Here is a 72,089-nt window from a genome sequence, read left to right as displayed (position 1 = left end):
TAGAGACGACCTCGAGGGGTATGGCAATGGGGCATCTGGAGCAGGGGGTCCTTGTTCAGGTAACACTTTTTTGGGGCCTATGGGTTGAGCAGGAAGGCCCTCTATTCTTAATTATATTGTAAAGGTGGTGCCTAAATCTTGCTTAAACACCCTATCTGGGAAATACCATCGAAGGCCCCATGCCCTTCCCCTCAACAATTTTGATGTATCTGCAGTCTGTCCTTGGGTGGTAAAGGTACTATTTAAAGGCAAACATATGGGGCTGGTGCCACAGGCCCCTGCACTTTTCTGGCCACACCTCATTGGGGAAGTATAATTTTTATGTACCACAATCCAATCCCAAGAAGAACTGGGTTTCCAGTAGGCTTCTCCAGTAGTCTCACATCCCTAAGCAGAACAGTATAAAATTTCTAAGCCTCCACAACGTCGAATGGTGGCCCAATCTCGGTCATCTTGGGGGCAAACGTAAAACCCTTGTCTCCCCAAGTGGCACCTTGCTTCTGGACTTCTGCATCCAAACTTACCCCCAGGTGAAAATCTTTTAGAGACTTCTAGGGGCATATTCTGAGGATCTGTGTCAAGAATGTCCCAGGAGTCCAGCCCAGCTACCAACTTACAAAAGTCAGGAGTGAGAGTAGGCCACCATGTATATGGTGGAGCCACCTTGGAGATGGACCATATTACCTCCCCGGCCTCTGAGGAAACTTGCCAAGTCAGTTTCTGAAGGGCATGGGGGTTCTTATCCACTACTGGTGAGACACTTGTGGTGCAGATGCAACTTAAGAGGATCAGCAGTTTTTTTCCAATTTCCATTCATCTTTAGTTGGCCCCGATGCTCTTTTGAGGTGGGAAGCGAGGATCCAAACTGAAATGCCTTAAACCTTTACTGCTATAGGAGTTGTCAAAAGCACTAGATATGGCCCTTTCCAGTGAGGTTCCAGGTTTCCCACTCGATGGCAGCGGACCAGGACATCTCCGACCTGGAACTGGTGGGATATGTCCGGACTCCCAGTCTCATAGGCCTCTTTCAGTTGTCTCCAAGCTTGACGTTTCACCACAAGGGCCTTTAGGTGGGCAAACAGGTTTAGAGAGAACAACATCAGGATCAAATACTCCACCAGACTCCGTGAGTGGTAGTGGTCCCCCACACAGAATTTCATAAGCAGTGAGTCTAAATCGTCCTGGGGTGTTCCAAACTTGGAACAAGGCAAAGAGAAGGAGGGCTGTCCAGTCATTCCTGCTGGTCTCTAAGGCCAATTTTGTCAGGGTCTCTTTTAGGGTTCTATTCATCCTTTCTACCTGACCTGAGTTCTGGGGTCCGTAAGTGCAATGTAATTTCCGATTAATCCCCAGTTGAGTGGCCAATCCCTGACTTACCTAAGCAACAAAGGCAGGGCCATTATCAGACCTGATTACCTTGGATATCCCAAACTTTGGAAAGATTTCTTCTAGGATCTTCTTGGCCACCACATTGGCTGTCTCAGCACTGGTGGAAAAGGTTTCCACCCAGCCTGAAAATTTGTCTACAAAAATTATTCAGTACTTGTTGCCATATTTGGCTGTAAAATCTATTTCCCAGTAGGTTCCCAGTCGGTCACCCTGGAGCCTCTTTCCAGAAGTGCACATGGAACGCCCTGCAGCTGTCAAAGCACAAGCATCGGAGCTTCTGACAACGTCTTCCACCAGGTCCAAGAGCCCTGTCACATAATAGTCAGAGGATCTCACTATATCTTTTAGTTTCTTTGTCCCCAAGTGAGTCAGATAGTGCAGGTAAGCAACATATTAGTGCCCCTCTTTCTCATTTTTTTTCATCTTTATTAATTTGGATATTTCCTATTTACATTTCGATTGTTATTCCCTTTCCCGGGTTCCTGGCCAACATCCCCTAACCCCTCATCCTCCCCTTCTCTATGGGTGTTCCCCTACTCATCCTCAACCAATTACCACCCTCCCCTCAACAATCCCGTTCATTGGGGGGTTCAGGCTTGGCAGGACCAAGGGCTTCCCCCTCCACTGGTGATCTTACTAGGATATTCATTGCTACCTATGAGGTTGGAGCCCAGGGTCAGTCCATGTTATACTCTTTGGGTAGTGGCTTAGTCCTGGAATCTCTAGTTGGTTGTCATTGTTGTTCATAAGGGGTCTCGAGCCCCTTCAAGCTCTTCCAGTCCTTCCTCTGATTCCTTCGACGGGGGTCCCGTTCTCAGTTCAGTGGTTGGCTGCTGGCATTCGCCTATGTATTTGCTGTATTCTGGCTGTGTCTCTCAAGAGAGATATACATCCAGCTCCTGTCAGCCTACACTTCATTGCTTCATCCATCTTATGTAGGTTGGTGGCTGTATATGTATGGAGCACAGGTGGGGCAGACTCTGAATGGGTGTTCCTTCTGCCTCTGTTCTAAATTTTGCCTCCCTGTTCCCTTCCAAGAGTATTCTTGTTCCCCTTTTAAAGAAGGAGTGAAGCATTTGCATTTTGGTCATCCTTCTTGAATTTCATGTGTTCTGTGCAGCTAGGGTAATTCAAGCATTTGACCTAAGAGCCACTTATCAATGAATGCATACCATGTGTGTTTTCCTGTGATTGGATTATCTCACTCAGGATATTTTCCAGTTCAATTCATCTGCCTATGAATTTCATATAGTCATTGTTTTTGATAGCTGAGTAATATTCCATTGTGTAGATGTACCACATTTTCTGTATCCATTCCTCTGCTGAACGGCATCTGGGTTCTTTCCAGCTTCTGGCTATTATAAATAAGGCTGCTATGAATATAGTAGAGCATGTGTCTTTGTTATATGTTGGGGCATCTTTTGGGTATACATCCAAGAGAGGTATAGCTGGGTCCTCAGGTAGTTCAATGTCCAATTTTCTGATGAACCTCCAGACAGATTTCCAGAATGGTTGTACCAGTCTGCAATCCCACAGACAATGGAGGAGTGTTCCTCTTTCTCCACATCCTCACCAACAACTGGTGACACCTGAGTTTTTTTTTTTTTATTAACTTGAGTATTTCTTATATACATTTCGAGTGTTATTCCCTTTCCCGGTTTCCAGGCAAACATCCTCCTCCCCCCTCCCCTTCCTTATGGGTGTTCCCCTCCAAACCCTCCCCCCATTGCCGCCCTCCCCCCATAGACTAGTTCACTGGGGGTTCAGTCTTAGCAGGACCCAGGGCTTCCCCTTCCACTGGTGCTCTTACTAGGATATTCATTGCTACCTATGGGGTCAGGGTCCAGGGTCAGTCCATGTATAGTCTTTAGGTAGTGGCTTAGTCCCTGGAAGCTCTGGTTGCTTGGCATTGTTGTACTTTTGGGGTCTCGAGCCCCTTCAAGCTCTTCCAGTTCTTTCTCTGATTCCTTCAATAGGGGACCTATTCTCAGTTCAGTGGTTTGCTGCTGGCATTCGCCTCTGTATTTGCTGTATTCTGGCTGTGTCTCTCAGGAGCGATCTACATCCGGCTCCTGTCGGTCTGCACTTCTTTGCTTCATCCATCTTGTCTAATTGGGTGGCTGTATATGTATGGGCCACATGTGGGGCAGGCTCTGAATGGGTGTTCCTTCAGTCTCTGTTTTAATCTTTGCCTCTCCCTTCCCTGCCAAGGGTATTCTTTTTCCTCATTTAAAGAAGGAGTGAAGCATTCACATTTTGATCATCCGTCTTGAGTTTCGTTTGTTCTAGGGATCTAGGGTAATTCAAGCATTTGGGCTAATAGACACTTATCAATGAGTGCATACCATGTATGTCTTTCTGTGATTGGGTAGCTCACTCAGGATGATATTTTCCAGTTCCAACCATTTGCCTACGAATTTCATAAACTCGTTGTTTTTGATAGCTGAGTAATATCCCATTGTGTAGATGTACCACATTTTCTGTATCCATTCCTCTGTTGAAGGGCATCTGGGTTCTTTCCAGCTTCGGGCTATTATAAATAAGGCTGCGATGAACATAGTGGAGCACGTGTCTCTTTTATATGTTGAGGCATCTTTTGGGTATACGCCCAAGAGAGGTATAGCTGGATCCTCAGGCAGTTTAATGTCCAATTTTCTGAGGAACCTCCAGACTGATTTCCAGAATGGTTTTACCAGTCTGCAATCCCACCAACAATGGAGGAGTGTTCCTCTTTCTCCACATCCTCGCCAGCATCTGCTGTCACCTGAGTTTTTGATCTTAGCCAATCGCACTGGTGTGAGGTGAAATCTCAGGGTTGTTTTGATTTGCATTTCCCTTATGACTAAAGATGTTGAACATTTCTTTAGGTGTTTCTCAGCCATTCGGCATTCCTCAGCTGTGAATTCTTTGTTTAGCTCTGAACCCCATTTTTTAATAGGGTTATTTGTTTCCCTGCGGTCTAACTTCTTGAGTTCTTTGTATATTTTGGATATAAGGCCTCTATCTGTTGTAGGATTGGTAAAGATCTTTTCCCAATCTGTTGGTTGCCGTTTTGTCCTAACCACAGTGTCCTTTGCCTTACAGAAGCTTTGCAGTTTTATGAGATCCCATTTGTCGATTCTTGATCTTAGAGCATAAGCCATTGGTGTTTTGTTCAGGAAATTTTTTCCAGTGCCCATGTGTTCCAGATGCTTCCCTAGTTTTTCTTCTATTAGTTTGAGTGTATATGGTTTGATGTGGAGGTCCTTAATCCACTTGGACTTAAACTTTGTACAGGGTGATGAGCATGGATCGAACTGCTTTCTTTTACATATTGACCTCCAGTTGAACCAGCACCGTTTGCTGAAAATGCTATCTTTTTTCGATTGGATGGTTTTGGCTCCTTTGTCAAAAATCAAGTGCCCATATGTGTGTGGGTTCATTTCTGGGTCTTCAATTCTATTCCATTGCTCTATCTGTCTGTCTCTGTACCAATACCATGCAGTTTAGGGATAGTGATTCCCCCTGAAGTCCTTTCATTGTTGAGGATAGTTTTAGCTATCCTGGGATTTTTGTTATTCCAGATGAATTTGCAAATTGTTCTGTCTAACTCTTTGAAGAAATGGATTGGTATTTTGATGGGGATTGCATTGAATCTGTAGATCGCTTTTGGTAAAATGGCCGTTTTTACTATATTAATCCTGCCAATCCATGAGCATGGGAGATCTTTCCATCTTCTGAGGTCTTCTTCAATTTCTTTCCTCAGTGTCTTGAAGTTCTTATTGTACAGATCTTTTACTTGCTTGGTTAAAGTCACACCGAGGTACTTTATATTATTTGGGTCTATTATGAAGGGTGTCGTTTCCCTAATTTCTTTCTCAGCTTGTTTCTCTTTTGTGTAGAGGAAGGCTACTGATTTATTTGAGTTAATTTTATACCTAGCCACTTTGCTGAAGTTGTCTATCAGCTTTAGTAGTTCTCTGGTGGAACTTTTGGGGTCACTTAAATATACTATCATATCATCTGCAAATAGTGATATTTTGACTTCTTCTTTTCCAATCTGTATCCCCTTGACCTCCTTTTGTTGTCTGATTGATCTGGCTAGAACTTCAAGAACTATATTGAAAAAGTAGGGAGAGAGTGGGCAGCCTTGTCTAGTCCCTGATTTTAGTGGGATTGCTTCAAGTTTCTCTCCATTTAGTTTAATGTTAGCAACTGGTTTGCGGTATATGGCTTTTACTATGTTTAGGTATGGGCCTTAAATTCCTATTCTTTCCAGGACTTTTATCATGAAGGGCTGTTGAATTTTGTCAAATGCTTTCTCAGCGTCTAATGAAATGATCATGTGGTTTTGTTCTTTCAGTTTGTTTATATAATGGATCACGTTGATGGTTTTCCATATATTAAACCATCCCTGCATGCCTGGGATGAAGCCTACTTGATCATGGTGGATGATTGTTTTGATGTGCTTTTGGATTCGGTTTGCCAGAATTTTATTTAGTATTTTTGCGTCAATATTCATAAGGGAAATTGGTCTGAAGTTCTCTTTCTTTGTTGGGTCTTTGTGTGGTTTAGGTATAAGAGTAATTATGGCTTCAAAGAAGTAATTCGGTAGTGCTACATCTGTTTCAATTTTGTGGAATACTTTGGATAGTATTGGTATGAGGTCTTCTATGAAGGTCTGATAGAATTCTGCACTAAACCCGTCTGGACGTGGGCTCTTTTTTGGTTGGGAGACCTTTAATGCCTGCTTCTATTTCCTTAGGAGTTATGGGATTGTTTGACTGGTTTATCTGTTCCTGATTTAACTTCAGTACCTGGTATCTGTCTAGGAAATTGTCCATTTCCTGAAGATTTTCAAGTTTTGTTGAATATAGGCTTTTATAGTAAGATCTGATGATTTTTTGAATTTCCTCTGAATCTCTAGTTATGTCTCCCTTTTCATTTCTGATTTTGTTAATTTGTACACACTCTCTGTGTCCTCTCGTTAGTCTGGCTAAGGGTTTGTCTATCTTGTTGATTTTCTCAGAGAACCAACTTTTGGTTCTGTTGATTCTTTCTATGGCCCTTTTTGTTTCTACTTGGTTGATTTCAGCTCTGAATTTGATTATTTGCTGCCTTCTACTCCTCCTGGGTGTATTTGCTTCTTTTTCTTCTAGAGCTTTGAGGTGTGCTGTCAAGCTGGTGACATATGCTCTTTCCTGTTTCTTTCTGCAGGCACTCAGAGCTATGAGTTTTCCTCTTAGCACAGCTTTCATTGTGTCCCATAAGTTTGGGTATGTTGTACCTTCATTTTCATTAAATTCTAAAAAGTTTTTAATTTCTTTCTTTATTTCTTCCTTGACCAGTTTATCGTTGAGTAGAGCATTGTTTAACTTCCACGTATATGTGGGCGTTCTTCCCTTATTGTTATTGAAGACCAGCTTTAGCCCGTGGTGGTCTGATAGCACACATGGGATTATTTCTCCCTTTCTGTACCTGTTGAGGCCCATTTTTTGGCCAATTATATGGTCAATTATGGAGAAAGTACCATGAGGAGCTGAGAAGAAGGTATATCCTTTTGCTTTAGGATAGAATGTTCTATAAATATCTGTTAAGTCCATTTGGCTCATGACTTCTCTTAGTCTGTCTACGTCTCTGTTCAATTTCTGTTTCCATGATCTGTCCATTGATGAGAGTGGGGTGTTGAAATCTCCGACTATTATTGTGTGAGGTGCAATGTGTGTTTTGAGCTTTAGTAATGTTTCTTTTACTTATGTAGGTGCCCTTGTATTTGGGGCATAGATATTTAGGATTGAGAGTTCATCTTGGTGGATTTTTCCTTTGGTGAATATGAAGTGTCCTTCCTTATCTTTTTTGATGACTTTTAGTTGAAAATTGATTTTGTTTGATATTAGAATGGCTACTCCAGCTTGCTTCTTCCGACCATTTGCTTGGAAAGTTGTTTTCCAGCCTTTCACTCTGAGGTAGTGTCTGTCTTTGTCTCTGAGGTGTGTTTCCTATAGGCAGCAGAATGCAGGGTCCTTGTTGCATATCCTTTTTGTTAATCTATGTCTTTTTATTGGGGAGTTGAGGCCATTGATGTTGAGAGATATTAAAGAATAGTTATTATTGCTTCCTGTTATATTCATATTTGGATATGAGGTTATGTTTGTGTGCTTTTCTTCTCTTTGTTTTGTTGACAAGATGATTAGTTTCTTGCTTCTTCTAGAGTATAGCTTGCTTCCTTATGTTGGGCTTTACCATTTATTATCCTTTGTAGTGCTGGATTTGTAGAAAGATATTGTGTAAATTTGGTTTTGTCATGGAATATCTTGGTTTCCCCATCTATGTTAATTGAGAGTTTTGCAGGATACAGTAACCTGGGCTGGCATTTGTGTTCTCTTAGGGTCTGTATGACATCTGTCCAGGATCTTCTGGCTTTCATAGTCTCTCGTGAAAAATCTGGTGAGATTCTGATAGGTCTGCCTTTATATGTTACTTGACCTTTTTCCCTTACTGCTTTTAATATTCTTTCTTCATTTTGTGCGTTTGGTGTTTTGACTATTATGTGATGGGAGGAGTTTCTTTTCTGGTCCAATCTATTTTGAGTTCTGTAGGCTTCTTGTATGCTTATGGGTATCTCTTTAGGTTAGGGAAGTTTTCTTCTATGATTTTGTTGAAGATATTTACTGGTCCTTTGAGCTGGGAGTCTTCACTCTCCTCTATACCTATTATCCATAGGTTTGTTCTCCTCATTGAGTCCTGGATTTCCTGTTTGTTTTGGACCAGGAGCTTTTTCAGCTTTACATTATCTTTGACAGTTGAGTTGATGAATTCTATGGAATCTTCTGCTCCAGAGATTCTCTCTTCTATCTCTTGTATTCTGTTGGTGAAGCTTGTATCTATGGCTCCTTGTCTCTTCTTTTGGTTTTCTATATCCAGGGTTGTTTCCATGTGTTCTTTCTTGATTGCTTCTATTTCCATTTTTAATTCCTTCAACTGTTTGATTGTGTTTTCCTGGAATTCTTTCAGGCATTTTTGCTATTCCTCTCTGTAGGCTTCTACTTGTTCTCTAAGGGAGTTCTTCACGTCTTTCTTGAAGTCCTCCAGCATCATGATCAAATATGATTTTGAAACTAGATCTTGCTTTTCTGGTGTGTTTGGATATTCCATGTTTATTTTGGTGGGAGAATTGGGCTCTGATGATGCCATGTAGTCTTGGTTTCTGTTGCTTGGATTCCTGCGTTTGCCTCTCGCCATCAGATTATCTCTAGTGTTACCAGAGGACAGTGGCTAGACTGTCCTATAAGCCTGTGTGTCAGGGGTGCTGTAGACCTGTTTTCCTGTTTTCTTTCAACCAGTTATGGGAACAGAGTGTTCTGCTTTTGGGCGTGTAGTTTTTCCTATCTATAGGTCTTCAGCTGTAACACAGTTCCTGTGGGCCTGTGTCGTGAGTTCACTAGGCAGGTCGCTTGGGGTAGGAAGGTTTGTCTTACCTGTGGTCCCGAGGCTCAAGTTTGCTCGTGGGGTGTTGCTTATGAGCTCTCCGCGGTGGCAGCAACCAGGAAGATCTGCGCCGCCCTTTCCGGGAGCTTCCGTGCACCCGGTTCCAGATGGCGTTTCGTGTTCTCCTCTGGCGTCAGAGATGTGTGCAGAGTGCAGTCTCTTCTGGTTTCCCAGGCGTGTCTGCTTCTCTGAAGGTTTAGCTCTCCCTCCCACGGGATTTGGGTGCAGAGAACTGTTTATCTGGTCGGTCCCTTCAGGTTCAGGTGGTGTTTCAGATGCAGCGGACCTGCTGCTCCTGGGCCCTCCTGTACGGGAACCCAGAGGCCGTATACATTTTCCTCTTGGGCCAGGGATGTGGGCAGGGGTGGGCAGTGTTGGTGGTCTCTTCCGCTCTGCAGTCTCAGGAGTACCCACCTGACCAGGTTGTGAGGGCTCTCTCCCACGGGGCTTGGGAGCAGAGAGCTGCTGTGGGCAGGGATCCGCAGGTTTGGGACTCCCGGTAAACACCGGAAATGAACCCCATGTTCTAATAGGGTTATTTGTCTCCCTGCAGTCTAACTTCTTGAGTTCTTTGTATATTTTGGATATAAGTCCTCTATCAGTTGTAGGATTGGTAAAGATCTTTTCCCAATCTGTTGGTTGTCCTTTTGTCCTAACAACAGTGTCCTTTGCCTTACAGAAACTTTGCAGTTTTATGAGGTCCCATTTGTCGATTCTTGATCTTAGAGAGTAAGCCATTGGTGTTTTGTTCAGGAAATTTTCTCCAGTGCCCATGTGTTCGAGATGCTTCCCCACTTTTTCTTCTATTAGTTTGATTGTATCTGGTTTGATGTGGAGGTCCTTGATCCACTTGGACTTAAGTTTTGTATAGGGTGATAAGCATGGATTGATCTGCATTCTTCTACATGCTGACCTCCAGTTGAACTAGCACCATTTGCTGAAAATGCTATCTATTTTCCATTGGATGGTTTTGGCTCCTTTGTCAAAAATCAAGTGACCATAGGTGTGTGGGTTCATTTCTGGGTCTTCAATTCTATTCCATTGGTCTAACTGTCTGTCTCTGTACCAATACCATGCAGTATTTATCACTATTGCTCTGTAATACTGCTTGAGTTCAGGGATAGTGATTCCCCCTGAATTTCTTTTCTTGTTGAGGATAGTTTTAGCTTTCCTGGATTTTTTGTTATTCCAGATGAATTTGTAGATTTTTCTGTCTAACACTCTGAAGAATTGGATTGGTATTTTGATGGGGATTGCATTGAATCTGTAGATCGCTTTTGGTAAAATGGCCATTTTTACTATATTAATCCTGTCAATGCATAAGCATGGAAGATCTTTCCATCTTCTGAGATCTTCCTCAGTTTCTTTCTTCAGAGACTTGAAGTTCTTGTCATACAGATCTTTCACTTGCTTGGTTAAAGTCACACCGAAGTATTTTATATTATTTGGGACTATTATGGAGGGTGTTGTTTCCCTAATTTCTTTCTCTACTTGTTCTCTTTTATGTAGAGAAAGGCTACTGATTTATTTGAGTTAATTTTATACCCACCCACTTTGCTGAAGGTGTTTATCAGGTTTAGTAGTTCTCTCATGGATTTGGGATCACTTAAATATACTATCATATCATCTGCAAATAGTGATATTTTGACTTCTTCTTTTCCAGTCTGTATCCCCTTGATCTCCTTTTGTTGTCTGATTGCTCTGGCTAGAACTTCAAGAACTATATTGGATAAGTAGGGAGAGAGTGGACAGCCTTGTTTAGTCCCTGATTTTAGTGGGATTGCTTCAAGTTTCTCTCCACTTAGTTTAATTTTAGCTACTGGTTTGCTGTATATGTCTTTTACTATGTTTAGGTATGGGCCTTGAATTCGTATTCTTTCAAGGAGTTTTATCATGAAGGGGTGTTGAATTTTGTCAGATGCTTTCTAGGCATCTAATGAAATGATCGTGTGGTTTTTATCTTTCAGTTTTTTTATATAGTGTATTATGTTGATGGTTTTCATTATATTAAACCATCCCTGCATCCCTGGAATGAAGCCTAATTGATCAGGATGGATGATTGTTTTGATGTGCTCTTGAATTTTGTGGATTCTTGTGGAGGGAGGATTGGGATGGGAACACCCATATTGAATGGGAGGGGGGGTTAGGGGGATGGTGCAATGGAAACCAGGAAAGGGAATAACAATTGAAATGTAAATAAGAAATACCCAATTTAATAAGGATGAAAATAAAATAAAGATGAAAAAATAAAATAATAAAAAAAATGGTTATCTGTAGTTAATTCTATCTGGACTTTTCATAATTTTTATATGTTCCATGCATCTGGTTTAAAGGGATAGGAGATTAATGGCACTAATTCAATAAATCAGCTGTTTTGTGAGATGTGAGTGCCAGCAAGGAATCTGGCTGGATACATTGGCAAGGATATAAATGTAAAAACCATCAGGTGCTTGTTAATATTTTCAATGGAGATGTCATTGATTTGAACTATGTAAATTGTTTCTACAGTTAACATACTTTTTTCAATGGCATGGGGTTGAAATTTCAAGTCCTTTCTTGCAAATTGACACTTCAGTTTAGGCTAATTGTGGAAATTAGTAAGTGCTTTTTCATACTCTTAAAGCATGGAAAGGAATATTAAATGTACACTTTGTCTTCTACCTTAAATCAGAGACACCTCTTTGTAGCATGTGTACATTATGTGCTACTGAAAGGACCTGTGCAATGGCACCCTAATAACTCTGGTATTACTTGTGAACATTGTACTCTTCATACCTGTGTCAATATTAGGATATCTTTAAATGTCACTTCTGAAAGTTTGTACATCCTTAGGGGAAGGCCAAGCAGTTTGGATACCAGTGAAACTGTTGAAACTATAACAAGACTCACCTATGATGGTTCTAGTGCAGAAGTTTGCTCAAAGAGTATTAAAAAGAATTTGATGGATAATTTAATTACTGCATAGTTAGTTTCATTGATGTTACAGCTGGCCAGGTGCTTTATAAAGAAATTCAAACTGCTGATTTTATGAGGCATTCAACAGAACTCTGAACTCAACAGAATAAAATAGATAGTGAGATAGTTAAGGAAATAGCTGATTTGAAACAAGCTACAATACTAATGAAAGATCAGCTAGAAATACTGAAGAAACAAAATTAAAATGTGATTAGAATGTAACATCTTTTTCTATTACTCCTTTAAGGTTTAATGATATCAAGTTTGACTGGGAGAAGGTAACGCTATTCTTCTCAAATGATTTATAATTTATAGCAAGGTGTTAAGGAAACTTTATCCAAAAGAAATTGCCAGATATGGCAGGTGTGGATGATATAGAAAGCCTTATTGATAACATGATTTAATCCAATGCATAATTTTAAGAAAACAATCTAGTATATACTCTATCCTGTGGTTTACTCTTTTTTTTTTTTTTATTAACTTGAGTATTTCTTTTTTTTTTTTTTTTTTTATTAACTTGAGTATTTCTTATATACATTTCGAGTGTTATTCCCTTTCCCGGTTTCCGGGCAAACATCCCCCTCCCCCCTCCCCTTCCTTATGGGTGTTCCCCTCCCAACCCTCCCACCATTGCCGCCCTCCCCCCATAGACTAGTTCACTGGGGGTTCAGTCTTAGCAGGACCCAGGGCTTCCCCTTCCACTGGTGCTCTTACTAGGATATTCATTGCTACCTATGGGATCAGAGTCCAGGGTCAGTCCATGTATAGTCTTTAGGTAGTGGCTTAGTCCCTGGAAGCTCTGGTTGCTTGGCATTGTTGTACTTTTGGGGTCTCGAGCCCCTTCAAGCTCTTCCAGTTCTTTCTCTGATTCCTTCAATAGGGGACCTATTCTCAGTTCAGTGGTTTGCTGCTGGCATTCGCCTCTGTATTTGCTGTATTCTGGCTGTGTCTCTCAGGAGCGATCTACATCCGGCTCCTGTCGGTCTGCACTTCTTTGCTTCATCCATCTAGTCCAATTGGGTGGCTGTATATGTATGGGCCAAATGTGGGACAGGCTCTGAATGGGTGTTCCTTCAGTCTCTGTTTTAATCTTTGCCTCTCCCTTCCCTGCCAAGGGTATTCTTTTTCCTCATTTAAAGAAGGAGTGAAGCATTCACATTTTGATCATCCGTCTTGAGTTTCGTTTGTTCTAGGGATCTAGGGTAATTCAAGCATTTGGGCTAATAGCCACTTATCAATGAGTGCATACCATGTATGTCTTTCTGTGATTGGGTTAGTTCACTCAGGATGATATTTTCCAGTTCCAACCATTTGCCTACGAATTTCATAAACTCGTTGTTTTTGATAGCTGAGTAGTATTCCATTGTGTAGATGTACCACATTTTCTGTATCCATTCCTCTGTTGAAGGGCATCTGGGTTCTTTCCATTTTCTGGCTATTATAAATAAGGCTGCGATGAACATAGTGGAGCACGTGTCTCTTTTATATGTTGAGGCATCTTTTGGGTATATGCCCAAGAGAGGTATAGCTGGATCCTCAGGCAGTTCAATGTCCAATTTTCTGAGGAACCTCCAGACTGATTTCCAGAATGGTTTTACCAGTCTGCAATCCCACCAACAATGGAGGAGTGTTCCTCTTTCTCCACAACCTCGCCAGCATCTGCTGTCACCTGAGTTTTTGATCTTAGCCAATCGCACTGGTGTGAGGTGAAATCTCAGGGTTGTTTTGATTTGCATTTCCCTTATGACTAAAGATGTTGAACATTTCTTTAGGTGTTTCTCAGCCATTCGGCATTCCTCAGCTGTGAATTCTTTGTTTAGCTCTGAACCCCATTTTTTAATAGGGTTATTTGTTTCCCTGCGGTCTAACTTCTTGAGTTCTTTGTATATTTTGGATATAAGGCCTCTATCTGTTGTAGGGTTGGTAAAGATCTTTTCCCAATCTGTTGGTTGCCGTTTTGTCCTAGCCACAGTGTCCTTTGCCTTACAGAAGCTTTGCACTTTTATGAGATCCCATTTGTCAATTCTTGATCTTAGAGCATAAGCCATTGGTGTTTTCTTCAGGAAATTTTTTCCAGTGCCCATGTGTTCCAGATGCTTCCCTAGTTTTTCTTCTATTAGTTTGAGTGTGTCTGGTTTGATGTGGAGGTCCTTGATCCACTTCGACTTAAGCTTTGTACAGGGTGATAAGCATGGATCGATCTGCATTCTTCTACATGTTGCCCTCCAGTTGAACCAGCACCATTTGCTGAAAATGCTATCTTTTTTCCATTGGATGGTTTTGGCTCCTTTGTCAAAAATCAAGTGACCATAGGTGTGTGGGTTCATTTCTGGGTCTTCAATTCTATTCCATTGGTCTATCTGTCTGTCTCTGTACCAATACCATGCAGTTTTTATCACTATTGCTCTGTAATACTGCTTGAGTTCAGGGATAGTGATTCCCCCTGAAGTCCTTTTATTGTTGAGGATAGCTTTAGCTATCCTGGGTTTTTTGTTATTCCAGATGAATTTGCAAATTGTTCTGTCTAACTCTTTGAAGAATTGGATTGGTATTTTGATGGGGATTGCATTGAATCTGTAGATTGCTTTTGGTAAAATGGCCATTTTTACTATATTAATCCTGCCAATCCATGAGCATGGGAGATCTTTCCATCTTCTGAGGTCTTCTTCAATTTCTTTCTTCAGTGACTTGAAGTTCTTATTGTACAGATCTTTTACTTGCTTGGTTAAAGTCACACCGAGGTACTTTATATTATTTGGGTCTATTATGAAGGGTGTCGTTTCCCTAATTTCTTTCTCGGCTTGTTTCTCTTTTGTATAGAGGAAGGCAACTGATTTATTTGAGTTAATTTTATACCCAGCCACTTTGCTGAAGTTGTTTATCAGCTTTAGTAGTTCTCTGGTGGAACTTTTGGGATCACTTAAATATACTATCATATCATCTGCAAATAGTGATATTTTGACCTCTTCTTTTCCGATCTGTATCCCTTTGATCTCCTTTTGTTGTCTGATTGCTCTGGCTAGAACTTCAAGAACTATATTGAATAAGTAGGGAGAGAGTGGGCAGCCTTGTCTAGTCCCTGATTTTAGTGGGATTGCTTCAAGTTTCTCTCCATTTAGTTTAATGTTAGCAACTGGTTTGCTGTATATGGCTTTTACTATGTTTAGGTATGGGCCTTGAATTCCTATTCTTTCCAGGACTTTTATCATGAAGGGGTGTTGAATTTTGTCAAATGCTTTCTCAGCATCTAATGAAATGATCATGTGGTTCTGTTCTTTCAGTTTGTTTATATAATGGATCACGTTGATGGTTTTCCGTATATTAAACCATCCCTGCATGCCTGGGATGAAGCCTACTTGATCATGGTGGATGATTGTTTTGATGTGCTCTTGAATTCGGTTTGCCAGAATTTTATTGAGTATTTTTGCGTCGATATTCATAAGGGAAATTGGTCTGAAGTTCTCTTTCTTTGTTGTGTCTTTGTGTGGTTTAGGTATAAGAGTAATTGTAGATTCGTAGAAGGAATTCGGTAGGGCTCCATCTGTTTCAATTTTGTGGAATAGTTTGGATAATATTGGTATGAGGTCTTCTATGAAGGTTTGATAGAATTCTGCACTAAACCCATCTGGACCTGGGCTCTTTTTGGTTGGGAGACCTTTAATGACTGCTTCTATTTCCTTAGGAGTTATGGGGTTGTTTAACTGGTTTATCTGTTCCTGATTTAACTTTGATATCTGGTATCTGTCTAGGAAATAGTCCATTTCCTGAAGATTTTCAAATTTTGTTGAATATAGGTTTTTATAGTAAGATCTGATGATTTTTTGAATTTCCTCTGAATCTGTAGTTATGTCTCCCTTTTCATTTCTGATTTTGTTAATTTGGACGCACTCTCTGTGTCCTCTCGTTAGTCTGGCTAAGGGTTTATCTATCTTGTTGATTTTCTCAAAGAACCAACTTTTGGTCCTGTTGATTCTTTCTATGGTCCTTTTTGTTTCTACTTGGTTGATTTCAGCTCTGAGTCTGATTATTTCCTGCCTTCTACTCCTCCTGGGTGTATTTGCTTCTTTTTGTTCTAGAGCTTTTAGGTGTGCTGTCAAGCTGCTGACATATGCTCTTTCCTGTTTCTTTCTGCAGGCACTCAGCGCTATGAGTTTTCCTCTTAGCACAGCTTTCATTGTGTCCCATAAGTTTGAGTATGTTGTATCTTCATTTTCATTAAATTCTAAGAAGTTTTTAATTTCTTTCTTTATTTCTTCCTTGACCAGGTTATCATTGAGTAGAGCATTGTTCAATTTCCACGTATATGTGGGCATTCTTCCCTTATTGTTATTGAAGACCAGTTTTAGGCCGTGGTGGTCCAATAGCACGCATGGGATTATTTCTATCTTTCTGTACCTGTTGAGGCCCGTTTTTTGACCAATTATATGGTCAATTTTGGAGAAAGTACCATGAGGAGCTGAGAAGAAGGTATATCCTTTTGCTTTAGGATAGAATGTTCTATAAATATCCGTTAAGTCCATTTGGCTCATGACTTCTCTTAGTCTGTCGACATCACTGTTTAATTTCTGTTTCCATGATCTGTCCATTGATGAGAGTGGGGTGTTGAAATCTCCCACTATTATTGTGTGAGGTGCAATGTGTGTTTTGAGCTTTAGTAAGGTTTCTTTTACGTATGTAGGTGACCTTGTATTTGGGGCATAGATATTTAGGATTGCGAGTTCATCTTGGTGGATTTTTCCTTTGATGAATATGAAGTGTCCTTCCTTATCTTTTTTGATGACTTTTAGTTGGAAATTGATTTTATTTGATATTAGAATGGCTACTCCAGCTTGCTTCTTCTGACCATTTGCTTGGAAAGTTGTTTTCCAGCCTTTCACACTGAGGTAGTGTCTGTCTTTGTCTCTGAGGTGTGTTTCCTGTAGGCAGCAGAATGCAGGGTCCTCGTTGCGTATCCAGTTTGTTAATCTATGTCTTTTTATTGGGGAGTTGAGGCCATTGATATTGAGAGATATTAAGGAATAGTGATTATTGTTTCCCTTTATATTCATATTTGGATGTGAGGTTATGTTTGTGTGCTTTCATTCTCTTTGTTTTGTTGCCAAGACGATTAGTTTCTTGCTTCTTCTAGGGTATAGCTTGCCTCCTTATGGTGGGCTTTGCCATTTATTATCCTTTGTAGTGCTGGATTTGTAGAAAGATATTGTGTAAATTTGGTTTTGTCATGGAATACCTTGGTTTCTCCATCAATGTTAATTGAGAGTTTTGCTGGATACAGTAACCTGGGCTGGCATTTGTGTTCTCTTAGGGTCTGTATGACATCAGTCCAGGATCTTCTGGCCTTCATAGTTTCTGGCGAGAAGTCTGGTGTGATTCTGATAGGTCTCCCTTTATATGTTACTTGACCTTTTTCCCTTACTGCTTTTAATATTCTTTCTTTATTTTGTGCGTTTGGTGTTTTGACAATTATGTGACGGGAGGTGTTTCTTTTCTGGTCCAATCTATTTGGAGTTCTGTAGGCTTCTTGTATGCCTATGGGTATCTCTTTTTTTAGGTTAGGGAAGTTTTCTTCTATGATTTTGTTGAAGATATTTACTGGTCCTTTGAGGTGGGAGTCTTCACTCTCTTCTATACCTATTATCCTTAGGTTTGATCTTCTCATTGAGTCCTGGATTTCCTGTATGTTTTGGACCAGTAGCTTTTTCCGCTTTACATTATCTTTGACAGTTGAGTCAATGATTTCTATGGAATCTTCCGCTCCTGAGATTCTCTCTTCCATCTCTTGTATTCTGTTGGTGAAGCTTGTATCTACAGCTCCTTGTCTCTTCTTTTGGTTTTCTATATCCAGGGTTGTTTCCATGTGTTCTTTCTTGATTGCTTCTATTTCCATTTTTAATTCCTTCATCTGTTTGATTGTGTTTTCCTGGAATTCTTTCAGGGATTTTTGCCATTCCTCTCTGTAGGCCTCTACTTGTTTATTAATGATTTCCTGTGTTTCCCTAAGTGTGTTCATGTCTTTCTTGAAGTCCTCCAGCATCATGATCAAATATGATTTTGAAACTAGATCTTGCTTTTCTGGTGTGTTTGGATATTCCATGTTTGTTTTGGCGGGAGAATTGGGCTCCGATGATGGCATGCAGTCTTGGTTTCTGTTGCTTGGGTTCCTGCGCTTGCCTCTCGCCATCAGATTATCTCTAGTGTTACTTTGTTCTGCTATTTCTGACAGTGGCTAGACTGACCTATAAGCCTGTGTGTCAGGAGTGCTGTAGACCTGTTTTCCTCTCTTTCAGTCAGTTATGGGGACAGTGTGTTCTGCTTTCCGGCGTGTAGTTTTTCCTCTCTACAGGTCTTCAGCTGTTCTTGTGGGCCTGTGTCTTGAGTTCACCAGGCAGCTTTCTTGCAGCAGAAAATTTGGTCTTACCTGTGGTCCCGAGGCTCAGGTTCGCTCGTGGGTTGCTGCCCAGGGGCTCTCTGCAGCGGCAGCAACCAGGAAGACCTGTGCCGCCCCTTCCGGGAGCTTCAGTGCACCAGGGTTCCAGATGGTCTTTGGCTTTTTCCTCTGGCGTCCGAGATGTGTGTGCAGGGAGCAGTCTCTTCTGGTTTCCCAGGCTTGTCTGCCTCTCTGAAGGTTTAGCTCTCCCTCCCACGGGATTTGGGTGCAGAGAACTGTTTCTTTCAGGTTCCGGCGGCGGTGTCTCAGGCGCAGAAGTCCTGCCGCTCCTGGGCCCTCCCCCACGGGAGCCCAGAGGCCTTATACAGTTTCCTCTTGGGCCAGGGATGTGGGCAGGGGTGAGCAGTGTTGGTGGTCTCTTCCGCTCTGCAGCCTCAGGAGTGCCCACCTGACCAGGCGGTTGGGTCTCTCTCTCACCGGGTCTGGGAGCAGAGAGCTGCTGCGGGCCGGGATCCGCGGGTGTGGGACTTCCGGTAAACACAGATCGTGCCTCCTAGAGAAATTCTGCTTCCGTGTCCCAAGCTCACCAGGCAGCTTTCTTGCAGCAGAAAGTTTGGTCTTACCTGTGGTCCCGAGGCTCAGGTTCGCTCGTGGGGTGCTGCCCAGGGGCTCTCTGCAGCGGCAGCAACCAGGGAGACCTGTGCCGCCCCTTCCGGGAGCTTCAGTGCACCAGGGTTCCAGATGGTCTTTGGCTTTTTCCTCTGGAGTCCGAGATGTGTGTGCAGGGAGCAGTCTCTTCTGGTTTCCCAGGCTTGTCTGCCTCTCTGAAGGTTTAGCTCTCCCTCCCACGGGATTTGGGTGCAGAGAACTGTTTATCCGGTCTGTTTCTTTCAGGTTCCGGCGGCGGTGTCTCAGGTGCAGAAGTCCTCCTGTGGTTTACTCTTATGAAGAATGTTTTGAGGAAGTGGAGTAAGCAATACAAAGTGTTTGGTTCAAGGATAAAATATGCTCCAGAAAATGAAATGGAGCTAAATCCTAGGTTCAATGAGACAAACAAATTAAAGATATTAAATGGCATTAAGGGAGTGGTGACCTTGGGGCAAGATCCTAGCTAGGTAATCTTCACTCTTGTAAGAAGGAATTAAGGAAAAACTTAGGTCCAGATGTGGCAGCACATACCTTTAATCCCAGCACTCAGGAGTTAGCCATGCAAATCTCAGAGTTCAAGATCAGTCTGAAGATCAAGTTCCAGGACAGCCAAGCAGAGGTAATGAAGGAAATCATCCTGAAAAAAGCTAGTGAAGAAGTGATTGAAAAGGGGAGCCATGCTCCAGTCCCAGAAAGCAGCAGACTTTGGCAGATTGGTCATGTGCTTCTGGATTTAGAGTCAAGAACAGAAGGTTTATGAAATCTCCCTTTCTGAGTAGGCAAAGCATTTGTGAATCTATGAAAGGCCATTGTGTGGGGCTGTGAAGGTGAAACCTGGATTTCCTTGGAGACTCCAAGATGTTAGAGATGCCACGGCTGTGGGATACTTGCCAAGGAAATCTTCTAACAGGTTACAGAACCAGTCTGACAGATAAAAAAATGTATTATAGTCAACAAAGCTGAAAGGAGTTGGACATCTGAAGAAATATAGAGTTTGGAGTTTGCCCAGGTAGTTTTTGGTCTTGCTTTGGTATTTTTTCACTATGCTCCCTTCCATGTGTTTTGAAATGGTATGTATATCCTGTGCCATTATATTTTGGAAGTAAGTGATCCGTTTTTTATTTTGATATTATAGTGAACTATAGTATAAAGATTACATAACTATCAGAAGAGACTTTGAATTTTGGACTTCTAAACAGTATTGAATCGGTGATAGACTGTGGAGACTTTGAAGTTGGACTAAATGCATTTAGTATTATCTTATGGCTACAAGCCTATAGGGTCTAGGAAGTGGAATGTGGTGGTTTGAATAGGTATGGATCCCATAGAATCTTGTGTTTGAATGCTTAGCCCATAAGTAGTAGCAATATTAGGAGGGACAGACTTATTAGAGCAGGTGTGAACTTGTTGGAGGAAGTGTGTTACTGTTGACGCATGCTTTGAGGTCTTCTATGCTCAAGCTATTTCCAGTCTGCAATCCCCCCAACAATGGAGGAGTGTTCCTCTTTCTCTACATCCTCATCAGCATCTGTTGTTGCCAGAGTTTTTGATCTTAGTCATTCTGCCTGGTGTGAGATGGAATCTCAGAGTTGTTTTGATTTGCATTTCCCTTATGACTAAAGATGTTGAACTTTTATTTAGGTGCTTCTCAGTCTTTTGGCATTCCTCAGCAGTGAATTCTTTGTTTAGCTCTGAACCCCATTTTTTGTTTGTTTGTTTAAAGTTATTTTTTTACTTATTAAGTGTGTGCTTTGACAGTTTTTTTTTTCTCCATCTTTATTAACTTGGGTATTTCTTATTTACATTTCAATTGCTATTCCTCAAATTGCTCCTGGGGGGCTGCATTTCTGACAAGCTACTTCTTAATGACAGGTATTATTATAAGCTGATTTAAGTTTGTTTTTAAGGAGAGAGTACAGAGATTACCTGAATCACATGGGGATTTTCACCAAAGGTTCAGAACTTAAGGAAAATTAGTCACTGATTCCAAGTAGAGAGTTGTGATAAATGTATGTAACACCAGGCAGAGTGAATATAGACATATATTATAGAAGTTATTAAGGTTAATCAAAAATCTGTGGCTCTGGGTAGAAAGCTTGAGAGATTGATATATTTTGGACTAAAGTTTTGGTTTGATAAGTTGCTTATTGATATTAGAATTGATAGAAGGTGTTTTAGTTTGTGTTAAGGAGAGTACAGTGATTAGCCGAGTCATGTGGGGATTTTCATCCATGGTTCGGAACTTAGATAGGGAAAAATTAGTCACTGACTCCAAGTAGAGTATTGTGATATTTACAAGTTATTAAGGCTAAGTAAAATCTGTGCCTCTGGGTAGAGAGCTTAACAGATGGATACATTTTGGGCTAAAGTCCTGGTTTGATACATTGCTTATTGGTATTAGAATTGATAGAAAGTGTCTAGTTTGTTTTATGAATTACCCTGTTAAAGGCCATAGGGCTTGTTGATGCTGGCTAGCGAGTTTTTGTGGTTACTTTTGATATTTACCACAACAGGAAGCTCAGATTCTCTTAACATGGGCTCCACAGAAATTTTGGGTTCATTTCCTGATATCATAGAGTCCAGACCTAGTGGGGGGATAAAAGACAGCGTTTTTATTTATTTTTTTATATTTTACAACAACACAGGATGGTATTTTTCTACCATCAATAGGAGGAAAAGCCCTTGGTCTTGTGAAGGGTGGTTTCCCTAATGTAGGGTAATGCCAGGGTGTTGAAGTTGGAGTGGGAGGGTGGGAGTGGGAGTGGGAGCATCCTCATAGAAGTCAGGGAAGTGGGGACAGGATATGGAAGAGGGAGGAAAGGGTATAACATTTGAAATGTAAATACATAAAATTTTCAAGAAAAATAAAATTTAAAAAAAGAGTTGCCTTGTTCATGGTGTCTGTTCACAGCAATGAAACCCTAAGATACTTTACTTGTATAAGTAGGTCTTTTTTTCCTAGAGTTTATGCTTGTCTTCCCCTCCCCTTCATTTGCTTTTTTGATTGTCATTCTTCATTACCTAGAAGGGCCACCCAGAACTTTGAATCATGCTCATGTTCCTTTATGCCAAATGCTCCCAGGTTCTGCCTAGTCTTAGCTGATATTTGACCTCTGCTCTGATTCAGATGGAGCCAGAAGAGTCCGGTGATGGACTTGCCTGAGAGGCCTGTCTCATTGCAGAATGAAACCAGTGTTGATGTAGTTTCACTTACTCTTCATAATGTCTGTGGACGACTCAGAGTGTAAGAGTGTCCCTAAGCTCAGGATCTAGGAAATGAGAAAAGTGAAACCCAGGGAAAATGTCATTGAGCAGTGCCCTAGATCTGAAGGTTCAGCTGTGTGGAGTTGTGGACACCAGCACATCTGATGACTACAACAAACAGAGAAGGACACCAAGTTGAAGAACTAGAAACTTCTTTTGCAATCTCACTCTGGAGGGGGAGGACTTGATAGTTTAAAGCAGTGCCCTAGTTAGCACTGACTATTATATTGGCAACCACCAAATTTACATTGGTGGAGGATGTGTCTCAACTGAGTAACTGTCATTATTAGATTGGGCTGGACCTGAGGGATTATCTTAATTAATGCAAGAGAGCCTAGGTTCCTGTGGGCATTGCCATACATAGGCAAATTTTCCTTGATTGTACAAGAGAGCTAGCTAAGCCTGAACCAGGTAGAGAGCAAGTGAGTGAGCCTACAAGCAGTGTGTTTTTGCCTTGATTTCTTTCAGTGTTACATAATGACCCAGACCCAGAGCCCCCTTGACTCTCACCTCAGTTGTTTTTGCTCAGGTTGTTTTTTAGTTACAAAGCAATGAAATCTAGAACAGCGTGTACAGAAGAGTAGAGGACACATCTGTTTGAATCAATGTTGTCTGTACTCAAGAGCAGATCCACTCAGACCCCTGTGGCCAAAGAGAAGGAAGGATTTAGACACCTGAGATGGGCCAGAAAGTGCATGTGAAGCTGCTACATTAGTGTCTACTTCTGTGAGCCTGAGAAGAATTATCTTCTACAGAAATGTTCGTCCTCTGGTGCATACTACTTCAATTATAGTGCAGGGATTTCCAGAATCTGGAAGGCTGTCTAGACTCACCTTACATTAGATGGAAACAGGAGTTCTGCAGAGCCCAGTAAGCAGGGTGATAGGTCCTGCATCCCACCTGTGCTGAAGGGATCAGGGGAGGTCACATTTGCCTTGTTGACCACCCCTAATGTAGCTCTATACAATGAGATTGCAGTTTTTCCCACGATCTCCAAGGGGGCAATATCAATACTTACACCCCAAACTCAGAAAATTGTTTCCTTGAGCCATGATCTTGCCTTAGAGATTGGTTTCCATTCCTGTCTGTGTTAACCTGAAGCTTCCTCTCTAGACTCTCCTCTGGCCTACTGTCTGCTTCTAGTGTCTGAGAGTATTTTTCCAAATGTAGGTACTTGAATGTGCTCTCTCTTCTGACATCTCTAATAAGGAAAGACAAGATTATTACTGGGCATTCACCCTGACAATGAACAAAAATTTCCTGGGAAGACCAGAGATGACATGGGCCTACCCAGTACACAGCTTAGCTAACACATAATGTTGGAAAGTTGCCTTGAAACTATCCATAGAAAGAAGGAGCCCACAGTCCTTCCCAGGATGCATAGGTCAACTCTTCCCAACCAGGAGGACACGGAAATCCTCACACAGCTGCCCCTTGACCACTCTTCTGGAGCTGGTACTTGACTGGTGACAGTAACAAAGGATTTATCTTTATTCTTAGTCATCGCTCAGCTGGTTCTTTGTAACTTTCATAGACATCTCTGCTGGGAGTAAAAAAAAAATCCCACCTTTCCCAAAACACTTAGAACACAGTGTTCTAAGCTCAGCCAAGTCTTTGCATCTCTGTGGCAGGATAATGATCTAAGACACAAGGACAGGATATAGCAGATGTCTAACCTGGGATGAGCTGTTCTTCTCTGAGGGCATGGGGATGTCAGCCTTGTCTCAACTCATTGCTTGAAGGAAAAACATGAAAGGAAGCTGAGAGGGACGTGAGGCAGGACACAGAGTTAAAGGGACAGAGCAGTGTCATAGACACAGTTCCCACCACACACAACCTCTTATATTCTGGAGGTGCTCTTGCATGAGAAGGCTCAGCTCAGAAAGAGAAAGGATAAGAGAAAGGCTGGTGCCCTGTTGAAGGCACCAACAAGGTGAAGCTGTTCTTCTTAGAAGAAAGATAGCATAGTGCAAAGATAGATGGAGGTGTCTGCTTTGCTTTTTTGCCAGGGGTGTGCCCCATGGCAGGGGATTCTACTCACAGGTAAGGGTGCCCACTCTGACTGTGGGGGTGGAGAGGAACACAGAGGTGTGCTGGAGGTTCCCAAAGAGGGTAAGATCATGAGATGAGACTTGAGCTTTCTGTTTGCCTTCATGAGGCAGAAGGTACAGCAAGGGACAGAGGCTCAGCAGGCAGAAGCTCTCAGCAGTCAGGTGGGGCTGAGAATAGGAGAAAAGCTACAAGCACTCCACATTCATAGTCAAGTAAACTATCCATCATGTTCTAAAGGTGGATGTTCCCAGTCATGACAGATGACTCTCCAAATAGAAATCAAACAGGAGTGGGCAGCAATATCCCTCAGTATGCAGAGATCTGACAAGTGGAACTCAATCCTCAGTTCCCACATGGTAGATGAAGAGAACAAAATTCTGTTGGATCTTTGCCCTCAACACAGGTGCTGTGGCCTTCACTGGCACATGCTCATACTAAGACATATGCCTCCACACGGTTTTGCAGCATACACATTCACATGGGCACCCTGAGACACCTGCCTTCAGAAATATGCATAGATATAGATATAGATATAGATATAGATATAGATATAGATATAGATATAGATATAGATATAGATATAGATATAGATATAGATATATCACACATAAAGAAATGTAAAATAATTTACATTATACTTGACTATAATTATTGTCATTAGCTCCAAACCTGAGCACTATGTAAATAAACCAGGGAGACACACTTCTGTCCTTGCTTACCTGCTTGCATTGCTCTCTTTTCTTTTCTTTATACATTAGTATTTGCATCTTTTCCAGGAACTGAACCTTCCAAAAACCTCAGATTAATCTCTGTCCTCACAGAGTCTTGATTCTAGTGGACAAGAAGTCAGAGCATCTGGAAAATGATGTGAGGAGGTGACTTATTGCACAAAGGGAACAGAGAAGACAAGTCAGAAAGTGAGGAGGCTCTAGAAGAGGAGGTCAGAGACATATCCTTCCACCAAATATGTGAATGCTACATGGGGAGCCAGGCAGACAACTGAACAGAGAATTGCATAGTTGAAAACACAGTGAGAGACTCTGAGGGAATGGAGGTCATGCTGCTCACCTCCATTAAGAAGGATCTACACACCCCACCCCAACACCTAATATGAGTGTTGGTCACAGCTGCTCAGTATTGATGGTTTCTCTCTTTCCCCTTTAGCCTCCCTTTTAACCTGCTGGCACCTGTCTACCACTTCCCAAGTCACTATTGAATTAATGCCACCACAAGTAGTTGAAGGGGAAGATGTCCTTTTCCTCGTCCATAATCTGCCAGAGAATGTTACAACCTTTGTCTGGTTCAAAGGGAGGAAAAATATGAAACGTGGAATTGCACTGTATACAGTGGCCTCTGACCTACTTGTACACAGTGATAGAGAGACACTGTACAGCAATGGATCTCTGATGATCCACAATATCACCCAGAAAGACAGAGAATATTACACCCTACGAACCTTCAATAAACGTTCAGAAACTGTATCAACAACATCCACATTCCTCCATGTGAATGGTAAGTGATTCTTTATTAACTCTGGGTGCTAGGTGGGGTTCTTTTCACTAGACATATAGAGATGTGTCAGGCCTGGCCTGTGGCTACCTCTACTCTACATCGTGCTCCCATGTTCAGGTTTGAGCATTTATTGCAGGACAGATGTGTTGGAGAACAATAGTAATAGATTAGAATCCTTCATTTGACTTCACCTTGCAGGCAAGTGGATACATGATGGATAACCCAGCCAAGAATATCTGCTGAGCATATCAATCTAGACTCTTGGGGTTCTTAGCAAGAATATGTCCTTGAGAGAGACCGTGAGGGAATCAATGTTGGGCATGACTGAGAAAAAGTGAGATCCTCAAAGAGAGCTGAGCACCAGGAATCCATAGCTCAAGACTCCTGTTCCAGACTCAACTCCTAATGATCTTGAGAAGCATTTTATAAAGGTTGAGTCTTGACTTCCTGTTGACAAGGAGCAGTGCTTTTTAGTAGCCAAAGTCTTGTACTTTTTCTTGGATGAGGCTTCTGCATTGTCCTGAGAGCCACCATTAGGCTATCCATTTGACATCTCCAGTGACTCATTAGGGATATCCTATCTGGACAGACCGATGCCTAACTGTTCTGACATGTTTATGAGACTTCCAGGAAGTTCATGGATGCCACAGAGAAGGATAGAGGACACAAGGCCTTCTGAGTAGCTTTTGTCATTTCATGTCTAGCTCAGGGAATCCTCTTAAACAGGAAAATGGAAACAAACTAAGCTGATGTAGACAGATGCCCAGATGTTAGCTTCAGTTACTCCAGTGGTCAGCAGTTTCAGCATCAGGACACAAATTAACACCCAGAAGTGCATTTGTCTGAACCAGCAATTTACTTAGAAGCCAGGTTCCACCCATGGTTCTATCAACATGAAAATCACTGACAAAGCATTCTCTACTTTCTGCTTAATTTGTCTGCTACACTGCCAAGAGATCATGTTCTATTACTCCTTTGATGCATTTGCTTTGGGAAATACAGGATAGCCAAGAGAAATCCATTAGCCAGAGGTCTAAGGCATCTCAAAAAGACCAGGGAGCTCATGGGCAGATCCATTATACAGATCAGCAAGTAGAGGGATTGGGAGCATTCTCTTGAAATCTTGTATGGAATGAAAGAGCTCAGCCTTTTCCCCCTAAAAATCATGTCACCTCCATCTGAATGCCCAGGGTATGAGATTGCGACACATCCTGAGGCTTTGTGCTGGGTTATAACCCTGACTGGTAACTCCTTAGAAAAAAGATGTGTCATTTTTCTCACACATTATTCAGGTGGTCCCTTTGCAACCTCACAGGCATCCCTGTCAAATTCCATTTTCCAGTGCATCGAGAACACGAGGCAGACTGAGTGCATAGTTGAATTGCTGTGTCACAGAGTTGTGCAGTTTCCCTTTTTGGTGCTCACTGACCAAGGTCAGGATACAGCAGAGTTCAGCCCAAGGGTCATCTTCTCTTACCTCAGGTTACTGGGATGGTCATCAGCCTTGGTGCTCACTCTGCATTCTAAATAGCTGAAACAAAATGAGGGGAGTGGGACATGGCACAGCTCTGAGAGTGGAGGGGACAGAGCACTTTTTTTTATAGAGACACACTCACAGACCATGGAACTCTCAGAGAAGCTCTTACCTGAGGGGAGACTCAGTTCCGAGGGTGGAAGCACAAGAGAGCTGGAGAGCTATGCTGGAGTATACATGCCACAGAAGGAAAATTCAGGCCTCAGAGGCCAGGCAGGCATCTTTTGTTCTTCTGCAAAGGGCTTACCACTTGTCAGGGCCTCATGCTCACAGGTGAGGAGACTTACCTACTGTCTGGAGTCTCGTGAGAGGCAGAAGGACCTCAGAGTAGTTTTAGAGTTTGGAGGGGAGAAGACACAAGGAAAAGAGGTTTAGCAGCAGCAGGAGACTCTTGATGAATAAAAAATGTTTGGGGAGGGGGAGATTGTGCTTACACAATGTTAATCAGCCTCGCCACACTATTCTGAAGACTATTGTTCTCAGCTATGACATCCCAAGTAAGAAAGCAAGGTGGTGCTGATCAGCGACATGATTGGATGGACATATGCACTTATTTCATAGTTTGATAAGCTGAGAGCAATGAATAGAAGTCTTCTGACCTCCACTTAAGTTCTGTGTTTGGCATCCACCCACACGGAAGCAGTCCTTGTGTCCCATCTCACACAAAATATTATCTGTAAATAATTGTAAAAATCAAATCAAACACAATAATTTATCAAATCAATGATTTTTGTAAGGAAATCCATGTCCACACAAGGTCCTTCACATTCATTTGTTTATTTATCCATTCATTCACTCATTTATTGTTTTAGGGTTTTTTTAAGATAACGTTTCTTTAAAATATACGACAAATCATGGTTCTTATTGATGACCCAGTTCTAGTGGACTGAAAAATAGATCAGTTAAGAAAGCTGGGTGTTATGTGTGGCCCATACATATACAGCCATCCAATTAGACAAGATGGATGAAGCAAAGAAGTGCAGGCCGACAGGAGCCGGATGTAGATGGCTCCTGAGAGACACAGTCAGAATACAGCAAATACATAGGCGAATGCCAGCAGCAAACCACTGAACTGAGAATAGGACCCCCGTTGAAGGAATCAGAGAAAGAACTGGAAGAGCTTGAAGGTGCTCGAGACCCCAAAAGTACAACAATGCCAAGCAACCAGAGCTTCCAGGGACTAAGCCACTACCTAAAGACTATACATGGACTGACCCTGGACTCTGACCTCATAGGTAGCAATGAATATCCTAGTAAGAGCACCAGTGGAAGGGGAAGCCCTGGGTCCTGCTAAGACTGAACCCCCAGTGAACTAGATTGTTGGGGGGAGGGCGGCAATGGGGGGAGGATGGGGAGGGGAACAGCCATAAAGAAGGGGAGGGGGAGGGATTAGGGGGATGTTTGCCCGGAAATAACACTCGAAATGTAAATAAGAAATACTCAAGTTAATAAAAAAAAAAAAAAGAAAGAAAGCTGGGTGTTTTCTGAAACTATAAGAGGATCCAAACAACAACAACAACAACAACAACAACAACAACAACAACAACGAGAACTCCACCACTACCACCACCACTAAGAAGTCAGAGAGTAGAGACTCAGGGTCTGTAGGGGAAGAGTTGGAGAGCCATCACCCCAATACCAATCTATACCGAGCGCGAGCAGGGATCTGCGAGCAGTGAGCCAGGGCCATATTGACACCTGAGAAGAGAACACCAAACAAATAAAAATACAAGTGCAGGGACACAGAGATGGATATCACACAGCGAGGGTGACTAATAAATATACCTGCTCAGGACAGTGTCTCATCTTAGAAAAAAACTGATGGTACCAATTTATTGGCTCTCTCTCTCTTTCCTTTTTAGTCTTCCTTTGGAATTGTGGACGCCTCGTCACCTCTTCCCAGCCCATTATTGAATCACTGCCTCATATCGTTCCTGAAGGGCATCATGTTGCTCTACATGTTCACAAGATCCCAGAGAATATTCAAGGATTTATATGGTTCAAAGGGATGACTGTGTTCAGGCACCTTGAAATTGTACGATACAAAATGAGCAGTAAGTCAAGTGTGTTTGGGCCTGCGTACAGCGGTAGAGAGACACTGAACAGTGATGGGGCCCTGCTGATTGAAAATGTCACTCAGACGGATGCTGGACTGTACACCCTAAGAGTATTGGGTACAGATATGAAGAGTGAAGAGGCACATGTAGAAATCCGAGTTGAAAGTAAGTGATTTCATGGGATCATAATAGCTGGATGGGGCTTAGATACACAGGACTGTCATGCCTGGCCTGTGCCTCCCTCCTCTCTGCACTGTGGCCCCATGTTTAGGTTTGAGCACTTAGTGCCAGGCAAACATGGAGAGACAAATGGCCATAGATCAGACTCCGTTGTTTGATTCCACCTGCATCAAGAAAGGCCTTGATGGTAACTCAGTCTAGGATGTCAAACCCTTTCCAGTCTCTTGGGCTTCTAAACCAGGAAGCTAACACCGCATCATCTTTCAAAGATTTTTACATATTATTTTATTTTTCTTTCTTTTTTTCTTGGATACTTTTTAAATTTAGATTTCAAATGTTATCCCTGTTCCCAGTTTCTTGTCCATAAACCCCTTATCCCATCACCCCTCCCCCTTCTTGTATGAGGGTGTTTCCCTACCCAACCACCCATCCCTTCCTGCCTCCCCACCCTGCCGTTCTCCTACACTGGGTGTTCCAGCCTTGGCAGGACCAAGAACTTCTCCCATGGTGCACAACAAGGTTGTCCTCTGCTACATATGCAGCTGGAGTCTGTCCAAATGTATTCTTTGGGTGGTGGTTTAGTATATGGGAGCTCTGGTTGGTTGGTATTGTTGTTCTTATAGGGTTGCAAGCCCTTCAGCTCCTTCAATCCTATCTCTAATCTCTCCAATGGGGTCCCTATTCTCAGTTCAATGGTTGGCTGCTAACATTTGTCTCAGTATTTGTCATGCTCTGGCAGAGTCTCTCAGGAGACAGCTAAATCAGGTTCCTGTCAGCATGCACTTCTTAGCATTAGCAATATTGTCTGGGTTTGGTGGCTGTATGTATATGGCCTGGATCCCTAGGTGGGGCAGGATCTGAATGGCCATCCCCTCAGTCTCTGCTCCAAACTTTGTCTCTATATTTCCTCCTAAGAATATTTTTGTTACCCTTTATAAGGAGGACTGAAGCATCTGCACTTTGGTCATCCTTCTTGTTGACTTCATGAGGTTTGTGGATTGTATCTTGGATAATTTGAACTTTTGGACTAATATTCACTTATCAGTGAGTGCATACCATGTGTGGTTTTGTTTTTTGTGATTGAGTTACCTCACTCTGGATGGTATTTTCTGGTTCCATCCATTTGCCTAAGAATTTTATAAAGTCATTGTTTTTGATATCTGAGTAGTACTCCATTGTGTAGATTTACCACATTTTCTGTATCCATTCCTCTGTTGAAGGCCATCTGGTTTCTTTCCAGCCTCTGGTTATTATAAATAAGGCTGCTATGAACATAGTGGAATATGTGTCCTTGTTATATGTTGGAACATCATTTGGGTATATGCCCAGGAGTGGTATAGCTGGGTCCTCAGGTACGACTATGTCCAATTTTCTGAGAAGCCTCCAACATTCTGATATCCAGAATGTTGTACTAGCTTGCAATTCCACTAACAATGAAGGAGGGCTCCTCTTTCTTCATATCATCCCCACCATCTGTTGTCACATGAATTTTTTATCTTAGCCATTCTAACTGGTGTGAGGTGGAATCTCAGGGTTGTTTTGTTGACTAAGGATGTTGAACATTTCTTTAGGTACTTCTCAAGCATTTGATATTTCTCAGCTGAGAATTCTTTATTTAGCTCTGTACTCCATTTTTAATAGGGTTATTTGATTCTCTGGAGTCTAATTTCTTGAGTTCTTTGTATATATTGAATATTAGCCCTCTATCAGATATAGGATTGGTAAAGATCTTTTCCCAATCTGTTGGTTGCCATTTTGTACCAGTGACAGTGTCCTTCGCCTTACAGAAGCTTTGCAATTTAATGAGGTCCCATTTGTTGATTTTTTAAAATATTTGTGATATATATATATATATATATATATATATATATATATATAAACTGTCTTCAGACACAGCAGAAGAGGGCATCAGATCCCATCACAGATGGTTGTGAGTCACCATGTGGCTGCTGGGGAATTGAACTCAGGACCTCTGGGAGAGCAGTAAGTGCTCTAATCCTCTGAGACATCTCTCTAGCCTCCCATTTCTTGGTCTTAAAGTATAAGCCATTGGTGTTCTGTTCAGGAAATGTTCCCCAGTGCCCATGTGTTAGAAGCTCTTTCCCACTTTTTCTTATATTAGTTTGAGTGTATCTGGTTTTATATGGAGGTCCTTGATCCACTTGGACTTGAGCTTTGTACAGGGTGATAAGAATGGATTGATTTGCATTCTTCTACATGCTGACTTCCAGTTGAACCAGCACCATTTTTTGAAAATGCTGGTTTTTTCCCCACTGTATGGTTTTAGCTTTTTTTTGTCAAAGATCAAGTGACCATAAGTGTGTGGGTTCATTTTTAGGTCTTCAATTCTATTATATTGATCCACCTGCCTGTCTCACAGTTTTTAATCACTATTACTTTGTAATATAGCTTGAGGTCAGGTATGGTGACTACCCTAGAAGTTCTTTTATTGTTGAGGATAGTTTTCACTATCCTTGATTTTTTTGTCATTCCAAATGAATTTGCAAATTGCTCTTTCTAACTCGATGAAGAATTGAGTTGGAATTTTGATGGGAATTTCATTGAATCTGTAGATTGCTTTTAACAAAATGGCCATTTTACTATATTAATCCTGCCAATCCATGATCGTAGGAGATCTTTCCAACTTTTGAGATCTTCAATTTCTGTCTTCTGAGACTTTTTTTTTTGGTCATACAGATCTTTCTCTTGCTTAGTTAGAGTAACACTGAGGTATTTTATGTTATTTTTGACTATTGTGAGGGGTGTAAGTTCCCTAATTTCTTTCTCAGCCTCTTTATTCTTTGAGTAGAGGAAGGCTACTGATTTGTTTGAGTTAATTTTATATACATCACCTTTGCTGAAGTTGTTTTTCAAGGCTTAGTAGTTCTCTGGTGGAACTTTTGGGGTCACTTAAGTATACTATCATATCATCTGCAAATAGTGATATTTTGACTTCTTTCTTTCCAATTTGAGTCCCTTTGATCTCCTTTTGTTTTCTAATTGCTCAGGCTAGAACTTCAAGAACGATATTGAATAAGTAGGGAGAGGATTGGCAGCCTTGTCTAGTTCCTGATTTTGTGGGATTGCTTCAAGTTTCTCTCCATTTAGTTTGATGTTGGCTACTGGTTTGCTTTTACTGTGTATAGGTATGGGCTTTGAATTCCTGATCTTTCCAAGACTGTTAACATGAAAGGGTGTTTAATTTTTGTCAAATGTTTCTTCAGCACCTAATGAGATAATCATTTTTTCCTTTGAGTTTGTTAATATAGTGGATTATATTGATAGATTTTGGTATATTCCACTATCCCTGCATAACTGGGATGAAGTCTACTTGATTGATGGATGATTGTTTTGATGTGTTCTTGGGTATGGTTTGAGAGAATTTTATTGAGTATTCTTGCATTGGTATTCATAAGGGAAATTGGTCTGAAATTCTCTTTCTTTGTTGATTCTTTGTGTTGTTTAGGTATAAGCATAATTGTGGCTTCATAGAAGAAATTGGGTAGTGTTCCTTCTGTTCCTATTTTGTGGAATAGTTAAGACTAAAGTACGATTAGCTCTTCTATGAAGGTCTGATATGATTCTGCACTAAACCCATCCAGTCCTGGGCTTTTTTTGGTTTGGAGACTTTTAGTAACTGCTTCTGTTTCTTTAGGAGTTATGGGACTATTGAGATGGGTTATCACATCCTGATTTAACTCTTATGCCTGGCATATAAAATTGTACATTTCATCCAGATTTTCAAGTTTGGTTGAATATGGTCTTTTGTCTAGTATCTGATGATTTTTTGAATTTCCTCAGATTCTGTTGAGCCTCTCTTTTCCTTTCTGCTTTTGTTAATTTTGTTAATTTCAGCCCTGAGTTTGATTATTTCCTGCTGTCTAATCCTCTTGGATGTGTTTACATTTTTTGTTATAGAGTTTTTAGGTATGTTGTCAAACTGCTAGTACATGCTCTTTCCAGTCTCTTTTTGCAGGTACTCAGGGCTGTATTTTCCTCTTTGTACGGCTTTCATTGTGTCCCATAAGTTTGGGCATGTTGTGCCTTCATTTTCATTAAATTCTAAAAAGTCTTAATTTCTTTCTTTCTTTCTTCCTTGACCAAATTATTGAGTAGATCATTGCTCAACTTCCTTGTGTAAGTGAACTTTCTGTCATTTTTGTTGTTACTGAAGACCAGCCTTATTTTGTGGTGGTCTGTTGAGGTCTATTTTGTAACCAAATATACAGTCAGTTGTAGAGAAGGTACCATGAGGTGCTAAGAAGAAGTTGTATTATTTTGTTTTAGGATGAAATGTTCTGTAGATATCCATTAAATCCATTTGGTTCATACCTTCTGTTAGGTTCTCTATGTCTCTGTTTAGTTTCTGTTTCCATGATCTGTCCATTGATGAAAGTGGGGTGTTGAAGTCTCCCACTATTATTGTTTGAGGTGCAATGTGTGCTTTGAGCTTTAGTAAGGTTTCTTTTTTGAATGTAGGTGTGCTTGCATTTGAATCATAGGTATTCAGGATTGAGAGTTCATCTTGGTGGGGTTTTTTCCTTTGATGAATATCAAATGTCTTTCCTAATCTTTTTTGATACCTTTTGGTTGAAAGTCAATTTTATTCATTATTAGAATGGGTACTCCAGATGTTTCTTTGGACCATTTGCATGAAAAATTGTTTTCTAGCCTTTTGCTCTGAGGTAGTGTCTGTCTTTGTCACTGAGTTGTGTTTCCTGTATTTAGCAAAATAATGAGTCCTCTTTATGCATCCAGTTTGTTAGTTTATGTCTTTTGATTGTAGAGTTGAATCCATTGATGTTAAGAGATAGTAAGGAATAGTGATTGTTGTTTCCTTCCATTTTTGTTGTCAGAGGTAGAATCATATTTGTGTGACTATCTTCTCTTGGGTTTGTCAGAAGAAGCTTACTTTTTTCTTTTTGTAAGGTGTAGTTTCCCTCCTTGAGTTGGAGTTTTCCATCTATTATCTTTTGTAGCACTGGATTGGTGGAAAGATATTACTCACATTTTGTTTTGTCGTGAAACATTTTGTTTTCTCCATTTATGTTAATTGGGAATTTTGCTAGATATAGTAGCTTGGGCTGGCATATATGTTCCCTTGGGGTCTGTATGACATCTGCCCAGGATCTTATGGCTCTTATAGCCTCTGGTGATAAGTCTGGAGTAATTCTGATAGGTCTGCTTTTACATGTTACTTGACATTTCCCCTTACTGCTTTTAATATATATATTTTTGCCTGTGTTTGGTGCTTTCACTATTATTTGACGGGAGGAATTTCTTTTCTGTTCCAATCTATTTGGATTTCTGATGAATTTTAGTTCAAAATTGATTTTATTTGATATTAGAATGGCTACTCCAGCTTGCTTCTTCCTACCATTTGCTTGGAAAGTTGTTTTCCAGACTTTCACCCTGAGGTAATGTCTGTCTTTGTCTCTGAGGTGTGTTTCCTGTAGGCAGCAGAATGCAGGGTCCTCATTGCGTATCCAGTTTGTTAATCTATGTCTTTTTATTGGGGAGTTGAGACCATTGATGTTGAGAGATATTAAGGAATAGTGATTATTGCTTCCTGTTATATTCATATTTGGATATGAGGTTGTGTTTGTGTGCTTTTCTTCTCTTTGTTTTGTTGCCAAGACGATTAGTTTCTTGCTTCTTCTAGGGTATAGCTTGCCTCCTTATGTTGGGCTTTACCATTTATTATCCTTTGTAGTGCTGGATTTGTAGAAAGATATTGTGTAAATTTGGTTTTGTCATGGAATATCTTGGTTTCTCCATCTATGTTAATTGAGAGTTTTGCAGGATACAGTATCCTGGGCTGGCATTTGTGTTCTATTAGGGTCTGTATGACATCTGTCCAGGATCTTCTGGCTTTCATAGTTTCTGGCGAAAAGTTTGGTGTGATTCTGATAGGTCTGCCTTTGTATGTTACTTGACCTTTTTCCCTTACTGCTTTTAATATTCTTTCTTTATTTTGTGCGTTTGGTGTTTTGACTATTATGTGACGGGAGGTGTTTCTTTTCTGGTCCAGTCTATTTGGAGTTCTGTAGGCTTCTTGTATTCCTATGGGTATCTCTTTTTTTAGGTAAGGGAAGATTTCTTCTATGATTTTGTTGAAGATATTTACTGGTCCTTTGAGCTGGGAGTCTTCACTCTTTTCTATGTTGGCTTCTTGTATGTTTATAGGCATCTATTTCTTTAGGTTAGGGAAGTTTTTTTTCTATAATTTTGTTGCAGATACTTACTGGCCCTTTAACTTGGGAATCTTTGCTGTCTTCTATACCTATTATTTTTAGGTTTGATCTTCTCACTGACTCCCGGATTTCCTGGATATTTTGCATTTGGAGCTTTTTTTTTGTTTTACATTTTCTTTGATGGTTGTGTCAATGTCTTCTATGGTATGTTCTGCCCCTGAGATTTTCTCTTCTATCTATTGTATTCTGTTGGTGATGTTTGTGTCTATGACTCCTGATCTTTTTTCTAGCTTTTCTGCCTCCATGGTTGTTTCCTTTATGATTTTTTTTATTGTTTCTATTTCCATTTTTAGATCCTGAATAGTTTTGTTCAATTCCTTCAGCTGTTGGGTTGTGTTTTCCTGTAATTCTTTAAGGGATTTTTGTGTTTCCTCTTTAAGAGCTTCTACTTGTTTGCTTGTGTTGTCCTGTATTTCTTTTTTTTTTTTTTAGGATTTTTCTTCTTTTTTATTTTTTTATTTTTATTAACTTGAGTATTTCTTATATACATTTCGAGTGTTATTCCCTTTCCCGGTTTCCCGGAAAACATACCCCTCCCCCTTCCCCTTCGTTACGTGTGTTCCCCTCCCCATCCTCCCCCCATTGCCGCACTCCCCCCAACAGTCTAGTTCACTGGGGGTTCAGTGTTAGCAGGACCCAGGGCTTCCCCTTCCACTGGTGCTCTTACTAGGATATTCATTGCTACCTATGAGGTCAGAGTCCAGGGTCAGTCCATGTATAGTCTTTAGGTAGTGGCTTAGTCCCTGGAAGCTCTGGTTGCTTGGTATTGTTGTACATATGGGATCTCTAGCCCCTTCAAGCTCTTCCAGTTCTTTCTCTGATTCCTTCAACGGGGGTCTTATTCTCAGTTCAGTGGTTTGCTGCTGGCATTTGCCTCTGTATTTGTTGTATTCTGGCTGTGTCTCTCAGGAGCGATCTACATCCGGCTCCTGTCGGTCTGCACTACTTTTCTTCATCCATCTTGTCTAATTGGGTGGCTGTATATGTATGGGCCACATGTGGGGCAGGCTCTGAATGGGTGTTCCTTCAGTCTCTGTTTTAATCTTTGCCTCTCTTTTCCCTGCCAAGGGTATTCTTGTTCCCCTTTTAAAGAAGGAGTGAAGCATTCACATTTTGATCATTCGTCTTGAGTTTCATTTATCCTAGGCATCTAGGGTAATTCAAGCATTTGGGCTAATAGCCACTTATCAATGAGTGCATACCATGTATGTCTTTCTGTGATTGGGTTAGCTCACTCAGGATGATATTTTCCAGTTCCAACCATTTGCCTACGAATTTCATAAAGTCATTGTTTTTGATAGCTGAGTAATATTCCATTGTGTAGATGTACCACATTTTCTGTATCCATTCCTCTGTTGAAGGGCATCAGGGTTCTTTCCAGCTTCTGGCTATTATAAATAAGGCTGCGATGAACATAGTGGAGCACGTGTCTTTTTTATATGTTGGGGCATCTTTTGGGTATATGCCCAAGAGAGGTATAGCTGAATCCTCAGGTAGTTCAATGTCCAATTTTCTGAGGAACCTCCAGACTGATTTCCAGAATGGTTGTACCAGTCTGCAACCCCACCAACAATGGAGGAGTGTTCCTCTTTCTCCGCATCCTCGCCAGCATTTGCTGTCACCTGAGTTTTTGAACTTAGCCATTCTCACTGCTGTGAGGTGAAATCTCAGGGTTGTTTTGATATGCATTTCCCTTATGACTAAAGATGTTGAACATTTCTTTAGGTGTTTCTCGGCCATTCAGCATTCCTCAGCTGTGAATTCTTTGTTTAGCTCTGAACCCCATTTTTAATAGGGTTACTTGTCTCCCTGCGGTCTAACTTCTTGAGTTCTTTGTATATTTTGGATATAAGGCCTCTATCTGTTCTAGGATTGGTGAAGATCTCTTCCCAATCTGTTGGTTGCCGTTTTGTGCTAACCACAGTGTCCTTTGCCTTACAGAAGCTTTGCAGTTTTATGAGATCCCATTTGTCGATTCTTGATCTTAGAGCATAAGCCATTGGTGTTTTGTTCAGGAAATTTTTTCCAGTGCCCATGTGTTCCAGATGCTTCCCTAGTTTTTCTTCTATTAGTTTGAGTGTGTCTGGTTTGATGTGGAGGTCCTTGATCCACTTGGACTTAAGCTTTGTACAGGGTGATAAGCATGGATCGATCTGCATTCTTCTACATGTTGACCTCCAGTTGAACCAGCACCATTTGCTGAAAATGCTATCTTTTTTCCATTGGATGGTTTTGGCTCCTTTGTCAAAAATCAAGTGACCATAGGTGTGTGGGTTCATTTCTGGGTCTTCAATTCTATTCCATTGGTATATCTATCTGTCTCTGTACCGATACCATGCAGTTTTTATCACTATTGCTCTGTAATACTGCTTGAGTTCAGGGATAGTGATTCCCCCTGAAGTCCTTTTATTGTTGAGGATAGTTTTAGCTATCCTGGGTTTTTTGTTATTCCAGATGAATTTGCAAATTGTTCTGTCTAAATCTTTGAAGAATTGGATTGGTATTTTGATGGGGATTGCATTGAAACTGTAGATCGCTTTTGGTAAAATGGCCATTTTGACTATATTAATCCTGCCAATCCATGAGCATAGGAGATCTTTCCATCTTCTGAGGTCTTCTTCAATTTCTTTCTTCAGAGTCTTGAAGTTCTTATTGTACAGATCTTTCACTTGCTTGGTTAAAGTCACACCGAGGTACTTTATATTATTTGGGTCTATTATGAAGGGTGTCGTTTCCCTAATTTCTTTCTCGGCTTCTTTCTCTTTTGTGTAGAGGAAGGCTACTGATTTATTTGAGTTAATTTTATACCCAGCCACTTTGCTGAGGTTGTTTATCAGCTTTAGTAGTTCTCTGGTGGAACTTTTGGGATCACTTAAATATACTATCCTATCATCTGCAAATAGTGATATTTTGACTTCTTCTTTTCCGATCTGTATCCCCTTGACCTCCTTTTGTTGTCTGATTGCTCTGGCTAGAACTTCAAGAACTATATTGAAAAAGTAGGGAGAGAGTGGGCAGCCTTGTCTAGTCCCTGATTTTTATCGGATTGCTTCAAGTTTCTCTCCATTTAGTTTAATGTTAGCAACTGGTTTGCTGTATATGGCTTTTACTATGTTTAGGTATGGGCCTTGAATTCCTATTCTTTCCAGGACTTTTATCATGAAGGGGTGTTGAATTTTGTCAAATTCTTTCTCAGCATTTGACAAATGAAATGATCATGTGGTTTTGTTCTTTCAGTTTGTTTATATAATGGATCACGTTCATGGTTTTCCCTATATTAAACCATCCCTGCATGCCTGGGATGAAGCCTACTTGATCATGGTGGATGATTGTTTTGATGTGCTCTTGGATTCGGTTTGCCAGAATTTTATTGAGTATTTTTTCGTCGATATTCATAAGGGAAATTGTTCTGAAGTTCTCCTTCTTTGTTGGGTTTTTGTGTGGTTTAGGTATAAGAGTAATTGTGGCTTCATAGAAGTAATTCGGTAGTGCTCCATCTGTTTCAATTTTGTGGAATAGTTTGGATAATATTGGTAGGAGGTCTTCTATGAAGGTCTGATAGAATTCTGCACTAAACCCGTCTGGACCTGGGCTCTTTTTGGTTGGGAGACCTTTAATGACTGCTTCTGTTTCCTTAGGAGTTATGGGGTTGTTTAACTGGTTTATCTGTTCCTGATTTAACTTCGGTACCTGGTATCTGTCTAGGAAATTGTCCATTTCCTGCAGATTTTCAAGTTTTGTTGAATATAGGCTTTTATAGTAAGATCTGATGATTTTTGAATTTCCTCTGAATCTGTAGTTATGTCTCCCTTTTCATTTCTGATTTTGTTAATTTGGACACACTCTCTGAGTCCTCTCGTTAGTCTGGCTAAGGGTTTATCTATCTTGTTGATTTTCTCAAATAACCAACTTTTGTTTCTGTTGATTCTTTCTATGGTCCTTTTTGTTTCTACTTGGTTGATTTCAGCTCTGAGTATGATTATTTCTTGCCTTCTACTCCTCCTGGGTGTATTTGCTTCTTTTTGTTCTAGAGCTTTTAGGTGTGCTGTCAAGCTGCTGACATATGCTCTTTCCTGTTTCTTTCTGCAGGCACTCAGAGCTATGAGTTTTCCTCTTAGCACAGCTTTCATTGTGTCCCATAAGTTTGGGTATGTTGCACCTTCATTTTCATTAAATTCTAAAAAGTTTTTAATTTCTTTCTTTATTTCTTCCTTGACCAGGTTATCATTGAGTAGAGCATTGTTCAATTTCCAAGTATATGTGGGCATTCTTCCCTTATTTTTATTGAAGATCAGCTTTAGGCCGTGGTGGTCCGATAGCACGCATGGGATTATTTCTATCTTTCTGTACCTGTTGAGGCCCGTTTTTTGACCAATTATATGGTCAGTTTTGGAGAAAGTACCATGAGGAGCTGAGAAGAAGTTATATCCTTTTGCTTTAGGATATAATGTTCTATAAATATCTGCTATGTCCATTTGGCTCATGACTTCTCTTAGTCTGTCTACGTCTATGTTTAAAATTCTGTTTCCATGATCTGTCCATTGATGAGAGTGGGGTGTTGAAATCTCCTACTATTATTGTGTGAGGTGCAATGTGTGTTTTGAGCTTTAGTAAGGTTTCTTTTACGTATGTAGGTGCCCTTGTATTTGGGGCATAGATATTTAGGATTGAGAGTTCATCTTGGTGGATTTTTCCTTTGATGAATATGAAGTGTCCTTCCTTATCTTTTTTGATGACTTTTAGTTGAAAATTGATTTTATTTGATATTAGAATGTCTACTCCAGCTTTCTTCTTCTGACCATTTGCTTGGAAAGTTGTTTTCCAGCCTTTCACTCTGAGGTAGTGTCTGTCTTTGTCTCTGAGGTGTGTTTCCTGTAGGCAGCAGAATGCAGGGTCCTCGTTGCGTATCCAGTTTGTTAATCTATTTCTTTTTATTGGGGAGTTGAGGCCATTGATATTGAGAGATATTAAGGAATAGTGATTATTGCTTCCTGTTATATTCATATTTGGATGTGAGGTTATGTTTGTGTGCTTTCATTCTCTTTGTTTTGTTGCCAAGACGATTAGTTCCTTGCTTCTTCTAGGGTATAGCTTGCCTCCTTATGTTGGGCTTTACCATTTATTATCCTTTGTAGTGCTGGATTTGTAGAAAGATATTGTGTAAATTTGGTTTTGTCATGGAATATCTTGGTTTCTCCATCTATGTTAATTGAGAGTTTTGCAGGATACAGTAACCTGGGCTGGCATTTGTCTTCTCTTAGGGTCTGCATGACATCAGTCCAGGATCTTCTGGCCTTCATAGTTTCTGGCGATGCATGACATCAGTCCAGGATCTTCTGGCCTTCATAGTTTCTGGCGAAAAGTCTGGTGTGATTCTGATAGGTCTGCCTTTATATGTTACTTTACCTTTTTCCCTTACTGCTTTTAATATTCTTTCTTTATTTTGTGCGTTTGGTGTTTTGACTATTATGTGACGGGAGGTGTTTCTTTTCTGGTCCAATCTATTTGGAGTTCTGTAGGCTTCTTGTATGCCTATGGGTATCTCTTTTTTTAGGTCAGGGAAGTTTTCTTCTATGATTTTGTTGAAGATATTTACTGGTCCTTTGAGCTGGGAGTCTTCACTCTCTTCTATACCTATTATCCTTAGGTTTGATCTTCTCATTGAGTCCTGGATTTTCTGTATGTTTTGGACCAGTAGCTTTTTCTGCTTTACATTATCTTTGACAGTTGAGTCAATGATTTCTATGGAATCTTCTGCTCCTGAGATTCTCTCTTCCATCTCTTGTATTCTGTTGGTGAAGCTTGTATCTACAGCTCCTTGTCTCTTCTTTTGGTTTTCTATATCCAGGGTTGTTTCCATGTGTTCTTTCTTGATTGCTTCTATTTCCATTTTTAATTCCTTCAACTGTTTGATTGTGTTTTCCTGGAATTCTTTCAGGGATTTTTGCGATTCCTCTCTGTAGGCTTCTACTTGTTTATTAATGTTTTCCTGTGTTTCTCTAAGGGAGTTCTTCACGTCTTTCTTGAAGTCCTCCAGCATCATGATCAAATATGATTTTGAAACTAGATCTTGCTTTTCTGGTGTGTTTGGATATTCCATGTTTGTTTTGATGGGAGAATTGGGCTCCGATGATGCCATGTAGTCTTGGTTTCTGTTGCTTGGGTTCCTGCGCTTGCCTCTCGCCATCAGATTATCTCTAGTGTTACTTTGTTCTGCTATTCCTGACAGTGGCTAGAGTGTCCTATCAGCCTGTGTGTCAGGAGTGCTGTAGACCTGTTTTCCTGTTTTCTTTCAGTCAGTTATGGGGACAGAGTGTTCTGCTTTCGGGTGTGTAGTTTTTCCTCTCTACAGGTCTTCAGCTGTTCCTGTGGGCCTGTGTCTTGAGTTCACCAGGCAGGTCACTTGCAGCAGAAAAGTTGGTCTTACCTGTGGTCCCGAGGCTCAAGTTCACTCTCGGGGTGCTGCCCATGAGCTGTCTGCGGTGGCAGCAACCAGGAAGATCTGCGCCGCCGTTTCCGGGAGCTTCCGTGCACCAGGGTTCCAGATGGTGTTTGGTGTTTTCCTCTGGCGTCCGAGATTTGTGTGCAGAGTGCAGTCTCTTCTGGTTTCCCAGGCGTGTCTGCCTCTCTGAAGGTTTAGCTCTCCCTCCCACGGGATTTGGGTGCAGGGAACTGTTTATCTGGTCTGTTCCTTCAGGTTCTGGCAGTGTCTCAGGTCCAGGGGTCCTGCCGCTCCTGGGCCCTCCCCCACGGGAACCCAGAGGCCTTATACAGTTTCCTCTTGGGCCAGGGATATGGGCAGGGGTGGGCAGTGTTGGTGGTCTCTTCCGCTCTGCAGCCTCAGGAGTGCCCACCTGACCAGGTGGTGAGGTCTCTCTCCCACGGGGTCTGAGAGCAGAGAGCTGCTGGGGGCCAGGATCCGCGGGTGTGGGACTCCCGGTAAACACAGGAAGTGCCCGGTCCTAGAGGAATTCTGCCTCTGTGTGTCCCGAGTTCACCAGGCAGGTCTCTTGCAGCAGAAAAGTTGGTCTTACCTGTGGTCCCGAGGCTCAAGTTCGCTCGAGGGGTGCTGCCCACGAGCTCTCTGTGGCGGCAGCAACTAGGAAGATCTGCGCCGCCGTTTCCGGAAGCTTCAGTGCACCAGGGTTCCAGATGGCGTTTGGTGTTTTCCTCTGGAATCAGTAATGTGTGCAGAGTGCAGTCTCTTCTGGTTTCCCAAGCGTTTCTGCCTCTCTGAAGGTTTAGCTCTCCCTCCCACGGGATTTGGGTGCAGAGAACTGTTTATCTGGTCTGCTCCTTCAGGTTCCGGCAGTGTCTCAGGCGCAGGGGTCCTGCCGCTCCTGGGCCCTCCCCCACGGGAACCCAGAGTCCTTATACAGTTTCCTCTTGGACCAGGGATATGGGCAGGGGTGGGCAGTGTTGGTGGTCTCTTCCACTCTGCAGCCTCAGGAGTGCCCACGTGACCAGGCAGTGAGGTCTCTCTCCCACGGGGTCTGGGAGCAGAGAGCTGCTGCGGGCCTGGATCCGAGGGTGTGGGACTCCCCTGTCCTGTATTTCTTTAAGGGAGTTATCTATGTTCTTCTTAAAGTCCTATATCATCATCATGAGTTGTGATTTTAAATCCAAATCTTGCTTTTCCTGTGTGTTTGGATATCCACTATTTGCTTTGATGGGAGAACTTCACTCTGGTGATGCCAAGTAGTCTTGGCTTCTTTTGCTTAGGTTTTTGTGCTTGCCTTTCACTGTTTTTCTGTGGTGTTAGCTGATCTTGCTGTCTCTGACAGTAGCTTGACCCTCCTGTAAACCTGTGTGCCAAAACTCCTGGAGACCTGCTTTCTCCCAGCAGTATATATGTACAGAGAGCTATGGGACCATGTGACTCTGTGCACAGGCAGAAATTGGCAGGGTCCTGTACCAGGCTGCTCCTGGGTTCCTGTGCCCTGAGGACTCCAGGTGAGTCCTTCAGTGAAGAACTGGTGATCTTACCTCTGCTTTCAGGTATGTCAGTGCTCCTGGCAACTGCCTTTGAGCTCTGGGTGCAGGCAGAGACTGGAAGGATCCTGTCACCAACTATCCTAGGTTCCTGTGTCTAGAGGGCTCTACTCAGTTTCCTCTTGGGCGAGGAATATGAGCAGAAATGGTGGTCTCCCCTGATCTCTCAAGATTGGCTGCTCTCTCTCCCATTGAATTTGTGTACAGAGGGCTGTGGGACCAGGTCGCCTCTGCATGCAGAAACCGGAAGTATCCTGTCTCATACTGCTCTTGGGTTTTTGTGTCCTGAAGGCTCCATTCAGGTTCCTTGGAGCAGAAGTGATGGTCTTACCTCTGCTCTCAGATGTGGCAGCACTCCAGCGAACTGGCTTTCAGCTCCTGGTGCCCAGTCCCTTATTCTTAACTCCTCTTAAAGCTGATTGGAAGCAGTGGGTTCATATCAAATTGTAATATTTTTTAGCTCTGAATTGAGATTGTCATGAATAAAATTTAGAAACTGGTACAGATACAAACAAACAAACAAACAAATGCAAAACAAGTAATGAAAGAAAGAAAAAAAACAAAATAAAAATCTTGGACCTATAGAATTGAGAGGAAGTACCATTTCAAACCTGAGTGTGCATGACTGTGTGCAGTGTCTTAGTGAGGGCAGTGAGGAAGCAGGGAGGTAGACATCTCTATGTACAGGAAATGACACTTTCAGGGACACTGAGCGAATGGAGGAAGATGTGCTGCTCATGTTCATTAAGTTGTATAGATACATCCATTCCTGAATCTCTAGGCTGGGCTAAGAATTCACCTGCTCAGGACAGAGACCACCATCTTTTCACCAAGCAGAGTGGTTTACATGTGACAGCTTTCTCTCTTTTCCCTTCCAGAACCCTCTTTTCAGTGCTGTAACCCTATCACCTCTTCCAAATTCATGGTTGAAGCAGTGCCCCGGTATGCTGCTAAAGGGGAAAGTGTTCTTCTCCTTGTTCATAATCTGCCAAAAGAGCTGATATCCTTTACCTGGTACAACTCAATGTACAGGGTTTCAGCCTTCCAAATTGTAAACTACCATGTAATCTGGAATATCACCACCTGGGGGAATGAATACAGAGAAAGAGGAATGGTGTATGCCAATGGATCCCTACTGCTCCAGGACGTTACTGAGGAAGATTCAAGAATGTACACACTAGAAACTTTGAATGTAAATTACACGGTTGAAAGAGCACATGTGCAGTTTTATGTAACCAGTAAGTGACTCTCAATGGCCTATGGCTGCTGGCTATGACTTATCCTACTTCATATACTAAACTGACTGTCAGGATTATGCCTGCTTTCTCCCCTGCTGCATTGAGTCTCCATACTGGGGTTTGGGTACTTACCATAGGATACACATTGGGAAGACAAACTGCAGTCAATCAGAAACCCTCACCAGTCTCTACTTCCACAAAGAAGAACATGTGTGGCATAACTCAGCATGAGGATGTCAGCCTCAGTGCAGACACTTGGGATTCTTACTATGCACATGTTCCTAAGAGAGACTTTGTGGGATCAGGCAGGCACTGGATGAGAGAGCTATTGGTTCTTTGCATAGAGCACCAGGAAGCTCTGGCTCAAATATTTTGCCTCTGGCTGGAGTCTAGTTCATACCAGGGAGCTCTTTGTTAATGTTTGGTGTTGATTTCCTTTCAGAACTGACAGGGAACAAGGCTTTACTGACTGTTCAACTCCCATAGACTGTAGGACCAGCTGTGTACCCCCATGATAGATAGTGTCATGTAGGTCACCCATGTGTCATCTTCTACTGAGTCTCAGTAGACAGGTGCTAGGACACAAGACAACTACATGTCATGAGTCCAGCCTAGACAATTCTCTTTTACTGTTAAATAGTAGTACATACTGCTGATTTAAGCAGTTGCTACATCCTAAGTTCAGGCCATTGCTCATACCTGAGCTTAACTCCCAGGCACAATGGTGATAATATATCATGTGTTTTGTTGTACAAATACTGAGACATAGGAAACACAGTGGGTGAATCATGATCACACAGGTCATTGGTGTATGAAAAGAAGCACAAGATACATCTATAGTTACAGCTCTAACTTCTCTCCCTTGGAGGCTTTTAAAAGATTAACTAAAGAGGGGCTGGTGGAGCTCTCTGAAGGATTATTGTCATTTGGATCCCTCCTCTGTTTTTTCACAGAGCCTGTGACACAGCCCTTTGTTCGAATCACAGACACCACAGTCAATGCACACAGATCTGTGACCTTCACGTGCATTACACCTGACGTCGGAATCCCCACCCTTTGGTTATTCAATAACCACAATCTGCAGGTCACAGAGAGGATCAAGATGTCCCCAACAAAGTGTGGTCTCCGAATAGATAATGTCAGAAGTGAAGATGCTGGAGAGTACCAATGTATGGTCACCAACCGAGCCGGTGATACAAAGGCCAGTCACCCAGTCAGGTGGCCATGATGAATGAGTGACTTCTCCTCTCATCCTACAGTAGAATGGTGGCATCTCTTTATTGATGGGATAAAACGCAGAGCAAATTTATGGGGTGAAAATAATCAGTTACTACTCAGGTGCAGCCAGCATGGTGAGACATGACTGTGATCTTTGGATACACATGTGTATAAGAACAAGGCAGGATTTAAGGTGAGACAGTCTCCAAAACAAAGCACAGACATGGATACGATAAACATGATCACAAAGGCATCAGCAGCTTAGGTTGTGGATCAAACACATAGCCCACCCTAAGAATCAATAAGACCCTATTTCAGGAGCCTCCAAACCTTGGATGGTTTGAGTCTGCTGTTGATAAATGCATCCTTTATATGCTAAAATACATTCCATCTTTAACTAATTTAGCTAATGTTAATGGTGCCTAAAGACAAGTCATTCATGTGAAGTGAGAGATAGTGACAGGAGAAGGAAATGCAATGTCAAATTGTGGACATACCTGGTTTCTAATAGGTTTGATCCTCAGCTTGTTTGTTGCACATATGTAAAATCCATGGTGTAAATCCTGATTCTATGGTCTGTATTCTGAAGATTGCATTCACAGTGGGACATTGTGTGATTCTTTTTCCTGTTAATATATGTTCCTTTCTTTTCATTCTTCTTTTATCCATTGCATTCCTACCACTGCTTTCCCTCCTTCTCATTCCCTCCCCCACATCGTCTTCCCTCAGATCCATTCCCTTTTCATTTCCCTTCAAAAAAGAACAAACCTCCCAGGGATATCACCCAAATGCAGCACAACAATTTACAGTAGGCCTGGGCACCGAGCCTCGTATCAGGGCTGTGTGAGGCAACCTAGGAGAAAGAAAAGGGCCAAAAGAGCAGGCAAAAGAGCCAAAGACATTTCCTGTTGATAGGAGTCTCACCTAGCTACATAACCATAACATACACACATACCTAGCTCCAAAACATACAGAGTCTGTGCTTATTGATTCAGTCTCTGTACAAGCCAGGATAGGTTGATTCTATGGGCAATGACATTCTGGTGTCCTTGAACACTCTGATTCCTACAAGTCCTCCTCCTCCTCTTCTGCAGAGCTCCCATGTTTCATCAAGTGTTTATCTATGGGTCTGCATCTGCTCCCATAGTTGCTGGATGATGCCTCTCTGTTCACCATTAGGCTGGGGACTGATCTATGACTATTAAATAATAACATTAATAATCATTTCATTATTCTTTTCCATTCTAGTTTGTTTATATCCTGAATCTTTGGGCTGTTCGGTCTCTGGTTCCTAGCCGTATAGATGTGTCATGGTATTGACTCCCTCTCATGGTATTGGCTTCACCTTGGACCAGTCATCACCTGGCTTCTCCCAGAATTTCTCTGCTACCATTACCCCAGCACATTTTGCAGTCAGGACAGATTGTGGGTCAAAGGTTTTGTGTCTGGGTTGATGTCCCAGTCCCACTGCTGCAAACCTCGCCTGGTTAAAGGAGATGGCTAGTTCAGGCTCCATATCCCTCATTAATAATCACCTTCACTAGGGTCATTTGCAAAGTTTTCTGGGAGTTTCCACTCCACTGGTTTCCACATTGCACCTGAAATGCCCCCAGCCCCTAATTTCAATAATCTCTTACAGTACTTTCTCTATCCCTCCCTCCATCACCCTCCTAGCCTGATCCCCCTTGTTCCAATCCCCACACACAATCTCTTCTATTTCCCTTCTTAATCAGATCCATGGGTCATCCCTTGAGTCTCCTTTTTACTTGACCTCCCTATGTATGTGCAAAAATAGGACTTATGATTGTGGGCAATAGTAGTTTACAGAAGGGTAGTACAGGAGGATGTGTTTGTTTTTCATTCCCAGAAAGTTCTTTAGAATCTTTAGGATTTTCTAAAACATAACTTCATGTTGTGTGCAGATATGTTTTATAGCCTATTAATTGACACCTTTGACTTCCTTGTGTTGCCTGATTGTTTTGTCTAATATGTCTGAGAGAATACTGTATAGAAGTTACCATAGAAGCTTCCTTGTGTTGATACTGGTCTTAGAGTTTGGAAAGCTGTCACATGTCCCCACTGAGCACCGAGTTGGTTCTAGGTATTCATTATGTGTGCCTCTACTGCGCTGGTGCAGTCTTCTCTCCCTAGTCTGCATATTTTCATCATTACAAGCTGTTTACATTCATCAAATGCCTTTATTGATTCAGTCTTATGAATTATTCATGGAACCTGTTTTGTGTCTCTTCTTGATTCCATCTGTAGATTCTGGGCTTCTAGGAATTTGTCGCCTTCATGTAAGTCACTCTATTTTTAGCTCATCGGTGTGAACATGGAAATTTTAGTACCCTGAAAAGTGGACAGCTAGATCTTAATTTTCACCTTTAGTGTTAGTGTCAATCTTTTAAAAACAAAGTTAATCTAAAGATTGCCAACCCCATTATCACTTTGAAGACTACCTTTTCCTTTTATTGAAAATAAATTTTTTGATTTTGAAAAACATTCTGTTAATTCTTTGTGAGTTACACATTATGTACCCAAATCCTCCTCATCTCTATGTCTCCTCCTATCTGCCCTTGCATCCTCCTCCTCACAATATAAATAACAACAACAACAACAACAACAACAACAACAGCAACAACAACAGCAACAACCTCTTGTTGTGGAAACTGTAGTGTGCGACAGTGTCTCACAGTATACCCTTTTGTCCACACAGTTTTAATGGAGACGGTCATTGCAATGAGTTATTGGTCTTGTAAAGGCCCCTGTTCATGGTAGGTGAGTGGCAGGGGCAGCTGTCCTTTGCTTACTGAGTCAGGTCAGCTCACCTGCATCTCTGCTATCAGGGTCAGCTCTACTGTGCTGCACTGAGGTGTGGAGCCAGCTCTGCACAGGCCTTGGACATCAACATGGTCCAAGGCAGCAGTTCAAACTGGGGACATCCACATATTCTTATTGGTAACATGAGCTATAGACACCAACACAGATCCCTGGTGCTGTATGTCTATGGACCCAGACATGGCCATCAGAGGCATCACTGCCTGGGACTTTATCATGGACTCAGGGGGCAGGCCAGGCAAACTTGCATCAGCCTCTTTTTAAGAAAATATTATTCTTGCATATTTTATGTATTTACATTTCAAATGTTATCCTCTTTTGCCCCTCTCCCATAACCCTCCTCCTGGTTCTATGAGGATGCTCCTACTACTACCCACCCACTCCCAACTCAACAACCTGGCATTACCATCCATTGGGGAAATGACCTTCGCTGGACAAAGAACTTTCCTCCTACTGATGATGGATGATGACATACTCTGTTACATGTACAGCTGGAGCCATGGGTCCCTCCATGTGTACTCTTTTGTTGGTGGTTTAGTCCTTGGGAGCTCTGGTGGGGTCTGGTTGGTTGATATTGTTGTTTTTCCTTTGGGGTGGCAAATCCCTTCAGCTGCTTTAGTCCTTTCTATAACTCCTCCATTGAGGCCCCTGTGCTCAGTCTGATAGTTAGCTGTAAGCATCCTCATCTGCATCAGTATGGCTCTGGCAGAGCCTCTCAGGAGACATTCATATCTAGCTCCTGTAAGCAAGCACTTCTTGGCATCAGCAATAGTGACTGGATATGGTGGCTGCATATGGGATGGATCCCCAGGTAGGGTAGTCTCTGGATGACCTTTTCTTCAGTTCCTGCTTCACTCTATGTCTCTGTATTTCTTCCTGTGAGTATTTTGTTCTCCATTCTAAGAAGAAATGAAGCATCTACATTTTGGTCTTCCTTCTTCTTGAGCTTCATATGATCTGTGATTTTTTTCTTAGGTATTTCAATTTTGGGGCTAATGTCCATTTATCAGTGAGTGCATACCATGTGTGTTCTTTTGTGACTGGGTTTCCTCACTCAGGATGATATTTTCTAGTTCCACCCATTTGCCTAAGTATTTTATGAAGTCATTGTTTTTAATAGCTGAGTAGTAGTCCATTGTGTAGATGTACCCCATTTTCCATATCCGTTCCTCTGTTGAAGGATACCTGGGTTCTTTCCTGCGTCTGGCTATTACAATTAAGGCTGCTATGAACATAGTGGAGCATGTGTCCTTGTTATATTTTGGAGCATCTTTTGAGTATATGCCCAGGAATGGTATGGCTGAGTCCTTAGTAGTACTATGTCCGAATTTCTGAGGAACCACCAGAATTGCTACTTGTTTCATTTCAGTCCTGAGTTTGATTATTTCTAGCCATGTACTCCTCTTGGCTGTATATGCTTCTTTTTGTTTTGTTGCTTTTAGGTATGCTGTCAAGATGTTAGTGTATGTTCTCTCCAGTTTCTTTTTGGAGGCACCCAGAGCTATGAATTTTCCTCTAAGCACTGCTTTCTTTGTGTTCCATAAGTTTGGGTATGTTGTGCCACCATTTTCATAAAATTCTAAAAAGTCTTTAATAAATTTCTTTATTTCTTCCTTGTCCAAGTTATCACTGAGTAGAGTGTTATTTTAGCTTCCATGTGTATGTGAGCTTTCTGTTGTTTTTGTTGTTACTGAAGACTAGCCTTAGTCCATGATGATATGATAAGAAGCACAAGATTATTTCAACCTTCTCGTATCTGTTGAGGCCTGTGTTGTGACCAATTATTTGGTTAATTTTGGAGAAGTTATGGTGAGATGCTAAGAAGAACATGTCTTCTTTTTTAAAAAATTGGATATTTTTCAATTTACATTTTAAATGTTATTACCTTTCCCAGTTTCCTGTCCATGAGCCCCCTATCCCATCCCCTTCCCCTTCTTCTATAAGGATGTTCCCCTCTAGAACTACCCCCTTCCTTCTCCCCCAACATTCCCTTACACTGGGGGTTTCAGTCTTGGCAGGACCAAGTGCTTCTCCTTCCATTGGTGCCCAGCAAGGCCATCCTCTGCTACATATAAAGTTTGAGCCATGGGTCAGTCCTTGCATATTCTTTGGGTAGTGGTTTAGTCCCTGGGAGTTCTGGTTGGTTGATATGTTGTTCTTTTGGGTTTGCAAACCGCTTCAGCTCTTTAAATCCTTTCTCTAATTCCTCCAACAGGGATCAGATCCTCAGTTCAATGGTTAGCTGTTACTCGATCTTTTCCCCTTACTGCTTTTAATATTTTTTCTTTGTTTTCTGCGTTTGGTGTTTTGACTATTATGTGATGGGAGGAATTTCTTTTCTGGCCCAATTTATTTGTGTTCTGTAGGCTTCTTGTCTGTTTATGGGTCTCTTTCTTTAGGTTAGGGAAGTTTTCTTCTAGTCTTCAGTTTTTGAAGATATTTACTGGCCTTTTAGGTTTGGAGTCTCCACTCTCTTCTATACCTATTATCCTTAGGTTTGATCGTCTCATTGTGTCCTATGTATCCTGGATGTTTTGTGCTTGAAGCTTTTTGTGTTTTACATTATCTGTGATGGTTGTGGCGATCTTTTCTATGGTATCATCTGCCCCCCGAGATTCTGTCTTCTATCTCTTGTATTCTGTTCATGATTTTTGCATCTATGACTCCTGATCTCTTTTCTAGGTTTTCTATCTTCATGATTGTTTCCCTTTGTGTTTTTTTTTATTGTTTCTACTTCCATTTTTAGATTCTGAATAGTTTTGTTCAAGTCCTTCAACTCTTTGGATGTGTTTTACTGTAATTCTTTAAGGGATTTTTGTGTTTCCTCTTTAAGGGCTTCTACTTGTTTACTTGTGTTGTCCAGTATTTCTTTAAGGGAGTTATTTATGTTCTTCTTAATGTCCTCTATCACCATAAGATGTAGTTTTAATTACAAATCTTGCTTTTCCTATGTGTTTGTATATCCAGTATTTGCTTTTGTGGCAGAACTGGGCTCTGATGATAACTAGTAGCCTTGGTTTCTGTTGTTTTGGTTCATGCACTTGCCTCTTGCCATCGGGTTGTCTGATGTTACCTTGTCTTGCTGTCTTTGACAGTGATTTGACCCTCCTATAGGCTTGTGTGCCAACACTCCTGTAGACCTGTTTTCTTTCAGTCAGATCTGTGAACAGAGAGTTGCTCCTGGGTTTTTGTGACCCGAAGCCTCCAGGCGAGTTGCTTGGCACAGAAGAGTTGGTCTTACCTTGTTCTCAGGTGTGTAGGTACTCCTGGGGACTGGCTTTCAACTCTCAGTGCTGGCAGAAACCAGAAGGGTCCTGGTCCTAATTGCTCCTAGAGTATTGTCCACACTTCTGGGAGTTCAGCTCTCTCCCCCACAGGATTTGGGTCCAGGTCGCTGGAGGACTGGTTCAGTTTAGTTCCAGACACAGCCAGGAACTGGAAGTGTCCTGTCCTGGACAACTTCTGCCTTTGTGTGTCCTGAGGCCACTGGGCAGGTACTTTGGAGCAGAAAAGTTGGTCTTACCTCTGCTTTCAGGTTTGTAGGCACTCCTGGTGACTGGCTTTCAGTTCTTGGTACAGGCAGAAACCTGAAGGGTCCTGCACCTGAAAGCTCCCAGCAGGCACAGATGGCACTAGGCAATTTTCTCTTTGGTCAGGAATGTGGGCACAAAGTAGTTTTCTCCTCTGAGTTCTCAGAATCCTCTGCACTTCTGAGGGTCCAGCTCTCTCCCCCATGGGATTTGGGTTCAGAGAGCTGTGGGACTGGTTTAGTTCAGTTCTGGGCACAGGCAAGATGTTGCATTCTTTTGTTTTAGAATGAAATGTCCTATAGATATCTGTTAAATAAATTTGGTTCATAGCTTCTCTTAGTTTCTTTGTGTCTGTTTAGTTTCTGTTTCCACAATCTGTCCATTGAAATCTCCCAGCATTATTATATGAAGTGCAATGAGCTTCAATAATGTTTCTTTTATGAATGTAGGTGCTCTTGCATTTGTAGCATAGATACTCAGGATTGAGAGTTCATAATCCACTAATTTTTCCTTTGATGAATATGATGTGTCCTTTCTTATCTTTTTTGATAACTTTTGGTTGAAAATCAATATTATTTGATATATGAATGGCTACCCCAGCTTATTTCTTCAGACTACTTTCTCCAAAAATTATTTTCCAGACTTTTACTCTGAGGTAGTGTCTGTCTTTGTCATTGAGGTGTGTTTCCTGTATGCAGCACAATGCTCAAAGCATATATTCTGCCACACACAATAATAATAGGAGACTTCAATACACCACTCTTATCAGTGGACAGGTCACAAAAACAGAAACTAAACAAAGACACAATGACACTAACAGTAGTTATGAACCAAATGGGTTTAACATCAATCTGTAGAACATTTCATCCTAAAACAAATGAACATACCTTCTCAGCAACTGATGGTACTTTCTCAAAAACTGATTACAAAATTGATCACAAAACAGGCCTCAGTAGATACAAGAAGATTGAAATAATCCCATGCAATCTCTCAGATCACTATGGCCTAAGGCTGGTCTTCAGTAACAACAAAAACAACAGAAAACCCAAAATACATGGAAGTTGAACAACACTAAGATACAAAAAGATACACAAAGATAACTTGTTCAAGGAAGAAATAAAGAAAGAAATCAAAAACTTTTTAGAACTTAATGAAAATGAAGGCACAACATTTCCCAGCTTATGGGATACAATGAAAGCAGTGCTAAGAGGGACACTCTTAGTTTTGCCTCCAAAAAGAAAATGGAGAGAGCATACACTAACAGCTTGATAGTACACCTGAAAGATCTATCACAAAAAGAAACAAATACACCCAAGAGGAGTAAATTGTAGGAGATAATCAAACTCAAGTCTGAAATCAACCAAGTTGAAACAAAAAGAATTATAGAAAGAATCTACAACACCAGGAGCTGGTGCTTTGAATAAATCATCAAGATAGATAAACCCTCAGCCAGACTAACCAGAGAGCACAGAGACAGTTAATTTGAATAAATTAACAAAATCAGAAATGAAAAGTGAGACATAACAACAGAATCTGAGGAAACTAAAAAAACTTCATATACTACTACAAAAGCCTATATTCAACGAAACTGGAATACCTGGGTGAAATGAAAAATTTTCTAGACAGATTCAAGGTACCAACGTTAAATCAGGATCAGATAAACCACCTACACAGTTCCATAATCCCTAAAGAAATAGAAGCCATCATTGAAAGACTCCTAACCAAAAAAAAAAAAAAAAAAAAAAAAAAAAAAGGCCAGGACTAGCTGGGTTTACTGCAGACCTTCAAGGTCTATCAGACCTTCAAAGACCAACACTCTTTAAACTATTTGACAAAATAGAAGCAGAAGGAACACTCTTCAATTCGTTCTTTGAAGGTACAATTATATTTACACCTAAATTACACAAAAACCCTACAAAGGAAGAGAACCAGACAAATTTCCCTCATGAATATCAATTCAAAAATATTCAAGAAAATTCTCACAACCTGAATCCAAGAACATACCGAAATGATCATTCACCATCATTAAGCAGGCTTCATCCTAGAGATGGAAGGATAGTTTAATGTAGGGAAATCCATCAACAAAGTTCACTATATAATCAAAGTCAAAGAAAAAACACACATGATCATGTCAATAGATACTGAGATAGCACTTGACAAAATTCATCATCCCTTCATTATAAAAGTCTTGGAAAGATTAGGACATCAAGGCCCATACTAAACAGTGAAAGCAATATACAGCAAACCAGTAGCCAACAGAAACTAAATGGAGAGAAACTTGAAGCAACCCTACTAAAATCAGGGACTAGATAAGCCTGCCCACTCTCTCCCTACTATTTAATATAGTACTTGAATTCCTAGACAGAACAATTAGATAAGAAAAGAAGTTTAAAGAGATACAAATTGGAAAGGAAGAAGTCAAAATATCACTACTTGCAGAGGATATGATAGTATACTTAAGAGACCACAGAAATTCCACCAGAGAACTCCTAAACCTGTTAAACAAATTCAGCAAAGAGGCTGGATATAAAATTAATTCAAATAAATCAGTAGCCTTCCTCTATTCAAAGGATAAACAGACTGAGAAGAAAATTAGGGAACAGACACCCTTCACAATCACCATGAATAATATAAAATGCCTTGGTATGACTCAAACCAAGCAAGTGAAAGATCTGTATAACATGAACTTTAAGTCTCTAAAGAAAGATATCAAAGAAGATGTCAGAATTTGGAAAGATATCCCATGCTCATGGAGTGGCAGGATTAATATAGTAAAATTGCCATTGTATCAAAAGCAATCTATAGATTCAATGCAATCTCCATCCCAATTTCAACTTAATTCTTCATAGAATTAGAAAGAGCATTTGAAAACTCGTTTGGAAAAGCAAAAAACCCAGGATAGCGAAAACTGTTCTCAACAATAAAGGAACTTCTGGGGTAATCACCTTCCCTGACCTCAAGCTGTATTATAGAGAAATGGTGATAAAAACTGCATGGTACTGGTACAGAGACAGGTAGATAGATCAGTGGAATAGAATTGAAGACCCAGAAATGAACCCACACACCTTTGGTCACTTGATATTTAAAAAAGGAACACTTTTGACAAAATTTACAGCATTTTCAACAATTGGTGATGGCTTAACAGGAGGTAAGCATGTAGAAAAGTGGAACTTGATGCATTCTTATCTCTTTGTACAAAGCACAGGTCCAAATGGATCAAGACCTCCACATAAAATCAGATACACAGGAACTAATAGAAAAGAAAGTGGGGAAGAGCCTTATTTATAATGGCCCATACATATACAGCCACCCAATTAGACAAGATGGATGAAGCAAAGAAGCGCAGGCAGACAGGAGCCGGATGTAGATCGCTCCTGAGAGACACAGCCAGAATACAGCAAATACAGAGGCGAATGCCAGCAGCAAACCATTGAACTGATAACAGGACCCCCGTTGAAGGAATCAGAGAAAGAACTCGAAGAGCTTGAAGGGGCTCGAGACCCCATATGTACAACAATGCCAACCAACCAGAGCTTCCAGGGACTAAGCCACTACCTAAAGACTATACATGGACTGACCCTGGACTCTGACCTCATAGGTAGCAATGAATATCCTAGTAAGATCACCAGTGGAAGGGGAAGCCCTGGGTCCTGCTAAGACTGACCCCCAAGTGAACGTGATTGTTGGGGGGAGGGCAGCAATGGGGGGAGGATGGGGAGGGGAACACCCATAAAGAAGGGGGGAGGGGTTGGGGGATGTTGGCCCGGAAACCGGGAAAGGGAATAACACTCAAAATGTAAATAAGAAATACTCGAGTTAATAAAAAAATAATATTAAAAAAAGAAACAAAAATAGGAACATGAGCAGTAATACCAAACTGTCCAGCGTGGTTTGGAAAATAAGGGAGTGACACTGGAGGAATTTTTTATATCTTTTGATTTTCTAGTACAGTAATTTTGGGAATGCTTTGTTAAAAACTGTCTCACTTCAAAGTAGGTAGAAATATTTGTTTTTCCACTTCAGAAAGTCTTCTTTTAAGATAAATGTTGCAGGCTAGCTTCAGTAATCAAAGCTGGTCTGTTCATCTTACATTTAAAAACCTCATAAGGGGATTTGGAGCTTAGAACAATTCCATTGCTGTTCAGAGAAAGAAGCAAATACTTTATTATTATAGATATTACTTAAAAGTTATATTCAAGCTCAAGCTGTTTTCTCTGTTGCATTAAACATTTCTAATTATACCCATAAAAAAAAGAAATGTTCAACATCTTTAGTCACCAGGGAAATGCAAATCAAAACAATCCTGATATTTCACCTCACACCAGTGAGAATGGCTAAGATCAAAAACTCAGGTGAAAGTAGATGATGTCTAAGATGTGGCAAAATAGGAACACTCCTCCATTTTTGGTGGGATTGCAAGCTGGTACAACCACTTTGGAAATCAGTCTGGAGGTTACTCAGAAAATTGGACATAGTGCTATCTGAGGACCCAGCTATACCACTCCTGGGCATACACCCAAAAGATGCTGCAGCATATAACAAGGACACATTCTCCACTATGTCCGTAGGAGCCTTATTTATAATAGCCAGACTGGAAAGAACATAGATGCCATTCAGTATAGGAATGGATACAGAAAATGGGATACATTTACACCATGGACTACTACTCAGCTATTAAAAACTATGACTACATGAAATTCATAAGCAAATGGATGGAACTAGAAAATATCATCCTGAGTGAGGTAACCCAGTCACGAAAGAATACAAATGGTATGCACTTATTGGTAAGTGGATATTATCCCAAAAGTTTGGAATTCTTAAGAAAAAATTCATAGATCATATGAAGCCCAAGAAGAAGGAACACCAAAATGTAGATGCTTCATTCCTTCCTAGAAGGGAGAAGAAAATACTCACGTGTGGAAATGCAGAAACAAAGAGTGGAGGAGGAACTGAAGAAAAGATTATCTAGACACTACCCCACCTGGGGACCCATTCCATATGCTGCCACTCAACCCAGTCATTATTGCTGATGCCAAGAAGTGCTGTGTCTCCTGAGAGGCTCTTCCAGAGCTGTACTTATACAGATGAGGATAGTTGCAGCTAAACATTGGATTGAACAAGGGAACCCCAATGGAGGAGTTAGAACAGAGACTGAAGGAGCTGAAGGGATTTGCAACACCATAGGAACGACAATATCAACCAACCAAACTACACCAGAGCTTCCATGTACTAAAACACCTACCAATGAGTACACATGGAGGGACTCATGACTCTATGTGGTAGAGGATGGCATTTTCTAGCACCAATGGGAGGGAAATCCACTGATACTGTTAAGGCTTATTTCCCCAGTGTAGGGTAATGCCAGGGTATTGAGTTTGGTGTGGGTGGATAGGAATGGGAGCGTCCTTATAGAAGCAGTGTGAGAGGGGAGGGGGTATGGTAGAGGGAGAAAGGGATAATATTTGAAATGCAAATGCATAAAATATCCAGGAACAATAAAATTATTAAATAAAATTAAGATAAAATAAAATAAAATTTATCTGTGAAAATTCATGCGGGTAATGCCTTACCTTGTTCTTTTACAAAAATAAAGCAGTTCTTAAGCAGAAAAAAGAAAATTGGACATAATGCTATCTGAGGACCAAGCTATAACACCGCTGGACATACCGTCAAAAGATGCTGCAGCACATATCAAGTATACATACTCAACTATGTTCATGGCAGCCATATTTATAACAGCCAGAAGCTGGAAAGAACCCAGGTATTGTTCAACAGAGGGATGGATACAGAAAAGGGGATACATTTACACAATGGACTACAACTCAGCTCTTAAAAACAGTGACTACATGAAATTATTAGGAAAATGGATCGAACTAGAAAATATCCTGAGTGAGGTAACCCCATCACAAAAGAACACACATGGTATGCACTCACTGATAAATATCTATTAACCTGATTGCTTGGAATACCTAAGAAAAAATTCACAGATCATATGAAGATAAAGAAAAAGAAAGACCAAAATGTGGTTGCTTCACCCCTTCTTAAAACAGGAACAAAAATAGTCATAGGAGGGAATATGGAGGCAAAATTTGGAGCAGAGACTGAAGGAACGGCCATTCAGAGCCTGTCCCACATGAGGCCCTTATATATACAGCCACCAAAACTAGAATAAGATTGATGAAGCTAAAAAAGTTCATCCTGTCAGGAGCTGGATATAGATGTCTTCTGAGATACACAGCCAGAGCATGTCAAATATACGGGTGAATGCTAGCAGCAAACCATTAAACTGAGAATGGGACTCCATTGGAGGAATTAGAGAAAATTGAAAGAGATGAAGGGGTTTGCAACCCCGTAAGAACAACAATGCCACCAACCAGAGCTCCCAGGGATTAAACCACTACCCAAAGACTGTACATGGAATGACCCATGGCTCCAGTTGCATATGTAGCAGAGGATGGCCTTGATGGGCACCAATGGAAGGAGAAGCCCTTGGTCCTGCCAAGTTTATACCCCCAATGTAGGGGAATGTCAGATGGACATGAATGGGTGTGGATGTAGTGGGAAACACCCTTATAGAAGAGGGGGGAGGGGTGGGATCAGGGGCTTCTGTCTGGGAAACTGGGAAAGGCAATAACATTTCAAATGTAAATAAAAAATATCCAATAAAAGAAAAAATCCATTAAAAAAATAAAAAGAAATGGTCATCCAGAGAATGCTTCACCTGGGATCCATCCCATATGCAGCCACCAAACCCAGTCACTATTGCTGATGCCTAGAAGTACTTGCTGACAGGAATCAGATATGGATGTCTTCTGAGAGGTCCTGCTAGAGCCCTACTGATACAGATGAGGATGGTTGCATCTAACCATTGTACTGAACAAGGGGACTTCATTGGCAGAATTAGAGAAAAGACTGAAGGAGCTGAGAGGGGTTGCAACACCATAGGAACAACAATATCAACCAAACCCTAACAGAACTCCTAGAAATTAAACCACCATCCAATGAGTACATATACAGAGACCCATGACTCCAGTCACATATGTAGCAGAGGATGGCATTGTCCAGCATTAATAGGAGGAAAAGCCCTTGGTCCTATGAAGGTTCCTTTCTCCAGTGTTGGGTAATGCCAGGGCTTTGGGTTCATAGGAGTGTGAGCATCCTCCTAGAAGCAAGGGGAGGTGGGAGAGGGCATACGAGAGGGGAAAAGGGGATAACATTTGAAATGTAAGTACATAAAATATCCAAGAAAAAAACTGCTGGTCTTCCTATGGGGTCGGTCTCACCTCTGTCCTTGGTCACTGAGGACCTTCTTGGAAGTACAAAGCCTGCAGCATTTGGGCGAGTATTGGCTGGGCTGCTGATCTGGCCTCTCTTAATCTTTTATCTTATCGTCTATAATACTTACAACAATTTCCTGTAGCTAAAACTCCACTGAAGGCTACAGAAAAAGAATCATAGATATCACACCATTCATAAAACCCTCAATCTACAATCTTTCTTGCCTGCAAGATGTTCTGGGGTAATGGCGGCACAGGAATTGTGGTAATGGCCAACAAATGTCTGGTTTAACTTGTGGTCCATACAATGAGAGGAAGCCCGTGACCTATATTTCCTGGATAGCCAGTAACTGGAGACTAAGTAGCTGAGATATTTTGGGTAAAAACACACATGAAAAACAAAAAACTAATGAACTTTTGCTGAATGATATTCTGCTATTCTTATAGGTCAGTCCCTTGTCCCTTCATCATTAGAAGGGCTCATTCCTGGAACAGATGTGATCAGATGCAAAGAGCCATATCCAAACATTAGGCTGAAAGGGAGTCAAAATTAGAGATGTCAATCAGGTATCTACACTAGCAGCAAGGGCCTGATTATAGGAGTTAGAGGCAATGGAGGACTCCAGAGAAACATGACTCAGAAAAATAAGCAGGGTGCACATGGTCTCCCAAAGACTGAAGGATCCTACAGACCCTGCACAAGCTCCTCTGCATGTATGTTCTGACTGTTAGCTTGTGTTTTGTGGAACAACTAACAGTGGGAGTGTGTCTCTGGATCTTTTGCCCGCTCTTAAGATTCTTCCTTCTATTGAGCTGCCTGTGAATCTTTAATATGAGGACGTTTGCCCGGATTTATTTTATCTTATTTTATCATGTGTAGTTGTTGTCTCTAAGAAGATTGCTCTTTTCTAGAGGGGAATGCAGGGAGAGTGGATATGGGGGAGAAGAGGGCGTGGAGGATCTGTGTGGACAGATTGGAAACTGTCATCGGGATGTATTGTATGAGAGGTAAGAGAATCTATTTTCAACAAAAACAAGATGAAATACAAACGCAAGTTTTTCATTAATTCTTGGAAGATTACATATGGCGTTCTTTTATTTTATTTACTAACACTTCTTTCAAGATACATTCCTTCTACCCTGTTTAGGAAGAGGTAGAGCCGAAATCTTACTGCAAATACACTTCTTTTGCATAAGTTTATACATTTATCCTGTTGGAATGCAAACCTCACAGACCTATAAAGGGTCTCTGTGAAAATAAATTGAAATCTAATTACAATAGTTTAGTAAACTTTTTGGTTAAGTAAAATTTTTATGTTAGATGTTCACTAAGCCATGAAAAGTCTTCTGCAGTAAGAAGTTATTGGACCCAATTATAGCAAATTGTTGTAAATTCAAATGCCCATTGCCTGGGAAGCTTCATCTTCATGTTAAAGACACATTCTGTGCTTGCTTTCCTGGCTGTGTGTTCTTTATCTTCAGTTTTATGAGAATTTTATATGAACCAGGAATTTGCCACAGATATTTTGGTATTTATTCTTCAGGTGTTTCTTGATGTATAATAATATATTCTATGTTGATAGCATACTGTTTATCATAAGTTTATTTCTGATAATGAGAAAAAAATTATGAATGAATGAAAGGACAGTTGCCATTATTTTTATAAGCATATTGGGAGTGTTTACTGAAGAATAGGTCAAAATGCATTTAGTGGTGGTAGTGAGTATCAGAGAGCTTTGATTGTAGAAAGTAGGCAATCCACAGGAGCGTCATAATGGTGTGGTCCCTTAGCTGTAGATGTCCTAAAAGTTACAAATGATCAATAGGAGAATGGAGATTTTATCTGCAAGCAAGCAAAAAGGGAATCATGAAAACCTACACATTTTTGTTTCTTGTTTTGAGATATGCATGATACATTAGGGACATTTTCATTCTTTGAAACTCAAAATACATCTGTATTTTTATTCTAGGTTTTAGCCACAAAAATGTTACTCATGGATTAAAACAGACAAATATGTGAGATGTGGATCATGGCACAGGTGAAGTTCCAGTGAACACTGGAAGCATGCCTAGTGCTCATTCACAAAAATGTACCACATGATGTACAACATTATTTTGCAGTTTTTACCCAGTGCATGAGCTCTTTTGTGGAAGATAAAAATCATTTGAATCATTTCTGTAATTCTTCAAGACTATTTTTATTTTACCTACCAATTGTAAGTACATATTTTTATGTATACTTATCTAGTTATATGTGAACCTAAGGGTATATTAAAGCATATATCACCATCTATGTTCTTGTACACACACGCACACACACACACACACACACACACACACAGACCACATACACATACCATACATACTATATTTGTTTTAACATAGTCTGCCTTCATATTCTCAATGAAGTCTACTCCTGCTTTCTAGTGATTTCTAATAAATATTGAAGTTTTCCCTACCACGGATTGAGTTCATCTCATTGCTTTTGTTGACCATTGAAATTATTGACACACCACCTCGAGATTACCAACTAAACAAATGGATCGCTTCACAGGGTAACTTCCCAACCAATTCTTCTTTTAGTTGAATCATAACAGAAACGTTGTTAGGAGCTTATTCCAGGAGCAAAACTGGACACACTGTACTATAGAATGCAGCACAAAACTTTTCCTTATACTTGTTTTTCTCTACATTGAAAATATAGTACCTAGGTAAACTATCCTCATGTGCTAGATATTCTTGTTCTTTTTTTTTTTTTTTTCGGAGCTGGGGACCGAACCCAGGGCCTTGCGCTTCCTAGGCAAGCGCTCTACCACTGAGCTAAATCCCCAACCCCTAGATATTCTTACAGTACATCTTTTTTACCTGCTTGGCGAGATTTATCCTATGAAGTGAGCTTTAGCCATCAACTTAAGACCTGAGCATAGGTTTTTCTACATTGCCTCATATAAACATCCATGTGATGTTCTATTATTTCAGTGTTTTCATATTTTTTCTCTATGATTTCACATGTATTATTTATGGCTCTTTCCTTCACTCCTAGAATAATACCCAATATATGTCTTACAAAGGAAGAGTTTCCTTTTCCTGTTCTACAATCCTTCATATAATCAAAAAAGACACCCCAAGATGAGAAATGGTCTATAAATGTTTCTATCATACTCTTTAAAAACACTTGTTTCCCAATAAGACAGAGAGAGACAGGCAGAGAGAGGGGGGGGAGAGAGAGAGAGAGAGAGAGAGAGAGAGAGAGAGAGAGAGAGAGGAAGGAGGAGGAGGAGGAGGTGGAGAGGAAGAGGAGGAGGAGAGGAGGAGGGGAGGAGAGAGGAAAGAGAAATTATCACTTAATGTATATTCATTTCTTAAATATAAAAATTTTAAAACCATAGCTTTTCTTTACTGAGCAGAAAGATGAACTTACAATTACATGAATTGGTGGTGGTATAACAACAAGCTCCTGTGGTGGTTCAGTCTGTTGAAAATAGTGAAAGACATCATTAGACTTAAAGAAATCTTGGAATTGTTTAGAAAATAAAAGTTGTGATGAACATTTTGATCAAAACATATACATCTAAACATTCACTTCACTGTACTTTCTTATTAAGAAGTTGAAACATTTGAGCAGATGTCCTTTGCTCTTTGTGCCACATTAACTCTGTGTATCTCTTTCCAAGTCTGCTTGGATTGGAAATTGAGTTAATCAAATTTCCACTGTGTAAATATTTGATGATATTATATTAATTGTATTATGTCTTGAAAGGCCTTATACTTGCTGTCTATCTTGTCCTTTGTTGGGCCCTACCTTGGTGTTTCCCTTCCCCCTCGCTGAGCCTCTTAGCCTGCTATAGCAAGAAATTGTTTACACCTTTGGCAGCTGCTCTTAGCCCCTGATTTGGGGCTGGGATTTTCCATGGCACCCTTCTTCCCCACCAAGCCTTCCTGCTTGTTGTTGTTTAAGAAGTTGTTTATGCCCCTGATTGGGCCCGGAACTTTCCACCACACAGACTTTTCCTGTTTTCCTGGTTAGGGATTTTCACCTGCCTTGTTGTTTTCCACGGCTTTTGCTCTGGTATATAAGGAGATCTCAGTAAAGCCTTGGTGGCACTCACTGAAAACGGGTGACCTGTGTTCATGTTTTCTTTCAATCCCGCAGACCTACGTCCGATATTCACACACTGGCGGCGCAGGCGCCGACAGTCCTCTTAGGTATAATATTAGAGCACATTCCTTTTCTCCATTTTTCTTTGAAATAAATATTTAGTATTTGGTATGTACTTTTGAGATTGCATTGAGAAACACATTTATGAAGCTTAAATACACAGATTGGAAATATTTCCTTAAGACTTCTAAAAAATGTCTTCAATTTTTATTTAGCAGTTAGGATAAATAATGAGAAAATTAAAGCATAACATGATCAGTAGTATGTACTTCATCAATTAGCCTAAACTATCATGTTCAGATTTAGGTTAGCAGTGTTATATGTATTAAAGAAGTAAGAACCTAATGGTAGACAACTTTGACCTGTGTAGCTTTAATGTAACAAGTTTAAAGCAGTCAGACTCACCATGACAAATTTATTCCTGAGCATTAAGGAAGGATCACGCTCTAAAGAAGAAAAAGTTAGTTTTGTAGCATAGTACATTCTAAAAGCATTAGGAGAAAGATCTTAGGGATTATGTTCTATAACCTAGTCCCTAGCTTCTCATTCATTCACAGCAGAAAGTGTAACTATAGAAAATAAAACTTAGTTGTTCAATGGTTATTGTCACGGGATCTTTTGCATTGTGAAATAAAGTGCAATTTTTATGTTTATAAATTGTTAGGTTGAAGAAAAGTTGTTTTTGCTGCTAACTGGTTTAGAATGATATGTTAAAAAATGTGAACTGGAATACATGTTTCTGTCCTTAGAATGATTTATCCCAGCTCCATGAACAAAAGTTTAGTGAAAATGTCCCTTATGATTCTTGAAGATATTATGTAGCATATTCAAAATTACAGTTACTTTCAAAGATTAGCCTTTAGGAAGAATTATTATGTAGGTTGATAAGAAATCCTTTACACAGTTTAGTTTTACCCTGAGAAGACTGAACTTAGATATCTCCTCAGGGTTATGGGTGGGCCCATGAGTAATAAATGAGGGTTGAAGGGATATTGAAACATGCCTCTCAAAAACACTATTTATACCCGCTTCTATTCCTTCAGTTAGTTGTCTGCTACAGTTATATTAAAATTTCAAATTAATGCTTCTTAAAATATCACACAAGCTTTCAGAAGAAAATAATACTTTAGCATCATATGAACTGTTTTCACACAAATGGGTATCTGACCAACCATGAGCTGCAGGTGATGTTTTAAGGCTGGACACACATGCTTTATTTATGCTTCTACATGTCTTCCAGTGCTTAACTAAGTAATTTGCTTGCCATGACTTTAACTTTACTGGTCATTGTCATCTTTCAAGCTCTAGTTCATTACCCTAGGAATTGTGTGAAATTTTCCTTGCCGATTTGTTTTTACAGGTTCTGAGATAATATTTATTGTAAAATAAACTCCGTGTTTTCCTTTCCCAGCCTCCACTCCTGGAACGACAACTCTGAGACTAATTATTTCATAAATGCCTTGGCCATAGCTTTGGCTCATTCCCTGACTATCTCGGAACGTATTTAATCCATTCAAACTATTTTATCTTCTTCTTGGTTATTTACCTCTCCTTCAGTCCCAGTCTTATTTTTCCTTCTCATCTCCTCAGCATCTTCCCCATCGTCTTGCTCAAATTTCCCCTTATTCTATCCTGAGTTTAGTTCCTTGCTGGTTTACCTCCACCTCCCCTGAGTTCCCAGGCGAGTCTCCCCTTGCAGACTTTTTATACTCTGAATTTCTCCTTTTCCCAGATTTCAAGACAATTTGAAATGATGAGTATTTCAGGCTACGTATATTCCCTCTTTCATTGTTAAGCAGCACTTGTCAATTTGCCCAGAGGCCTGCAGTGTCTGGCTTTAGGACAACAGAAATTAAGATGGGTAAATCAGCTTCTAGCCTCAGAGTAATTTAGAGTCAAGACAGGCAAACAGTTATTACAGAGCATGACCTTAATCTCTCAGAAAACCAAGTCTTACTTCTTCAGACATTCTTTGCCCTCAGCTACCTTCAAGAGAGAACCAGCTCTCTGGGCCTGGAGAGATGGCTCAGTGGTTAAGAGTACTGACTGTTCTTCCAGAGGTCCTGAGTTCAATTCCCAGCACCCACATGGTGTTTCACAACCATCTGTAATGGGATCTGATGCCTTTTTCTTAGTCTGAAGAGAGTGATAGTGTACTCACAAAAATAAATGAATAAATGAATGAATAAACAAACAAACAAATAAGAACCAGAGCTCCAGAGCTGGTTTCTGGTAGGATAATATACAGGTTTATCTCTATTCAAATGAATTATTTAAAAAAACCCAGTAGTAGTTTGTATTTCATGACTTATAATTTGCTGATCCTAAATTCTAGCCAAGTAGCTTTTCTTTGGGAATATTTGACCATATGCTAGTTTAGCATGTTTTTATGGATCTCTACGTCAGTGTTTCTCACTTCAGATGAAGCTTTTGAAATCACACACACACACACACACACACACACACACACACACACACACACTTAATGTTGGTTTCATTTCAGGACCTGTTTTATAATCTGTTATCTAATATAAAATGGAATTTATATACCTTATAGGCAAGAGCCTTTATTTCATTAATTTTTCAATGCTAAAATTAGCCCACCCACATGGTGAAGGCAACGCTTTGTGTCATGATCCTGGTTGCCAGCATTCCAGTATTCTATCACTGAAATAATGCCATTGTGATGCAATGGATGGTCATTTAAAAATATTCATATAATCATTTCTATGTCTTCAAATATCCAGTTCTCTGTGATTTCTCATAGATCTCATGAAAATAGTATGTAAATATTTTTACTACTATGAAGCATGATATGAACATAAGGTCAACAAACACAAACTTAGAGACACACCAGTTGTGTATGTGTTCCCAGAAGAAAGAAAGGTTGAATCAGTTATAGTGAATAATGGCATTGGAATAATTACTTAGTGCAAAGACTTGTCTACCATATACTAGCCATCTTGTCCAGGCTGGCCAAATCTCATTAAAAGTGGAGAGACAACAATTTATCTGGGTAGCTCTACAATACGTTTCTTTAAATAATGCCATATTCAAAAGACTAACTGTATAGTTCTATATCAAACACAGGATAATAAAGCAACTTAGAATTGATAATGACAAATGAAACATAAATTGTAAAGGTTATTTTTTGAACAAAGTTTTAATTCTATTAAAATAAGTATTAAATTTAACTTTTGTGTTAGTTTTCCCTACATGTATAGTATAGAACTTTAAGAACAATCAGGCTTCTTAGTAATAAAATCATGAATTTTTCAGCCTTTATCATGAGTAGTGATTAGCTGAGTCTAGACCCAGGGTAAGGGTGATTTTACCATCCTTTATCCTCTATCTTCGAATGGCTTGTTTGATAGATAAATAACTTACTGTTAGACATGATGAGCCTGGGTTCAACAGCTGGGATGAACGCAACCGAGGTCATTGCTTCAAGTGGCAGAACTACTGTATGGAAATAGCTGGGTCAAGCAGACTCTAGACCTATTCTTTGGAAAGCAGCACATGAGCTATAACACCAGGCTGTGTTCTACTGGAACCTGTTTAACAGGTACAGTTCGAGGGATTTGAAAGAAGTAAATTGGGTAACAGATCATCAAAATGGAGGAAGTCACAGTCTGGGATCTCATTGCAAGGGAGTTTATTTCAAAGTACCCAAAAGTTTTAAATAAATTTAAAGTCCAAGGTATAAAAACAAAAAATTATCTAGAGAAGACTTTCCCTTCCAGTTAACATTTTGACCATTTTCTGTTATGTGTGAAAAACTGCTTGCTTTCAAATTGAGGATTGCTTTTTAACATCAATTATTGTTGATTAATTTGCATTTTTGGTTTTGAAATATTAAATTATTTTTTATAATTAAAATGGTGGGTCACTGTAAATATTCTGGAGCAATCCTAGTGGCCTGAGGTCAATATCTTAAACTGAAAGGTGGAGAGACACAACTAGTAGTTAAATGAAATGTGTTCACATTATATAAGGTTCATGCCAAGGAAAATACACGAGTAATATATATATATATAATTATAATTATAATAAATATTAGTGACTTAGAAGATAAATTAGTAAATGCAAGGATTATAAGGATTTCCCATGTGTTGCTCTGTAAGGGTCCATTGTTCACAGAAGAATGACTCAAAACATATGAAAAAGCAGAGTGTTTTATTCTGCAGAAGCCCAGCATGCAGGAGGTCTCACATTCCAACATGGAGACAGTCCATTGAGCTCGAATGCCTGATTTATAGCACATTAGGGGAATTTCTGGGTAGGTGACCTTTATTTTGTTCTATCTCTAGAGACATTCCAGAACCATTATGGGGCAGGGCAATGATGGGGGTTGGAAACTGTTGTTGGGGAGGTCTGGAAACTGTTGCTGACCCATTGCCCTTGCTTCAGGATAGGTGGCTGGGCAGCTTCTGATGGCAGGGCAGCTTCTGACTAGCTGCCTGAAGTCTGCATTTTTTTTCCTAGTGACTGAATTGCCCATATCTGAGGCCTAGTCTCTTTGACTGCCAATTTGAAGCCTGTCATAGAGTCAGCCTGTCTCAGATCTTCTTAAGAGATAGTTAAGGATTTATTATGGAAGCTTAGACATAATAAATTAATATGGTGAAAGAAATCTGGGCAGGAGCCATTCCTGTACATGTTCTGCTTAGATATTCAATTCTCAGACCATTCAATTAGGGTTATAGTTCAAGAAGAGTAATTGAAGAGACAAAAAGCCTCAGGATAGATTCAATCTTGTCCTCTAAACTCAATTCTAAACTGCTGTCCCTGGGAAACCTTGGGAAATCTTGGGGAAAACTGCTGTCTCCTGTCCTTGAAGAAAGCAGAAGACTCCTAACTCCTGTCCTGGGAGGAAGCAGAAGGATGCTGTGTCCTGTCCTTGGAATGATACAGCCCCACCCTTGAGCTCTGGGAAAGAGATCACTGAACATTCCCAGCCATCGAAAAATAGACATAACAACTGTGGCCAGCTTGCAACAACAGAAAAACTGGTCGTGATAATGGGATGAGTTAATAATTCCCAGGTGAAACATGCCCCTTTTCAGATGTATGTTTTCTTCTTTTTTGAACAAACACTATCAGTTTGAAGGTTAGCATTCCTTACCCCATTTACCCAATCATGCAATGCCAAGGCTTGAAAGCCCCAGTTTATACATTTTCTCTATGTAAATCCTAAGCCCCTAGACCCGTGTGTCACATTCCTAATTTGGTCCACAGGGAGGATTGTGGCCTGAGTCCTAACTCGAATAAAAGACTCTCTTGTGCTTGCATTGGAGTTGTGGTCCATGGTTGTCTCTCTTGTGAACTGAGCATAATATTTTAGTTGCTTGTCCAGCATCTCCTATCCAGAGACACTAGAGTCAGTAGGTGAGTGTTTAGTATTTCTGTGTCTGTCTTTGTTCTTACTTTTATTTTAAGGAATGCCTCACAGTAGAAGTGGCAAGGAGTGGCTAAGAGCAGATACTCAGGAGGGTTACTGCTGTGGGGTTCAGGAAGATGTTCCTGATCCTACAGAGGATGAAACAGTCACCTGTCTTGGGGAGACATTTTTGGTAGAGGAAGAAGAACCTCACAGTCGGTGCAGCTTTCAGTTTCCGAGGCTGGAGTCTGTGAGACTGAGGTTTTGGATTCAGTTCTGTTTCTGAGGTGAGAGTCTGTCAGTCGACTTTGTTTGTCTATGGTGTTCTTTGTGGTATTTGGTTTCTATCTATATCAAACTTTGATGGATGCTCTGGGGTAGACTTACTCTCACCCTCTCAATATCATTTTAGCTCATTTTAAGGAAATCAGGGCCAGAGTTCTCAACCTCTCTATAAATGTGAAGAAAGGAAAGATGACAACTTACTGCAGCTCAGAGAGGCTGACCTTCAATATTGGCTCGCCTTGGGAAAGGTCCTTCCATCTCCCCACAGTGTTAGCAGTAGAAGACAAAGTGTTTTAAAAGGCTCACAGGCACCCCAATAAAGTCCTCTCTATAGAAGTTTGGAAGGATTTGCTTAAAGCCCCACTTAAGTCCTTTCTCTTTCACCTTGCTAGTGTTTCCTCTTCAACATGGAACTGGGAAGTTCCCAGAACTACTGCTCCTCTTTACTCTATCTTACAGGATAGCATGCCTGAGCACATTGTCTTTACCCCACTTACATTCTTCCACCAGCTGAGGATGCCCTGGGGCAGCCTTTGGTGCCATGTCTAGCACCACCCCCACCTCCAGCTCTGGTGGTGTTGACTTCAGGAATAGAAGGGGGACCTGCACAGGGAATGAAAAGCAGGCATATTCCCTGAAGCGGTAAAGCTAGAGGCAGATTCCACTGTTTAACCCATCAGGGTAACAGGACCAGTCAGTAAACAAGGGAATCATCCTCATTGGCCCTTTGCTGCAACTGAGCTTTATAATTGGAAGAGGGAAAATGCACAATTCTCTGACAACCCTAAGGAGCTCATTGGTCTTAGAAACTATCCTTTTTACTCATCAGCCCATTTGGAACAATTGTAAGCACCTTTTGCAGATTAGTTTCACCACTGAGGAAAAGGAACACATCATTTTGGAGGCCTAAAAGAATGTTCTGGGAGCTAATGGCATTCCCCTCAGGAGATCTGGGTATAACTATAATACAGGTAATGGTAGGGAGCATCTTTGAGTCTACAGCTAGACTCTGATGGCAGGTCTCAAGGCAACTGCTAGGCATCCCACTAATTTTGCCAAGGTTTATGACATTAGATATGAGGCTAATGAATGCCTAGCAATATTTCTAGAGCAGTTCATGGATGCTTTCTGCTGTTATATGCACCTAGACCTTGAGGAGGCAGAAAATTCTAACACAGTGATGCTGGCATTTATCAATCAGTCTGCACCAGATATTAGAAGGAAGTTACAGAAGTTAGAGTAGGAGAAAATTAATTGAGAGATTAGGAGAAGTTGCAGAGAAGGTGTATCATAATAAAGAAAGTAAAGATGAAAAGAAGATTAAAGCAGGAAAGATATTGAACAGAGATTTGGCAAAAGTCCTTATGGCCAATAATACTCTGGATCAGAGAAAGAACCAGCTGTGGTGTATCGCTGAAGGGAAGGAGCATAAAGGAGGCCATCAACCAGCATTAGATAAGAACTACTGCAAGGGGGAAGGGCACTGGGTTAAAGAGTCCAAAAGAGAAAGCCAAATGTTAAGACCATGGTAATGGAGGAAAAAGAAGTTGGGGGAGTTAAGGTTTGGATCCCCTTCCTGAACCCAGGGTAACCCTTAGAGTGGAGGAGAAGCCTCTAGATTTCCTGGTGGATACTGGAGCTCAATATTCAGTGCACTTAAAGGCTGAAGGGCAGCTGTGTTCCCAAGAAGTCCTGAGTCCAGGGGGCACCCAATATTCATGGACTACCAGAAGAACAGTGGACTTAGGAATGGGATGGGTTACCCATTTGTTCATAATCATTCCCAAGTGTCCCTATCTCATTCTAGGGAGGGATCTTCTAGCAAAAATGAGAGCCCAAATTCATTTTTAAAGCTGGGGAAGTCTGGTTAATGGATCAGAAAGCTAATCTGATCCAGGTATTGACTCTTAATTTGTCTTCTGGGGCTGACTATAGACTATACAAGTCGCCATCTGCCCTCAAACCAGACTTGGATGTGTGGTTGAAAGAATTTCCCCAAGAATGGGCAGAAACTGGAGGCATGGGTTTGGCAAAACATCAATCCGCTGTGTTTATAGAACCAAAACCAGGGGCAGACCCAGCATGAGACCGTCAATATCCCAGGTCTCAAGAGGCACAGAGGAGACCCCCCACCCCCCACCCCACAAATCAAAAAACTCTTGGCTTTGGGAGTCCTCAGGTCAAGTCAATGAACCCAGAATACTCCATTGTTGTTTGTGAAAACGCCACATTCCAATGACTATTGCCCTGTCCAAGACCTATGGGAAGTTAATTGCACGTTGATGGACATATGCCCTATGATGCCTAATCCTTATATTTTGTTGAGTTTGTTGCTGCCAGATTGGAAGTGGTATTCTGCTCTTGACCTAAAAGATGCTTTTTGTAGCCTACCCTGTCCACTAGAAGCCAGGACTATTTTTCGTTTGAATGGTGTGATCCCAAAAGAGGAATTAATGGGCACTCACCTGGACC

General features: G+C 40.9%; 1 protein-coding gene across 1 annotated transcript; it reads left to right on the top strand.

Annotated features, from left to right (window-relative positions):
- Positions 1-23,969: 23,969 nt before the first annotated feature.
- On the top strand, positions 23,970-46,801 carry Psg29 (pregnancy-specific beta-1-glycoprotein 29). Its single transcript, NM_001025641.1, has 5 exons — positions 23,970-24,154; positions 25,328-25,675; positions 29,072-29,431; positions 44,571-44,930; positions 45,884-46,801. Exons 1-5 carry the CDS (start codon positions 24,091-24,093, stop codon positions 46,156-46,158), a joined length of 1,407 nt encoding a protein of 468 aa, NP_001020812.1. The 5' UTR covers positions 23,970-24,090; the 3' UTR covers positions 46,159-46,801.
- The last annotated feature ends 25,288 nt before the right edge of the window (positions 46,802-72,089 follow it).

The sequence above is a fragment of the Rattus norvegicus genome, chromosome 1 (genome assembly GCF_036323735.1).
Source record: "Rattus norvegicus strain BN/NHsdMcwi chromosome 1, GRCr8, whole genome shotgun sequence".
Taxonomy (NCBI): Eukaryota; Metazoa; Chordata; class Mammalia; order Rodentia; family Muridae; genus Rattus; species Rattus norvegicus.
Note: the sequence above shows the minus strand (reverse complement) of the source record. Positions and strands in the feature narration are given on the sequence as shown.

Bases quoted from the DNA above. Each gene is read 5' to 3' on its own strand.
- Psg29 (NM_001025641.1), top strand. From the start codon at position 24,091: ATGGAGGTGTCTGCTTTGCTTTTTTGCCAGGGGTGTGCCCCATGGCAG. The intron at 25,676-29,071 runs GTAAGTGATTCT...TTTCCTTTTTAG, and splicing joins CACATTCCTCCATGTGAATG to TCTTCCTTTGGAATTGTGGA. The intron at 29,432-44,570 runs GTAAGTGATTTC...TTTCCCTTCCAG, and splicing joins TGTAGAAATCCGAGTTGAAA to AACCCTCTTTTCAGTGCTGT.